General features: G+C 43.4%; 3 protein-coding genes across 3 annotated transcripts in view; 2 read left to right on the forward strand and 1 right to left on the reverse strand.

Moving 5' to 3' along the window:
* The first annotated feature begins 3,214 nt into the window (after window positions 1–3,214).
* On the forward strand, window positions 3,215–20,517 carry LOC102795069 (chloride anion exchanger-like). Its single transcript, XM_087830647.1, has 20 exons — window positions 3,215–3,345; window positions 4,904–5,043; window positions 5,517–5,627; window positions 5,711–5,871; window positions 13,302–13,466; window positions 13,540–13,692; window positions 13,985–14,067; window positions 15,194–15,341; window positions 15,424–15,537; window positions 16,127–16,204; window positions 16,282–16,377; window positions 16,485–16,591; window positions 16,837–16,906; window positions 17,590–17,682; window positions 17,861–17,956; window positions 18,458–18,685; window positions 18,756–18,810; window positions 18,932–19,077; window positions 19,182–19,241; window positions 20,403–20,517. The coding sequence occupies exons 1-20, from the start codon at window positions 3,215–3,217 to the stop codon at window positions 20,427–20,429; spliced, it is 2,262 nt and encodes a 753-aa protein (XP_087686773.1). The 3' UTR covers window positions 20,430–20,517.
* A 30,655-nt stretch (window positions 20,518–51,172) lies between these two features.
* The window catches only part of LOC102796645 (chloride anion exchanger-like), a 35,962-nt gene continuing 15,045 nt past the window's right edge, over window positions 51,173–72,089 (forward strand). The window contains exons 1-13 of the mRNA XM_087830756.1: window positions 51,173–51,303; window positions 59,708–59,847; window positions 60,337–60,447; window positions 60,531–60,691; window positions 62,129–62,293; window positions 62,367–62,519; window positions 62,812–62,894; window positions 66,150–66,297; window positions 66,380–66,493; window positions 70,451–70,528; window positions 70,606–70,701; window positions 70,809–70,915; window positions 71,161–71,230. Coding sequence (XP_087686882.1) covers window positions 51,173–51,303; window positions 59,708–59,847; window positions 60,337–60,447; window positions 60,531–60,691; window positions 62,129–62,293; window positions 62,367–62,519; window positions 62,812–62,894; window positions 66,150–66,297; window positions 66,380–66,493; window positions 70,451–70,528; window positions 70,606–70,701; window positions 70,809–70,915; window positions 71,161–71,230 — 1,557 coding nt within the window. The remainder of the gene's footprint in view (window positions 51,304–59,707; window positions 59,848–60,336; window positions 60,448–60,530; window positions 60,692–62,128; window positions 62,294–62,366; window positions 62,520–62,811; window positions 62,895–66,149; window positions 66,298–66,379; window positions 66,494–70,450; window positions 70,529–70,605; window positions 70,702–70,808; window positions 70,916–71,160; window positions 71,231–72,089) is intronic.
* LOC148098033 (uncharacterized) lies at window positions 63,448–64,818 on the reverse strand. The gene has a single exon (XM_087831012.1). The coding sequence runs from the start codon at window positions 64,816–64,818 to the stop codon at window positions 63,448–63,450; it is 1,371 nt and encodes a 456-aa protein (XP_087687138.1).

Consider the following 72,089-nt stretch of genomic DNA (forward strand, 5'->3'; position numbering starts at 1 on the left):
CCAAGTTTGAAATAAATAAATGAATGAAATGAAATGAAAAGGTTTCTATTTATTCATGTTTAAGGATTTGTTCCTTGGTTGTGTCTCACGTTTTGTATAGTTCGAGTTGCATGTGTTATATTCTGTCTGCCTCTCAGTCTGCGTCCTTGTTTAGTGGTTTCTTGTTTCTTGTTTTATTGTGAAGGTCTGTGTCTCATGTCAGTGTGCTCAGCTCTGCTGCTCCTCTGTCTCGTTAGTCCAATCTCTCCCAGCTGTGTCTCCCTCCTGTTGCTCACTCCCTGATTACCACCCTGTGTATATTCGCCCTGTGTTTTCCTGTGCTCAGTGTCGCGTCGTACCCTCAGATCTTGCCTGTGTGCTCCTGTTTGGTTTCAGGTTTCTGTTTTTGTTTCGTGCCAGCAATACAAGCTGTGGTTTTCAGTCACATTTCGTCTCAGAGTCCTGCATTTGGATCCACATCTCCACACACAGCCCTGACAGTAAGATGGCCAGTGAGACTTTATTCGTACCATGACATGTTCCAAACATTGGACTGATGTCAGCACATATTTAACTTTTCAGGTTTTCTGTTTTTAGAAGATTAGGTGCTAGAACTCTGATTTTAAAAGCACACACCAGATTGTTGTCGACATCTTCAGGCTTATTTGTTTAATTTTGATTGAACCCTTTCCAGAGAAAATGAAACTGAAATAAAGAACGCTCAGTTCAGCTTTTGGGTTGTCAGATACAGACCTCGCGTTGACTACAGTATCCAAAATCTTTGGTTTTACTGCTCCAGGTACATCATCTTGTCCTACTGGAGATGTCTCGGGTGGTAGTAAAAAATAACTATTTATATAGCACTTTTTTACACAATGTTTAACAGTTTGGATTTTAAAAAGTGCATATTTATACATGCAGATGCAAACCTTCATGCATTACCACACACTCCTGCACACATACAAGGCTAATGGGCAAAAGAGAAGCTGAACCATGGAAATGAGTTTTGAAGCTGCAGAAAGCTGCTCCACAGTTTAGACACGACAGCCTCTGAAGCGTGATCACCTCTGGGTTTAAAACAAGACAGTGGCACAGTTCAGAGACCCTGATCAGATCATCAGAGAGGCCAGCTGCAGTCAAAGGGCTCATTAGCTGTACAGAGGAGCATGTCAGGCCTCATCAATACGATTTTCAAATGAAGGAAATAAAATGATAGTATTTCTTTCAATCAGTACAGAGGCCTTTTCTCTGCATGAACATCGTCTCCAGCTTTTATCAGCAGCACTAAATCAAGCACACAGTGTTTTATTCACTGCTGTTTGTTTATTGTGATGTAAATCTGGGACAATATTATGAGTCTGCAACAAAGACTGGACTGACACAACATTTACACCTTACTTGTCGCTGCTGTTATCTTCTGAGTGATAAGCAACAGATAAGGAGCACATAAAGCAGCAGGCAGGGCATTTATGGCTTTTTCCACGTTCTACTTTTACAAGTTACAAATCTAGTTTATCATCATTAGAAACAGCTTGTCTTTCAGCACAATTATGATATAAATTACTGGACATTCAACGACATTTGAAACAAGCAGAACAAATGGCCTCTTCACACAGTTTGAGAAATACCGTGGGACGCATGTGTGAGGAAATCAAACCTTCTTGACTTGACGATTAAAACAAACCACAACGCCGATTCCACAGACGTTCACATGCTGTGTGAAACGTAAATGAATCTCATAAACCCGTTTTATTTACAATGGAAGACATATCGAATGTTTACAATGTCCCATTTTAACAAAATCACAGTCATTTGGAATTTGCTGGAAGGAAAACATCTTTAAAAGTTGTTACAAGGCCACGTTCACCAGTGCGTAGCATCCTTTTAACAGCAGTCAGTAAACATCTGTGAACAGATGTGATGAATAAAATGTTTTTAGTCGGTCTTGACTGCAGATGGGTCCGATCAGCACACAGGCCCTTCTGAGGCCCAGTTCACATTGTCCTGCTGAAATGCACCAATCAGGAGCATGAAGTGTGATGATTTCTTTCTACATGGTGGGACGAATATTCAGCGAGCCTCTTTAATGACTGAAAAACAAGAAACAGGTGCAGAAAGGTTTTGTTGTGTTTTTACCCATGTACATCAGCTGTGTCGTACTTTCTAAAATATCACCTTAAAACTCTTTGCACCCGTTATGTGAATTTATAATGTTCACAACCGATGTGGTCAATGATTGTGAACTTAAACAACCAATGATGGCTCTTCAGTTTGGTCTACTGATAGAAATGAGGCCCAATGAGTGGAAAGTGATTGTAATTCAGGGGGTTTTGACCGCTGCACTGTGGCTTATCATTCAGCATGATGTGGCATAACAAAGACTGGACTGAGCCATGTTGTTCTGGTCATGCACACAGATAACACATTCATGAAGAAAATTTAATTTCTAACCTCTAATTTTATAGTGACTCTCCATCCCTGCTGACTAAGAAGCTGCTGATTTAAAGCTGCACACATGTGAACATGTAATATGTTTAATGCCACAGTGTGAGCGTGGTTTAACTTTTTAGATACTGACAAACCTGCTTCCTGCAGCACACACACCAGGCGCACAAAGGCCTTTAAAGCCGTGTCCCCTCCTAACATGCTACTTGAGTTTATCCGATCCTGTTTGTGCTGTCCACATCCTCCGTCTACTAAAAGTTGCAGGTTATCAGTGAGAACAAAGGTCAAGGCAGACATCCAGCATTTGTAATCCTACTTGAAAGAATGACATCATCGTCATTGCTGTTAATAATTACAGCTGTGATAAGTGGCAGACATGGTATTTATTGGTGGCACGACCGTCTGAGACCCCAGTTGATTTGCAGGATCTGGAGCAGGAGGAAGAGACGGTGGAAGCTTCGACACAGACCGGGACGCTCTCAGGTATGTAGGACGAGCTGCTCTGCATATACGTACGTGTTGGAAAGTAAAGAGGGAACTGTGGGGAAGTGAGGACTGCTAAAACTCAAACCAAACTCTCTGGTCTTTCTTCAACCTGACAATCTCACCCTCTGGGACGACGCACGCTCTGACCGGCCTTATGTGCTCTGTCTTGTGTTTGGGGGTCTGGACCTTTGCTGCTTTCTGTTAATGTGCTTTGATAAGTGATGTTCAAAGGAAGGACGGGATCCTTTTGCTAACCTGATGTGATTAATGGACCTCAGAGCCACACAGAGAGGAAGCAGGCGAGATGATGCGCCCGGCAGCTCAGCAGTACGTGGTGACCAGGCCGCTGTACTCGGAGGAGTCCTTCGCTCAGGACCATGAAAAGATCTACAGGCACCGCAAAACTATGCTGGACCACATCAAACAATATTTCACGTAAGCAACATGTCAGACTGTTTGCTGTGTTTCCTGTTTGGTTCCTGTGATCACTGAATACAAACCTACGATCCAGACGACGCAAAGGTTTGATGAACTGTGGAGATTTCAGCAGCAGCTGCTCTTATTTCCATCAACACTTAAAGCTTGTTTGGCTCAGTTTACACAGGTTACGTTTATAGTGATTAAGGTCTGACGAGACACTTTACCTGATAGAAAAACATTATGTGTTTATATGTAAAAGATCTGTGTATCCTTAGATTAGCTTTGGTGCTCAGTCCATATGTACAAAATATACATTTTACATTAGCTTCAAGTCTGAAACTTTTGAAAATGAAATAAGCAATCAAGATTATTTGTTAACCTGCAGCATCTGTGCAGCATGCAAACAGGGTTAGGGCAGCTATTGGCCGAGGTAACTGATCTGTGACATGAAGACTGTCACTGATGTCCAGACGTTTGAAAAATGATATTTACTGAGTGTTTAAAATGGTGACACACTGGCAGGCCTGTGCTTCTACACTGTAACTATGATTATAGGCATTAACAGCTGTTGGCTATTTATCCACTTGGTGCTTTGTGTTTTTTGCCTTTTTAACAGTTATCAATGGTATGTTTACAAGAACGAGAGATAAAAGTATTTAGATGCTTTGCTTTCAGCTGCAATTCTATCAAAGGTGATGCTTTATCTATTTTAATGTCACATATGGCCGTCTCTGTGGACATTTTCAAAACCGGAAGCGGAAAACTTTTATTCCTTAGCTTTAAAATCTGAATGAGTTTGTACTTTATTTATCTTATTTCTTACTCAAATCATTTTATGATTCTTTTTCTTAACTTCTCATTACTTTAAATGCAAAGCACCTTGTTGTTGTTTTAAATGTGCTCTATAAATAAATTTGCCTGGACTTCTGTTTGTCAGTGTGCCAGGCGCAGTAAGCAGAACAGCTATAGCACTGATGCATCTTATTAACAGACAGTTATTAAGTTCATAAGTTAAACTTTTCAGACTTGGTATTGGTTCATCTATACATGCTGGTCTTGATGATTCACCATTCACCCATTTCCAGTTATGGCCACAGCCTATTTACTCTTTTTCTTTCCCTGAAAGAGTTTCTGTTATGTTGTAAGAGAAAAATGACAGGATGAGTGTGTTTATTTAAAAAACAGAGAAAATAAATTACAAGACTAAATCCTGGATGACTTAAAACACTGCAGAGCAACTGATATTGACGTGGTCAGTGGCCAGTGTTTATGTAATATTAATTAATGTATAATGAATATAATAGTAGCTTAATATAATATAATATAATATAATAGCTGAATATTTCTTCATAATCTTTTTATATATTTTGATTGTAAAATCCTAGGTTGGTAGAAGGTGTTTAAATACACAGAGTAAATAAGATTACCGAAAACAACAACAAAAGGATACAAGACTGCTCGATATTTGTACTTTGTAACCAGTTCAAACTATTTTGTGAAGCATAAAATGCAAAAAGTCGTTACTCTAGTGTTTCTCTTTAACACCATATGTTTTGGTTCATTATCGTTTCAGATGTGACGCTAAACGAGCCGAGAGCACAGCTCTGTCTCTTCTCCCAGTCATCGGCTGGATGAAAGCGTACCGATTCAAAGAATGGCTGCTGGGTGACATTGTGTCTGGTGTCAGCACTGGACTGGTGGCTGTCCTGCAAGGTGAGTCGTACTAAGGCAGCTCTTCTGTTCTTCTTCCAGGACCAACTTTCTTGGAATTGGCTGCTCTTCATTGGCAGATTTGGGGGTTTCGTGCTCACGGTCAGAGCTGTAGGTGTGAGATGAGTATGTTAGCGAGATCTACTCTCACATCATGCAAAATGATGTGAGAATGATTGCCCGAGCATTGATAAGGAGCTCCGGTATTACCAGCCTCGTGTTTTGAAACTTTGGCCATGTTTAATATGAGCATGGTAACATTGTAACATTGTAACAGTATAAGAAAGAAAATATGTAAAAGCACATTAAAGGGTCCTTTAAGCATTATATACCTAATTAATTTTTAAAAAGTAAAAGAGAATAAAAGTGATTCTTGCTGGTTTTACTGGCACACGTTGCTTTAGAAGACACAACACTGTAAAGTGAAATGAACAGATATAAATGTGAATAATACTTTGAGTGTTTCTGTCTTGCAGGGCTGGCCTACTGTTTGTTGGCCTCTCTGCCACCCTGGTATGGGCTCTTCTCCGCCTTCTTCCCTGTTATCATCTACTTTTTCCTCGGCACCTCCAGACACATCTCAGTGGGTAAGGCCATCGTCCATTTCTATATAGCTGCTCTCTAAATGTTAGAGTGTAAGTATATCTGCCATCCTCCTGTCTCCCTGAAGGTCCGTTTCCAGTGCTCTGTCTGATGATTGGCTCGGCGGTCACCAGGCTGGTCCCAGACGAGGGGCCGGCGTTCAACATCACGGGGTTTGAAGGCCTGACCAGAGACGAGCAGAGAGTGCTGGTGGCCTCTTCTGTCACCTTCCTTGCCGGTATCATGCAGGTGAATCGGCTCGCCACAGCACTTAGTACAAGATATTTTTGATGAAAGAACTGAAAAATCTACAGATTCAAGATACACTGTCTAAAAACAAGTTCTTATATCCACTGGTAAGTTACTTTAAATCAGTAACTTAGTTACATTACTAGTTACTTCTATCAAAAGTAACTCAGTTACTTCAAGTTACTCGTTACTTTCAAAGTAACTAGTTACTAGGGAAAGTAACTTTGGTTTTACTCAGACTTCTCTTGTTAATGTGTTGCTTTCGTAACTGGATACCCAGCAAGTATCCAGTTAGGGAGCCAGTCTTCTAGCTTGCTTACTTGCCACAGTGCACTGTGCCACCTACCAACAGAAAGGAAAAGATAATGTGCATATTTCCATGAGAGAAATCCCACGCCTGGACCGTCGTCGACCGCCGCCATGATTCTAGCCTACGTCACAGCGTCATGTGCGCTTTTTACATCCAACAGGAAAACTGCAGTCGTGGTGCTTTGATTGTACTCAGAACTCGGAAATTCTGCCTTCTGAATAGGAAGATGTAGGTAACACCAGACTGCAGATGAGCTGCATACAGGGCTGGACGGGGACAAAAAATCGTCCCGGGCATTTTGACTAGAGACCGGCCGCCATCGTAGGAAAAACCATAAAGCCAAACAAACACTGTTGTGACAGTGATGTCTTGATGATATATACCGTATTTTCATGACCATAAGATGCACCGTACTAAAAGGCGTAGTCTCAGTTATGTGTGCCATTACTGTATTTAACACACACATAAGGCGCACCTGATTACAGGTTTTATATACAGTCTACGCCCACACTTCCTCCTTTAACGTTCTCATTGTGTCCTCTACTATGTCCGCCTTACAACAACATCACACACAAGCATACAAGTATGCGTATTTAAAAAAAGAGCGGGAGCAAAACTGAGTTTGGTACTGACATTTTTATTACCGGTAATCGTCATCAATCAAACCCATCGAAGTCCTCATCCTCTGTGTCTGAATTGAACAGCTGCGCTAAATCTCCATCGAACATGCCAGGTTCACTTTCTTCACCGTCAGAGTCACTTTCTGTGCCGTGCGGCTCCTCGGAAATGATGCCGGCTTTTGCGAAAGCTCGAACAACAGTGCCAGCAGACATGTTAGCCCAAGCATCTACAATCCATTCGCAAACTGTGGCGTAACTCGCCCGGTGCTGCCTTCCACTCTTAGTGAAACTGTGGTCTCCATCGGTCATCCATCGCTCCCACGCCGCTCGCAGCCTTACTTTGAACGGCCGGTTCACACCGATGTCCAGCGGTTGGAGTTCCTTTGTCAGGCCTCCTGAATGACAGCAAGCTCACAGTTCATTTGCTTCACTTGTTTTTTCACATCGGCTGTGAGATGCATAGAGTCACAGATCAACAGCGATGGTGATGCGTGGAAAAAACCACCTGGTCTCCTTACATACACCTGCCTCAGCCACTCTTTCATCATTTCCTCATCCATCCAGCCCTTTTCATTTGCCTTAATGATGATTCCTGCTGGAAACTTCTCTTTAGGCAAAGTCTTTCTCTTAAAAATCACCATAGGCGGCAGTTTCTGTCCATTAGCATGGCAGCCAAGCACAACAGTAAAAGAAGGCTTTTCGTGCCCCGTTGTACAGATTGCTACCGTGCTGGTCCCCTTCACAGTGTGACTCACCGGGATGTCGAAAGTGAGCGGCATCTCGTCCATGTCAGTGATGTGGCTGGACTGGATGTGTTTGTCGGCGATGTGTTTGCTGCAGTAGGAGCGGAGGATGGCCAGCTTTTCATTATAATCCGCTGGAAGTTGCTGCGCTACCGTAGTCCTGGTCTGGATGGAAAAATGGCACCGTTTCATGAAACGAAAGCACCAAGACGGACCTCCTTGGAAATGTTCAGTTTTCATTTCTTCTGCTAGCGAAACTGCTTTTAGTCGAATGGTAAAGTCGAAACGCTTCTCCCACTCGTTCTTTGCTCGATGATCCACTGCTCGAGTCTTTCCTCCAACTCGGGCCATATCGACTTATGTCCGCGGAAACTCAGCTGCGACTTCTTGACCTGTCGGAGCTCGTTTTCCAGCTTCCGCCACTTGCGAACCATCAATTCATTAATCTTAAATTCTCTCGCGGCTGCTCGATTTCCATGTTCCTCCGCGTAGCTGATGGCCTTCAGTTTAAACTGTGCTTCATAAGCGTGTCTCTTTTCCATTTTCAGGGTTGTTAAAACAACGATGTTCTGCATAACGCACATACCTGTTCTTTTATATACAATCAATGCCCACACTTCCCCCTTTAGCGTTCTCATGGTGTTCTCTACTACGTCCTCCTTACAACAACAACACACACAGGCGTACTGCACTATAGGGCGCACCGCACACTTTGAAGAAAAAAGTCTAAGACTTTTATGTGCGCCTTATAGTCGTGAAAATACGGTATGCATCAGTCTATCAATCGTTTGTTGTAAGATTCAGATAATTATTTTTTAAAAGCGAGACATTTTAAATGAGAATAAGAAAGTATTTCTTTGTGCCCCCCTCTCCCTGTTAATGCCCTACCTGCCCCCCTGGCAAAACTTTGCTAGACCCGCCCCTGCACAGTTACCAGCTGTCAGCTACTTAGAAAAGGATCCTGGTGTTATTTGTCTCTCAGAAAGAGTTCATAACTTCAACTCATTCATGTCACCTAAAAGGTAAACCTGTTTCTCCATCACCTGTTCAGCTCTGATGATTCAGTAAGGACATCTCCTGGTTTCATCTTCATGTTTCCCTCTCACCACATATCCAAACCCAAATCATGACCAGCAGCTTTACAGCTGTGGCTCCAGCAAACACCAGCTGATACTAGAAATTAATATCAAATAAATTCTAACAACAGCTGATCAAACGTGCTGCTGTTTAGTGCAACATCCGCTGGTTTCCTGTTTCTGGTGCAAAGTGGGCGATAAACAAACAAGAGAGACGATCAGCTGATCATTGATCAGTTTCATGATTGAAGTAGAAACAGGCGAGAGAGGGAGAGAATGAGAGGAGAAGAGGCAGCTGTGCAGCAAAGACACAGAATAAATCCAGCTTTGTGTCTTTTTCATTGTAGCTGAAGTCCGGGACAAACTGTTCCTTTTCACCTCAACACGAAACGCGTAATATTTTCTCTGAATACGAGACGATTCCGTTTTTTAGGGGACGGTTGGAAACTCTACTAACTAACCTTATGAACAAACTAAAGTTCAACATCAGTAACATCATAGCACCATCCAGCTGTATAGAAACTCCGTCATGCTAGCTAGCACACAGTACGAAAAAGTCAGCACAACGAAAATAAACTCCACCTAAACTTGGTTTATATCTGACCCAGATAGACTGCAGGTCATAACTTCTTACCTGAAGTTTAGTTCACACTCGGACCGGCGGCCGCCTCGGGTCTCTCCTCTTGCCTCCCCTTTCCCTCATCCACCTGCTGCCTCCACCACTTGCTAATGTTACTGAATCTGTGGAAGCTCCGCGATCCCACCACACGAAGTAACGAGTAACGAGCCTATCTAAATCCCAGTAACGAGTAACGAGTAACGCGTTCCTGGTTTTGGCATAATAACTAGTTACCGTGCTCGTTACCACAATAATTACGTAGTTACTGTAACGCATTACTTAATAACGCGTTAGTCCCAACGCTGCTTATATCTCACTGAAATGTTACTCTTTAGCTGACTGTGTCTTATTGCAATGAGATATTTTAAGTAGAAATCAGATGAATATACTTGGTAAGATTTTTGCAGTGCATGGTTCCTCCAGGCCAAAAAACTCACTGAAAAGCCTTCAGTTAATCCAAAATGCTGCAGCAAGAGTACTGACAGGGACTAGAAAGAGAGAGCATATTTCTCCTGTTTTGGCTTCCCTTCATTGGCTTCCTGTTAAATCCAGAATTGAATTCAAAATCCTGCTCCTCACATACAAGGTCGTAAATAATCAGGCCCCATCTTATCTTAATGACCTTGTAGTACCATATCACCCTATTAGAGCACTTCGCTCCCACTCTGCAGGCCTACTTGTTGTTCCTAGAGTATTTAAAAGTAGAATGGGAGGCAGAGCCTTCAGTTTTCAGGCCCCTCTTCTGTGGAACCAGCTTCCAGTTTGGATTCAGGAGACAGACACTATCTCTACTTTCAAGATTAGGCTTCAAACTTTCCTTTTTGCTAAAGCATATAGTTAGGGCTGGACCAGGTGACCCTGAATCCTCCCTTAGTTATGCTGCAATAGATGTAGGCTGCCGGGGGATTCCCATGATGCATTGAGTTTTTCCTTTCCAGTCACCTTTCTCGCTCTCTATGTGTTAACAGACCTCTCTGTGTTGAACAGAGATGGGCAGTAACGCGTTACTTGTAACGCGTTACTGTAATCCGATTACTTTTTTCAAGTAACGAGTAAAGTAAGGGATTACTATTGCAAAAACGGTAATTCGATTACCGTTACTTTCCCGTAGGAACGCTGCGTTACTGCGTTACTAAAACCGTGATTTTCTTGCGAGAATGTCTCATGACAGTGACGTAAGCGAGTGTGATGTTGGTGACAACAGCTGTGTGCAGATCAACAATGGATCATATATCGAGTGCGGAGAGAGTATGAGCGTGCAGCGTTTAAAGCGTGGAAGTACTGACCTTACTTTGAGTTTGATTCCGTAAAAAGTGACAAAAACATTAGTGTCCGCTGTGCGTGGGAAGAAAACTTCTTTTTACAGCGAAAAAAAACCCTAAACTTCCAAGCAAGCACCGAGTAGCTACGACGTAATGGGAAACTCACAGAGAAACTGCGGTATCCTTCCACTGACTGCTGCAGCACACCTGCACCAGGATAAACCTCCGCCTACTCTACTCCTGCTTTACAGGTGAAAATAGAGCAAAAGGACCGCTAGTCTTTGACTTTATTTATTTTCTGCTGTGTTTTACTTGCATCTGAAAGAGTGAGTGTAAACACAAAAAAATAAAAAAAAATAAAAAAAATTATATATATACAGTGGGGCAAAAAAGTATTTAGTCAGCCACCGATTGTGCAAGTTCCCCCACTTAAAATGATGACAGAGGTCAGTAATTTGCACCAGAGGTACACTTCAACTGTGAGAGACAGAATGTGAAAAAAAAATCCATGAATTCACATGGTAGGATTTATAAAGAATTTATTCGTAAATCAGGGTGGAAAATAAGTATTTGGTCACCTCAAACAAGGAAAATCCCTGGCTCTCACAGACCTGTAACGTCTTCTGTAAGAAGCTCTTCTGTCCCCCACTCGTTACCTGTATGAATGGCACCTGTTTGACCTCATCATCTGTATAAAAGACACCTGTCCACAGCCTCAACCAGTCAGACTCCAAACTCCGCCATGGCCAAGACCAAAGAGCTTTCGAAGGACACCAGGAAAAGAATTGTAGACCTGCACCAGACTGGGAAGAGTGAATCTACAATAGGCAAGCAGCTTGGTGTGAAAAAATCAACTGTGGGAGCAATCATCAGAAAATGGAAGACATACAAGACCACTGATAATCTCCCTCGATCTGGGGCTCCACGCAAGATCTCATCCCGTGGGGTCAAAATGATCATGAGAACGGTGAGCAAAGATCCCAGAACCACACGGGGGGACCTGGTGAATGACCTGCAGAGAGCTGGGACCAAAGTAACAAAGGTCACCATCAGTAACACACTACAACGGCAGGGAATCAAATCCCGCAGTGCCAGACGTGTTCCGCTGCTGAAGCCAGTGCATGTCCAGGCCCGTCTGAAGTTTGCCAGAGAGCACATGGATGATACAGCAGAGGATTGGGAGAATGTCATGTGGTCAGATGAAACCAAAGTAGAACTTTTTGGTATAAACTCAACTCGTCGTGTTTGGAGGAAGAAGAATACTGAGTTGCATCCCAAGAACACCATACCTACTGTGAAGCATGGGGGTGGAAACATCATGCTATGGGGCTGTTTTTCTGCCAAGGGGACAGGACGACTGATCCGTGTTAAGGACAGAATGAATGGGGCCAAGTATCGTGAGATTTTGAGCCAAAACCTCCTTCCATCAGTGAGAACTTTGAAGATGAAACGAGGCTGGGTCTTCCAACATGACAATGATCCAAAACACACCGCCCGGGCAACAAAGGAGTGGCTCCGTAAGAAGCATTTGAAAGTCCTGGAGTGGCCTAGCCAGTCTCCAGACCTCAACCCCATAGAAAATCTGTGGCGGGAGTTGAAAGTCCGTGTTGCTCGGCGACAGCCCCAAAACATCACTGCTCTTGAGAAGATCTGCATGGAGGAATGGGCCAAAATACCAGCTACTGTGTGTGCAAACCTGGTAAAGACCTATAGTAAACGTTTGACCTCTGTTATTGCCAACAAAGGTTATGTTACAAAGTATTGAGTTGTATTTTTGTTATTGACCAAATACTTATTTTCCACCCTGATTTACGAATAAATTCTTTACAAATCCTACCATGTGAATTCATGGATTTTTTTTTCACATTCTGTCTCTCACAGTTGAAGTGTACCTCTGGTGCAAATTACTGACCTCTGTCATCATTTTAAGTGGGGGAACTTGCACAATCGGTGGCTGACTAAATACTTTTTTGCCCCACTGTATATATATATATATATATATATATATATTTATTATGTGCTGGAATGTGCAGAAAATAGGTTTAAATGTTAAACTAATTTCTTCCAGTCAGATAATGGTGCATATAATTAAAATTTTGCTTCATGCATAAAGTTAAAAGATTAAAACTAACAAAACAAGTTTTAAAAAGAGACTTTTCCATTTGATTACATTTTGTATGATGGATTATGTAGAAAAAGTAGAATTGGGCTGAAAGATCTATCGCTTTATCACCTATTCAGGTTGTAAATCATGTTTTTAAAAAGTAACTAAGTAACTAAGTAACTAAGTAATTAATTACTTTTGAAAATAAGTAATCAGTAAAGTAACGGGATTACTTTTTTGGGGAAGTAATCAGTAATTAATTACTGATTACTTTTTTCAAGTAACTTGACCAACACTGGTGTTGAATCATATCTGTTATTAACCTCTGTCTCTCTTCCACAGCATGTCTTTTATCCTGTCTTCCTTCTCTCACCCCAACCGGTCGCAGCAGATGGCCGCCCCTCCCTGAGCCCGGTTCTGCCGGAGGTTTCTTCCTGTTAAAAGGGAGTTTTTCCTTCCCACTGTCGCCAAAGTGCTTGCTCATAGGGGGTCATATGATTGTTGGGTTTTTCTCTGTATCTATGAAGCGCCTTGAGGCGACTTTTGTTGTGATTTGGCGCTATATAAATAAAATTGAATTGAATTGAATTGAATTCCTGATCTGTGAAGACCATACCAAGGTCAGCTTGCCCAGCTGGGATTGTGTCAAAGTTTACCTAAATGACTGAATCTGTTTGTGACTCCTGTCTCTGGCAGCTTGCGATGGGCATTCTGCAGGTGGGCTTCGTTGTCATGTACCTTTCCGACACACTTGTGTCAGGTTTCACCACAGCTGCTGCGATTCACATTCTGGTGTCGCAGCTCAAGTTTGTGTTGGGGCTGGAAGTTCCAGGGATCAGCGGGCCGCTGTCACTCATATATGTAAGTACAGGCCAGCTTGAAGCTTGCTCTGTTCATCACAACAGGTTGTTTATCTGCTGGTTTCATTCTTCAGACTTTGGAGATCATCTTTAACAAGATCACCTCCACCAATGTCTGTGATGTGGTGATCTCCATCGTGATCATGGTGGTGGTGTTCATCGTAAAGGAGATAAATGAGCGATTTAAATCCAAGCTGCCTGTGCCGATCCCCATAGAGGTCGTCATGGTGAGCAACGCTGCACGACTCCTGACATTTTTGCATCTCTTTGAAGGCTTGTTGGCTCCATAAACAACAACACTGTTATTTATTACACTGGTTTTGGCTCTTCACTTTAACGACTGTACTCAGCAGGTGAATAACACTCATTAAAGTGATTAATGTTCATTTATGGGCCAGAAAAAGATTTCACCGAGAGATACCGGTCACAGGTTCACACCTCCAGTTAATAAATGCTCTCTGAGTTTTGTATTTAAAAGAGTAAATAGCTGTAAATAATCATTTGTCATTTCTTTCACAGACTGTTATTGCATGTGGAGTTTCATATGCATTCGACTTTAAGACAACATATGGCATTGATGTTGTTGGTTATATACCAAAAGGGTAAGAATACATCAAGCTTACAGTAAAACCTGTCGATTGTTTTATCTTTGCTGTAGAAGAGTCAGAACATCAGCAGGAGGAGTTATCAATGACAAACTGTACTTCCCCTGTAATATTATACTGTTGTTTTAATATCCTGAGACTGTGCATAACTCACAAGTACATAAGAAGTTTATAAGGTGATAATAGCTAAAAGCTAACATTTTGATTTGGAGCCTGTAAAAGTGTGAAATCAGAAAGGCAGTCAAAGAGAGGTCAAAGCACTTCCACAACATTATAGTTCTAAAATGCAACATGCAAACTTTACACATGTTATGTCTCTTTCTGCTTTGGCCAAAATTAAATATGTTTTTGATTTGAGGACCCAAACGCAGACTCATGGAGGCGAGACAGAAACTCAACAGGCAGCTTTATTGCTGAACATCAGAAAATACAAAAATAACTAAACTTGTAATGAAACTAAACAAGCTGGTAGGCAGAACACATGGCGGGGAAAGAGGGAGACGGAGGCTTAAATACACAGCACAATGTCCAGAGAACAGAAAACACACAGTGAACACAGCCGAGACAAATCAGACATGAACAAGAGAGAGAGAAAGAGGACAAAGACACAAGGGAACCGAACAGTCCAAGAACTAAACAAGAACACTCAGAATAACTACGACCATGAATGAACCTGAACATAGAATAGAATAGAATAGAATAGAATTCAACTTTATTGTCATTGCACATGCACAGGTACAGGGCAACGAAATGCAGTTTGCATCCATCCAGAAGTGCTTTAGTGATACAGATATATTACAATATATATTAGCAATAATATAGATATGTAAGTATGTTACAGAAATGGGTCTATTATGGTATGTTATAATGTACACGGTATGAACATAATACAAAATATTACTAGAATACAAGAAGGTCAAAATGCTGGGTCAGAGTGACCCAGAACCATGAACCTGTATTTTGAAACAGTAACATAATATTACGCTTTAGCTAAGGGTCCAACATGTTAAGGTAACGGTCTGAGTTCTGGCTCTGAATTGTTTCTCTTATCACTTGTGGCTGATCCACCTGACCGTGTCCATGTTTAGAGACACAATAATCTGACAGACTTGTACCGTTTCAGGTACGAGGCGCCAGTCGCCCCAAACCCGCAGATCTTCCAAGAAACAGCAGTGGAAGCGTTTCCTATAGCCATCGTGGGTTTTGCTGTGGCCTTCTCTGTGGCCAAAGTTTACTCTATAAAACATGATTACACCATAGATGGAAACCAGGTGGGTAACAACTCAGCCACATGGAGGTTAAAGTTGTGTCAGGACGTCAGTGTGACTTTTTATCTCTGTGACCCGGCTACAGGAGCTGATAGCCTTTGGAGTCAGCAACATCTTTGGAGCTTCCTTCAGGTCTTTTGCAGCGAGTACAGCTCTTTCTAGGAGTGCAGTTCAGGAGAGCACAGGAGGGAAAACTCAGGTAAACTAACGTAGCTGATCCCGGATCTGTCCATGTCAGGCAGGGTTTTCTGTATTACTGTAGGGTCTACCTTACAGTATAAAGCACCCTGAGGTTTGTTGTTGTGATCTGTATAAATAAAGCTGTATTGAATAATATTGAAACTGAAGTCGGATTTCGTAACACAAACGTTTGAAGTATCTTTACAATGAAAATCTTTATAATGAAATCTTTGCTTTTTCACTACAATTCATTTGTTGAATCCCTGGAAAACATTTAAATATGACTGCATGATATCAGTTTACAGAATCTGTCCATTCTCTTCTGTTTATACACGTTCATAGAGACTCTGTGATTAACTGCAAATGAATGGACAGCAGTTCCTGTGACACTCCTAGTTTCAGCTCGTCGCTCTGACATACAGTCACACAAATGCATTAAATTCAGTGAGTGACCAATAGAAAGGCCAGCCAACAGTGACCTCGAGTGTTTAGAGGAGAAAATCAAGTATCAATCAACTAATCTGATAAAGTCCTTTTTAAATCAGTACAAACTCACAGAATCTGATTTCCATCACGTTTGTTCTTCAATCCTCTTCTGTCGTTTTCAGGTAGCTGGTTTACTGTCAGCTGTCATAGTGATGATCGTCACATTGGCTATTGGATTCCTACTGGAGCTCCTACCAAAGGTACGTACACCTCCCTGTGCCTCTGACATGCTGTGTATACTCTGGGAAAGCTGATCTCTGGCCCTCTGCTTTAACAGTCCGTGCTGGGCGCCGTGATCATCGTCAACCTGAAGGGCAGTCTGATGCAGTTCAGAGAGATCCCATATCTGTGGAGGAGGGACAAAGCCGACTGTGTAAGACCTCACAAACTTTCAGTACTCTTAAAGACCATGTTTATATTTTGTAAGAAAGGACACATGGCCTCCTTGTTAGTAAACAACATGTTTCTTACCACAACAAGGTGGTGTGGCTGGCTAGCTGCATCGGTGCCCTCTTGCTGGGGCTGGATCTGGGACTGGCTGCCGGCCTCGGTGTGGAGCTGATCAGTGTCATCCTCAGGACTCAGTTGTGAGTATTTGGTGCACAATGTGATCATGTAACTGATTACTGTTGTTATTTCATCACGCTATTGTCACGAGGTTCAAAACGATGGCTTTTATTCTGTTAGCTGTTAGATAAATGACCACGACAGTGAGTACAAACACGTGACGCTGATTCTTGTAAATGATACAGTAGTTTACATTAAACCTTTCATCGTTGTTTCATCATCATCGTGAGCATGTTAGCATGTCATGTTTGCTTGTTTGCTTCAGTCCTCGCTGCAGTCTGCTGGCCAACATCAGGGGCACCGATATCTACAAAGACCGAAAGGACTACATCAGCGTAAGTTAGCGTGTGGCCCCTCAGGTGGCTTCAGTTTACCTTTCAAATATTTACACAGCTGTCGGGATATTAGCTTAGGCATTTGGATTAGAGTGTGAGGTCATTATTGTTATTATCATTATTTACATTGCAAAACTTTTTATGAAAACCTAGGATGGAAAGATAGTTTCAACTGAACTGAAAGAGATGTACTTTACCTTATGTGCACTGCATGTGGAAATAAGTGTTGCAGTTTGATAATAACATAAAGGACTTGTTACGATGGTACTAATTACAACTGAAAACCTACGAAATGTCAACAGGAAGTGTGAGTGTGGTTTATCACTGGCAGGCAGCCCACAGACAGACAATCACACTTTGTTTTACTTTTACTTTAGATCCTGAGGTGAAATCCTTTAACGATCAGCTAAATGTACCTGCCAACTTGAGCCACCAGTTAATTTTTAAAGATCGCAGATATTTTGTGCTAATTCATCATAATTAGACAAAAGATTACTGCATTACTAGGAATGATTGCCACTCTACTTGCTTCTTGGTGTTTGGGTTGGGATGATACTAAAGAATAGCAGGACTCACTGTCAGTAAAAGTCGTTTACTGACTGGTTTCTTCTTCACATCCACGCCAACAGTCCGACTCAACTAGACAGAAAGAGATGCAGGATGATTTTTTAAACTCTTTGCAGATATACGAGCCAGAAGGAGTGAAGATCTTCAGGATGCCATCTCCAATCTTCTTTGCTAACATTGAGTTCTTCAGGAACAAGCTGGTGGAAGCTGTAAGTCACATCTGGCTTTAGAGTGTAAAAGAATAAAAAGGTTAATGTACAATGTGGCTGATGTCGTTTTCAACAAAGCCTCTTTTTCTTTCCAACACAATAAAACACATCAGATAAACTTATCTCTGACCTGATCAGCAGATACGATAAATGACACACTTACTGTATTTCTTCCCAGGTCGGGTTTAACCCATTACGGGTGTTGAGAAAGAGAAATAAAGCAGTGAGGATGATACGGAAACTTCTGAAGAAGGGCAAGTTGCAGTGGACATCTGTGAGTATCTGAGCTTGGTTTGATAGTAACGGCACAAATGTTGCCTGTATCGACACATTAACAAGACGTTTCATTTTTACACAGTGAGTAAATTGACCAGAGTAAGAAGTTATTTTGGTCATTTGGTCATCATGGCAGATTTACATTTTCAGAAAACTCAAAAACCCAAACAGTGAAGTGAGAAAAGCAGCAGATGGTGCAGAGTCCAGCTTCACTTGTGGTGTGAGGCTGTAATGTGTGACTTTGTGTGTGGTTTACAAATATTTAGTCAGTCACAACAAAAACCTTTGACAGTCTTATTAGACAATAACTGACACGTTCAGTATGAACCTTGATGCTCGATGGACAAAAACCATCATATATTTACCATTTATCATTTATTTATTTATTTAAATTGTCAGTAGCCATATCTTGATTGTAAACACATTCCTGCAGTTCCTGCTGGAACGTGTTCCCGTGTGGTGAAGTCTCTGACATAGAAAACACATTTTGCTGTTACAGATCGGCCTCCTGAATACCTCGTGTGGACCCATAAATGAATCAGAGTATGAGAGCAACATGGAAGAGCTGGACCAACCAACTGACTTCAAAGACTTTCCTGCCCGGATCGACTGGAACGCCGAGCTTCCGGCCAACATTGTGGTTCCCAGAGTTGAGATTCACAGCCTGGTCCTGGACTTTGCCACCGTCTCCTTCTTAGACATCTCTGGACTGAAGGGACTCAGAGCAGTGCGTTTGTATTCATGCAGCAGCAGCAGATGTTTCACTCTGGCTCTGTTTAATTCATTTCTCTTTGCAGCTGCTGAAAGAGCTGATCCGAGTTGAGGTTGAGGTCTACATCGTGGCCTGTGACCGTAAGTACTAACGTATTGTCTGTATTAGTTTAGTAATCATGTTAGCCTACCATACTAACCTAAACACCTGTCACATACTCAGCTGTATGTTTGTCGACCATATTTGGACCTTCTGTTGCAGCTTACATCCTGGAGAAACTCCATGATTGTAGCTTCTTTGATGATGAAGTTCAGTCTTCAATGTTCTACCTGACACTGCATGACGCCATGCTGCACATCCTGGAGAAACATCCGGAGCCTCCTCCAAAAAAGTCTGATTATGAGAAGGTAAAGAAGAGCAATAAACACAACATTCAGGGAGTATTTGACATCTTACTGTTGGAAATATGTACAGAATATCAAACTTATAAGAAATGTGTGTTATTGCACAGATAATAACATCAGTCACAGTTCATCACCTCGCTGGCAGATTGAGGAGCAGAGACAGAAATGTAGGTATCAGCCCCAAACTGTGCTTTTCACTGTTTGTATGCAGTGCGTGTGTGTGTGTGTGTGTGTGCGTGCGTGCGTGCGTGTGTGTGTGTGTGTGTGTGTGTGTGTGTGTGTGTATAATACCTAATATGACACAAATGCCTCGGACTCAGAATGAAAGGTCGGGGGAATGGAAGAAGGATAGACTGCCTGCAGGGTGGAGAGGGGAATTTATTTATTCATTAAAGCGTTGGAGGAATTTTATTTTAAATCTGGATCATTTTCCCTTATTTTTCAAATATTCATTTAAAAACTTAACAAACTAACCACGCTAACGCGTTGACGCCGTCCAACCCCACGCACGGGGCGATCCACAGTAACTCATAAACTGAGTTTTGCCGTGTTAATGCAAGTATGGCGTTAACGTCATTTTAACAAGATTAACGCCGACAGCACTAGTTCATATTTAACAAAAGTGCAGACATAAGTGTGCACATTACTAACACAGCCAGTCCCTCAGCATGTCTGTACTCTCTGCTCATATCGCCTTCATATTAAATCATGTAAAGAACTTAACATTGCACTCAACAACAAACATCAACATGCAGGTCACAAGTCCCGTGTGACGTGGGCGGTCCTCTGAAAAGCTGAGCACTCCCGATGATTCAGCGTCTGGTAGAACTTCCTCGAACAGCAACAATTTAAATTATTTTCTTTGGAGGAATTATTTTCTCGCTCTTCTTTACAACGTTGCTTCAGTTCATTGAGTTTCATTCGTTCACCTTTGTTGGCTAAATGTACTCATCCTGCAGGCTTGAATCACAGTCTCCTTGGTAAAAGCAGCTCATGCAACCTCCACAACCTGCTGCCTCAATGTGTCTTTGTCACTCAGTGTTGTCTCACCTGAATTCCTCCTATGGGCATATTAGTCTCTTGTAAATGAAATAAGTAATACACTTTTAACCCTCTCAGGCTCAAATTAAGTTTTTGTTGCTAATGCACAACCAAGTCCTGCAGTGGTCCTTCTGAGTAAAAAAGACTCATAAAATATGTTTGTGGGGTGATCAGGTTGTTAGTTTATAACTGTTGCAAATCGGCAACGTCTGCCTCGAGAGGGTTAATAATATAGTGTGCTAAAAAGTTGAAACAACCTGTAACACGAGTTCCTTCTTCACCCACAGGCTTCAGAAGCACAAACGAAGTTATAATCAGAAGATGATGATTAAGAAGATCAAAGAAAGCATCGAATATGTTACTAGTGATGCCTTATAGCAACATGCATAGTGAAGAATGATGAACTGCTTTAATTTATTTAGCTTTGACTTTAATTCATGAGACGTTTCGTTCTATTGTTTTTTATACTGTACATATTGGATTTGTAGAGACACATGGTGTAATATATTGTAATGTGTATTTTCCTAACAGTGACAGTGAATGAACTTTTGACAAAGGAATATTGTTTTTAGAACAAAACGACTGTGAAGATAAAAAGCAGTGGCTGAAATAAATGTTTTTTATCAATAAATAATTCAGTTGAGTCTTTTTTAATCTGGCACCCATTAGAATTAAAAAGGATGCTGTTGCAGCCCTGTTAGCTGGGTTATTATTGCAACGTGATTCATCGTCACTATCAGCTTCTACTATTGGGAAATTGACATTAACACGACTACAATGACATCATTAAAACCATTATTTCAGTAACATGAACATATCCATGATTATTTGGTATACTTTGACTCAGTACACATACAACAACATTAAAATAACATTAAAATATTAAACTATGATGCCTATCAATGTGAATTCTTCATTATTTCACTTTCACTTCCTTGCTAAAAAAAAATTTAAAAATAAAATAAAAAATAATAAATATAACATTTAAAGAACACTACTTTAGAAACTACTGCATATATTTAAAGATTCCTGTTGAGTTTTGTTTTAATGTTAAACTTTTATCTACATTTAACCTTTTGTGTTGTCTGTTTATTTAACTTCATAAATCAACTTTACTTACTCAAAGTGTCTGATGAATCATTGATGTGTTGATCAAATAAATCAGATACTGCTGACTGTTATTATTTAGCGCTTTTCTACTCAACCTGAGCCATTAAAGCACTTTATACAACACACCTCGTTCACCCATTCATACAGCAGACATTTATGTTGTGGATAAACTGCATCTTAAACCAACTCAGTGTCTTATCTCTATCCTGTCTATCTTGACAGTTGTGCTTGTTCGGTGCAGCTAATATTAACTAAGCCGTGGTCACAATATCCACGAGCCTGGCAATATGCCTGCTGTTTAGGCGTCTAACCAGTCTTCTGTTATGTTGCCCTTGTAATGACGTCTGCAGTTTTTTGAAGTGGTTTATCTGAGGATTTGTCCAGTTAAGATATGTTTTAAACTATATGGCATCCTTGTAATTTGCTTGAAAGCCTCTTTGCATGTAATTTAGAGAATTTCCAAGAATTTAATCATCGGCTAATTGGAAGGCTTGATCCTTGGCCGCTCCAGTCTGCATGCCAAATATCCTGGGGAAAGATACTAACCCCAAGTTGCTCTGCAATGCATCCATCAGAGTATGACTGTGCACCAAAGCTAGAAAGCACTTACATGGAGAAGCTGCTCGGGTGAACGAGGTAGTTCAGCATTTTGAGTGCACAGTGTAAAAAAGTGCAGAGATGTAATGGTGAGTAGTTAAGTTCTCTGTATCTGTAGTGGAATACATTTTAAAAGTAACCTTCCCAACACTGTCTGCGAGGCCTCATCTCCCTTAATTGAAGTGACTGAATTAGACCTCTGTTTTTGTTTTGGAGTGTTTCATTGAATTATCTAGTATAGTGTATACACATAACAAGAGCAAAATCCCTGGTCCTCTCCCAGGTGGAAACACAAATTTGCAGTTTTGTCAGGAGAGACATCTGGTGTAAAAGCCCAAATTAAACAGTATAAATTAAACTAGTGCAGCTAGCTTTAAATAAAGGAGCCACTGAAAGCAGTATGTGAGAAATAATATGATTTGCCGTTTGGTACAGACCACATAAAAACCATCCTTAATCATGCTAGACAACCAGTACTCACAAACAAACTCCTGCTAAGCAGCAAACATGGTCATCTTTCTGTGTTCAAAGGTGTTTTTTAGCCAGCAGAAGGTGGTCCTCATGCCTAGTTTTCTGGGAAAAAGAAGAAAAGAAAAGCGTACAAATATTTAAACATAAGGATGTCCATAAGTGCATAAGGCACCAGGAAACCCTCCGTCACAGGTCAGTGATTGGTTTTGTAATCTAGATCTGCAGATCTACAGCCATATGTTCTGCACACTTGGGTGAAGCTCATCAATTCAGCTGAAACTGTTTGAACAGGGTCTTGTGATTGACAGTAGCTACCTAATTGGATGATTTGTCTTATTGGAGAATTGAGGACTGTCACACCTAATATGTCAGTGTGTTGTTGAGAGGGCATTTTGGTTCAGTCTCCTTGTTTGGCCCATTGTTTGGGGTGGAGTATTTGTCACTCCTCAGTTACTTTGTAGTTTTGGTAAATGATTGGTTCCTTGGCTACAGATGTTTTGGTGGTTTTTACATGGAATTTATCGTATCTGTAACCATTGGGAGCATGCCTGCTCCCGTTGATTTTAGGTCAAATTACGGTAACTGTTGAACCGTTGGTGCAATCGAAAAAGATTCCAAAGGTTCCTGAAAGCATCAACTCTGTGCTCAGTGATATTACAGTCATTACGGTAATCCCAGACACGACATAGCAAATGGTAAATGAACTGATTCTTGTATAGAGCTTTTCTACTCTCCTAAAGCGCTTAATACAACATGCCACAAGCACTGCCTTCAATGAGTCCTTACTAACTACCATTCACACACATTTATTCTGTGATGGATGCATCGGAGAGCAGTTTAGGATTAGGATTAAACTTTATTACCATTACACATGTCTAAATACAGGGTAACGAAATACGGTTTGAATCTAATCAGAAGTGCAAGAGCAGTAAGTGCAATAGGAGCAGATTATCTACAAGTAAGGGTAGTATAAAAAGTGGGAATAGAGTGGGGGGGGGGGGGGGGGGGTTATCAAACCACCAACCTTGCCTTGCTCTACCTCCTAAGCTACAGCCACCCGTCAAATACCAAACAGCAAAAACAAACAATACAAAAAACATGGTAAAAAAATCCAAATGCCCAATAAAATGTCTGTTTTCTGCAACGCTGCATCACACCTGCTCTCTCTGCTCTCAACCAACCTTTGTCTTCACACGCCCATAATATGTGTGAGTCAACAATAAATTTGTCTCTGTTGGTCCGTATGTTCACGTTAGGTGGTGGCACCATTTAAGGTGGAAGGAGGTGTATTGGGAGATGGAATGCTACATAGTTGAGTTTAGACCCTTGAGCACATCTAAATTTTATCAAAGCACCCCTAAAAATAACTTTAAATAGTATTAAGTATCACATATTTCAGTATTATTTTATGGAATTGTCTTTAAATGTTATATTTTCCTAAATGTTCTATTGACAGGATAGAACAAAAACAGGTTGTATATGCCGTGTTGTTGATGTCATGTTACAGTGCGCGCACACGGAGGCGCTGCTGCCTCAACAGTGTAGTTTGTCATTAATAGCCTAATAACTTTAATTGCTGCAGCAGAGAGAAGACAAAGAGGTCATTTAATAACACAAGTCAGTGATTCTGATTTTAAAGACACCTTAACTGAAATATAGCAAAGCTTCAAACTGTTCTGATAATGAGAGAACATTGCTGTGACTTATAAAGTGTCTGCTTGTTTTGTTCCTTCTGTAAATCAGGAGCGATTAGCTATTTTTAACCTTCTGATCCACTAGTCTGCTGGTACAACAGGAGTTGCCAGCCAAGGAGCTGATGCACTTTATTATTGTAGTCTGTAGCACGCAAAGGGTTAACTGATGGCACGACCATAGCTGGACTCAAGAGCACCTGGCTGCAGCCACTGGGGAGCGTCATATTGCGATTTCCACACTAACCGGAAACACGTAACTTCAGTTAAACTTCAGGATTTTGAATTCTGGATTTAACAGGAAGCCAAAACAGGAGAAATCTGCTCTCTCTTTCTAGTCCCTGTCAGTACTCTTGCTGCAGCATTTTGGATTAGCTGAAGGCTTTTCAGGGAGTTTTTAGGACTTCCTGATAATAATGAATTGCAGTCGTCCAGCCTGGAAGTAATAAATGCATGAACTAGTTTTTCAGCGTCACTCTGAGACAGGATATTTCTAACTTTAGAGATGTTGCACAAATAGAAGAACGCAGTCTTACATATTTGTTTAATATGTGCATTGAAGGACATGTCCTGGTCAAAAATGACTCCAAGGTTCCTCACAGTGTTACTGGAGGCCAAGGTAATACCATCCAGAGTAAGAATCTGGTTAGATACCATATTTCTAAGATTTTCAGGGCCGAGTACAATAACCTCAGTTTGATCTGAATTAAGAAGCAGAAAGTTAGTGGCCATCCAAGTCTTTATGTCTTTAAGACATTCCTGCAGTTTAACTAATTGGTGTGTGTTATCTGGCTTCATGGACAGATAGAGCTGGGTGTCATCTGCATAGCAGTGAAAATGTATGCTATGTCTTCTAATGATGCTGCCTAAGGGAAGCATGTATAATGTAAACAGAATTGGTCCTAGCACTGAACCCTGTGGAACTCCATAATTAACCTCAGTGTGTGAAGAGGACTCTCCATTTACATGCACAAATTGATCTGTTAGCTGTTTGACAACTACTCTTTCAAGGATTTTTGATATGAAAGGAAGGTTGGAGATTGGCCTATAATTAGCTAAGACTGCTGGGTCTAGAGATGGCTTTTTGAGTAAAGGTTTAACTGCAGCCACCTTGAAGGCCTGTGGTACATAGCCGATTATTAGAGATAGGTTGATCATATATAAGATCGAAGAATTAATCAATGGCAGGACTTCTTTGAGCAGTTTTGTAGGAATGGGGTCTAAAAGACACGTTGATGGTTTGGAGGAAGTAATTATTGAAGTTAACTCAGAAAGATCGATTGGAGAAAAAGAGTCTAACTTAACATCAATGGAACTAAGAGTAGCTGTAGATAATATTACATCTGTGGGATGATTATTGGTAATTTTTTCTCTAATGATAAAAATTTTATTTGTGAAGAAGTTCATGAAGTCATCACTAGTTAACGTTAAAGGGATGGTTGGCTCAAAAGAGCTCTGACTTTTTGTCAGCCTGGCTACAGTGCTGAAGAGAAACCTGGGGTTGTTCTTATTTTCTTCAATCAGTGATGAGTAGTAAGCTGTTCTGGCTTTGCGGAGGGCTTTCTTATAAAGCAACAAACTATTTCTCCAGGCTAAATGATGATCCTCTAAATTTGTGACACGCCATTTCCTCTCCAGATTACGAGTCATCTGCTTTAGGGTACGTGTTTGAGAATTATACCACGGGGTCAGGTACTTCTGATTAGAGACCTTAGTTTTCACCGGAGCTACAGTATCCAGAGTCGTACGTAGTGAGGAGGTTAAATTATTAACAAGATAATCGACCTCTGTTGGGGTAGCGTTCAGATAGCTGCTCTGCTCTGTGTTGGTACAGGGCATTGACGATGATAACAGTGGCTGGATTATATTCTTAAACTTAGTTACAGCGCTTTCAGAAAGACATCTACTTTGATAAAGTCCACTCTCCACTGCTGCGTAATCAATTATTGTAAATGTAAATGTTATCAAGAAATGATCAGACAGGAGAGGGTTTTCAGGAAACACTGTTAAATGTTCAGTTTCTATGCCATATGTTAAAACAAGATCTAGAGTGTGATTAAAGTGGTGGGTGGGTTCTTTTACATTTTGAGAGAAACCAATTGAGTCTAACAACAGATTAAATGCCATGTTGAGGCTGTCATTTTTAGCATCAACATGGATGTTAAAATCACCCACAATAATTATTTTATCTGAGCTGAGAACTAAATTAGATATAAAGTCTGAGAAATCAGACAGAAACTCTGTGTAAGGCCCAGGTGGACGATAGATGATAACAAGTAAGACTGGTTTCTGAGTTTCACAGCTGGGGTGGACAATGTTAAGCATCAGGCTTTCAAATGAATTAAAAGTCTGTCTTGGTCTTTCATTAATTAATAGACTGGTGTGAAAAATTGCTGCCAAACCGCCCCCTCGACCTGTGCTTCGAGATTTCTGGTAGTTAGAATGACTTGGGGGTGTTGATTCATTTAAACTAACATAATCATCCTGCTGCAACCAGGTTTCTGTAAGGCAGAGTAAATCAATTTGTTGATCAATTATTAAGTCATGTACTAACAGAGACTTGGAGGAGAGAGACCTAATATTTAATAATCCACATTTTACTGTTTTACTCTTTGGTTCAGATGTGGATACTGTATTGTTCTTTCTTTGTAAATGTTTAAGTTGTTTGTTGCTGGTTTTTAGTTTGTTTTTTGTCTTTTTGGAAGCAGACACAGTCTCTATGGAGATGGGTTTTTGGGGGGGTAGCAGGAGGAGGGAAGCTGCAGAGAGGCGTGTAAGACTGCAACTCTGCTTCCTGGTCCCAACTCTGGATAGTCATGTTTTGAGGGGTTTAATAAATTTGTCCATATTTCTAGAAATGAGAGCTGCTCCATCCAAAGTGGGATGGATGCCATCTCTCCTAACAAGACCAGGTTTCCTCCAGAAGGTTTGCCAATTATCTATGAAGCCCACATCATTTCTGGGACACCACTCAGACAGCCAGCAATTTAAGGAGAACATGCGGCTAAACATGTCACTCCTGGTCTGATTGGGGAGGGGACCAGAGAAAACTACAGAGTCCGACATTGTTTTGGCAAAGTTACACACCGATTCAATATTGGTTTTAGTGACCTCCGATTGGCGTAACCGGGTGTCATTACTGCCGACGTGAATTATGATTTTATTGAATTTACGTTTACCCTTAGCCAGCAGTTTTAAATTTCCTTCAATGTCGCCTGCTCTGGCCCCTGGAAGACAATTGACTATGGTTGCCGGTGTCTCTAGCTTCACATGTCTGAGAACAGAATCACCAATTACCAGAGTTTGACCCCCAGCGGGTGTGTCACCGAGTGGGGAAAAACGGTTAGACACATGAACAGGTTGGTGGTGTACCTGGGGCTTCTGTTTAGGACTACGCTTCCTCCTCACCGTTACCCAGCCGCCTTCTTTCCGCAGCTGCTTGGGATTTGCCGGGGAACAGCTAGCGGGGCCTACGCTATCTTCGGCTGCACCAGCTACAGGGGCCTGGCTAGCTAAGGGTGAGAGAAGGGTGCAAAGCCGAGTCTCCAGATCAGTAATCCTGGCCTCCAGAGCTGCAAATATGCTACATTTGTTACAGATATCATTACTGCTAAAGGAGGCCGAGGAGTAACTAAACATCTGACACAATGAGCAAGAAAGTGCAGAAGGGACAGGTGAAGTAGCCATGGTGCTAACGGGTCGGCTACGAGCTAAGCTAGCGAAACAGTACAGAGACAGTGAGTGAATACTTTGGCTATAAATTAGGTAGTGAGTACACAGAAAGTGTGCTTCGGATGAAGCACGTGAAGATTATACTGTGAAAAAAAAGAATGTATTTAAAAGTTGTTAATTAAACTGCTAAGCAAATAAGCTACTCAGAAACACCACTGTGTTTGAGCAGGAACAGGAAGTGATACTATACCACAGAGCGAGCGAACACCAAGTGACAGCGCCACCGACAGGACAGGAGACCACTTTAGCCCCCAGTCCATCAGCCATGGCCGACCAAAGCTCGGAAATGAACTGGGGGCCTCTGTCTGACGTAATGTCCGCGGGTGGGCCGAAACGCGAGACCCAGGTCGACAAAAACGCCTTGGCCACCACTGCTGCGGTAGTGGACGCCAGGGGGACCGCCTCCGGCCACCTGGTGGTGCAGTCAACAACAGTCAAAAGGTGCGTAAAACCTTGTGACTGCGGCAGAGGACCCACCAGATCGACATGCACATGATCGAAACGTTTGCCGGGTATGAAGAACTGCTCCAGGGGCGCCTTGGTGTGTTTATGAACCTTCGCACGCTGGCAGGGAATGCACGCCGACGCCCATTCCTTAACAGAGCTGACCAGTTTAACAGAGGCCTGGACCCCCGGATGAGAGAGAGCATGTACCGAATCAAAAACTCGACGACGCCAGGAAACGGGAACCACTGGGCGAGGGCGGCCGGTGGAAACGTCACAGACGAGCAGGGGACCACCGTCCTGCACGGGTCTGTCCTCCAGTATGAGGCCCGTCTGGGTGGATTTAAGCGCGAGGATGTCCGGGTCACCGCTCTGATCGGCAGCCATGGCAGAGTAGTCTATGCCGAGAAAGACGGGAGAAACCAGCACACGGGACAAACAGTCAGCCACATGATTGGATTTACCAGCCACGTGCCGAATGTCCGTGGTAAACTCAGAAATTGCTGCCAACTGGCGCCGCTGGCGTGCACTCCATGAATCGGAAACCTTGGACATGGCAAACGTCAAGGGTTTGTGGTCCACGTATGCGGTAAAGTGACGACCCTCGAGAAAAAACCGGAAATGAGAGTCACCAGGTGGAGCGCCAGTAGCTCCCTGTCAAAAATTGACAGGGAGCTACTGTAATTGCGTTCGCTGTCACGCAGCGTACGGCTGAAAAAGGCGAGCGGTTGCCAGACACCCGAGATTCGCTGTTCCAGCACCGCACCCACCGCTATGTCCGACGCATCGGTGGTCAACGCAATCGGCGCTGAGGGGGATGGGTGGGCCAGAAGGGCAGCATTAGCTAACGCTGACTTAGCATCAGAAAACGCTTGGATGCTTTTTTTTGCTGAAAAACCTGACGCAGATGGAACATGTGCTGCTCCTTCGAGCTGCTGGCCACCAGTATATCATCAAGATATACAAAAACAAAGGGCAGCCCGCGCAAGACCGAGTCCATCAACCGCTGGAAGGTTTGGGCGGCACCTTTCAGGCCAAACGGCATGCGCAGAAACTTGAAAAGGCCGAAAGGTGTAATTACGGCGGTTTTGGGGACATCCCCGTACCAAATTGATCTTCGAAAAAACCGAGGTCCCCGCAAGATGGGCGGAAAAATCTTGGATGTGGGGAATGGGATAACGATCGTTCTCTGTGACATTATTAAGACGACGGAAATCCCCACAAGGTTGCCACCGACCATCAGATTTAGGCACCATGTGTAACGGGGAAGCCCAGGCACTATTCGAACGCTGCACGATGCCCAGACGCTCCATGGTGGCAAATTCTTCCCGAGCGACAGCCAGTTTGGCAGGGTTGAGGCGGCGCGCGCGCGCGAACACCGGGGGCCCTACTGTAGTTATGTAATGCTCCACCCCGTGCTTCGTCACCGTGCTCGAGAAAGTGGGGACAGTGAGTGAGGGAAACTCGGAAAGCAAACACTGAAAAACGTCACCCGAATCTACTGAGTTAGCATGCATCAATTAAACGTCTGTTAGCAACATCAACCAGCAGTCCGTGAGCACAAAGAAAATCAGCACCTATTATAAGCACAGAGCTAGCAGCAACAACAAAGTTCCACTGAAAGTCACGGTCATGAAAACAAACAGTCACCAACCTTTCACCGAAGGTTTTGATGGGAGAGCCATTAGCCGCTGTTAGCAATGGCCCGCAGCCCTCAGCTAGCCTGTCCGAGCCAGCCACGGGAAGAAGGCTCTTCTGTGAGCCGGAGTCCACCAGGAAACGCCTCCCCGAGCGTGAGTCCTCTAAGAAAAGCAGCCTTTCCTTGTTGCCAGCGGTCGCGGCTGCTACAGAGCGCTGACATGCCCATTTCCCTGGGTCTGGAAACTGCAAGGCGGGAGACAGCGCTGTGCCTTCGCTCCAAAACGCTGGTGATAAAAGCAAAGCCCTTTTCCGCCGTGCAGCGATTCCGGCTACCGTGGAAGAGTCGGAGGGCCCCTGGAGCATCGGTGAGGGGGCGGGGGAAAACGCTGGTGAGTCCTGAACAATCACATCGGGGTCACCAATGTGGAGGTATGTAATAACGACAGACTCTCAGAACATCACATATAGTTAGCGCCAAAATCTCCACCCCTGCACTTCCCTTCAACTTGGGTGTGAGTGGAGCCACCTGGTGGCCACAATATTTACAAAATACCACCATTTTTGTCTCGGTCGTGTCATTTTGTTTTGTTGTATTTATCCGCCACACCTTAAAGGCCGGTCCGTGAAAATTCAATTCAATTCAATTTTCAATTCAATTTTATTTATATAGCGCCAAATCACAACAAATGTCGCCTCAAGGCGAATAGCCAACAAAAGTGTGAAAATGTTCATGCCTGTCTGAGGAAAGTGTATAAAGCATGTAGTGAGGGGTTTTACAGCCTTAAAATATCTGTAATAATTGTAAAAAACTAAAGGGACTTCTTCCTCTTTGTTTTTCAGTTTGCAGAGGACATGGTGCTCTTTTTAAAAGCATGTGGTGACGAGCAGGGACTACGGCTCAATGTGATGTTTGACATTTAATGGACAGATGAAGGCACTGGCTGTTTGTTTGTGTTTTTATGTGTTGTTTGTTTTCCAGTGTACAGAATTCCAGTTAAACTTATTATAAAATGTTCACTTGTTTTCATACTTATAGTAAAAAATTTAAGTGTAAATGTAACAGCATTGTTTATACTTGTAACTTCAAAGTAAAAAGCTTACAGTTGATATTAACAGTAATGTATTATCCTGTAATCAATAATATTTTTATACATTTTACGCATTAACCCTCTGGGCTCTATCCTGGCCATTTGTGGCCACTTCACTTCTTCCGTTTTTTTGTGACTACTACACTGCAGTGGACCAAAAGAATGATGTGTGTGTGTGTGCATGACATTGCAACGCAAGCATTCATGCACACACACAACTATTAGATCCTTAAGATCAAACCTGTGTCATTCTTTTGGTCCACTACAGTGTAGTAGTCACAAAAAAACTGAAAAACAAAGAGGAAGAAGTCCCTCTACACAAAAACACTGCAGATGACAAGCCAGGCAAACATCTATTGACCTGTTTGAATGTCTCCTCATCATGTCAGTCTTGAAGGTTTTTTTAAGAAGACTAAAACCACAGTGAGGGCGTTTCATTTTCATGGACTTTCCACAAGCCGCAGTTTCATTCAGAGCAGAGGGAGGAGCACATGAATGTTCTACCGAAGACTCAGAAAATGGTTTAGATGCTGGAGACAAGACATCGAGAGGGAGGCGGGGCTCCACGGAGAGTGCAGCGGGAGAGAGGCGGGGCTCCACGGAGAGTGCAGCGGGAGAGAGGCGGGGCTCCACGGAGAGTGCAGCGGGAGAGAGGCGGGGCTCCACGGAGAATGCAGTGCGGAGCAGTCCTGAATGCTGACATGACAATAATTGCCTTGCCATATCCCCACGCTGTATGACTGTCATGTTGCAGACAGGGCAGTGAAAGTGCACCGGCATATCATTTTGTCTGTAAGAGAGAGAAAAAAGAAAAAGCAACAACATGTAATTTAAATGCAGTTGTATAGAATGCAGTCAGTTTATCTAACAATCAGATTGTACATACTAACAAAAATATCTGAGCCATCCTCAATAATGAAAGCAAAATGGTGTGGATCACAAGAGCTGTCAGGAAATGTGGTGAACAGGAATTAATGAAAACACACAATGTGAAAAGCAACTTTTAAGTCAACAAAGAGACTGCAGTGCATATTTATAACTATGAGGTATATTTAATACCAACACACATTTAAAGGCAAAGCATTTTTAATGTGTTCATTTATATGCTGCTCAATCTTTGCCCTGACAGCAGAGCTGAGAGTGGGGCACAGAGGGCAGTGGAGCAGCCAACACGTGGTGCATTCCTGCAATTCTGGCTTGGAGGCAGAACTCCAAATTTGATATGTGCATCTAAAACAGAGAGAAAAAACAGATAAACACCATATACACATTTAAGTTTAGGTTTTAGCAGAAATAACACGTTAGTAACATGTAAGAGATTTGGGAGAAAATTATTTTCAAAAAGATCATTTACAAGACACTTTTATTTGTGACATATGTATATATTGACATATAACAGACAATTTAACAAAGGCTAACTAAAAACTGGGCAATAAAAAAGCAGAACAGAATAGAGAATATTGGTATTTATAAATATAAACCTCTTTGTGACAAACTTTACAGTGTTGATGCAGGTGGAATGAAAGACGTGAATAAAGTGCAATATGCAGTAAATGGAACAATGTGCATTGATGTTACAGATCGTGAAAAGTAGTTCAATAACAAGCAAAAATCAAATACGTTTGAAACTGACCACTAAATGCTAACCAGAGGTGTCAAAAGTGCACATTCCTTACTAAAGTTTAGACACCTCGGAGGTCTGACCGTTGTTGTAACGCTAACAAAGTGCTAACATAATCAATGTAAGCAAACTGGATGATTCCTAGAATTATATAATTATTAACGGCAAATTTATACATGAAAGACTCTGCCAACCTTTACAATCCACTTGCAAGGTTTCCACAGTCGATGATCCATGCTGTCAGGGGTTGCTGAGGCGAGGAAGAAGGAACCCAAACGCAGGACTCACAGGTAGGTGAAGACTGGTGTTTTATTGTGATGGCGTGAACAAGCAGAACAGAGGTTGGAAATGGCTGGCTGGCTGGCTGGACAGCTGACTGAATGAATGAAGGAAGGAAGGAAGGACGGACGGACTGAGTGGCTGGCTGGCTGGCTGGCGGAAACGATGACATAACATCAACATCAATGACACGACAAAGAACGAGTAGAAACAGAAGACCTAAATACACAGACTGATGAGGATGATAATGAGAGACCGGTGAGTACACAGCTGAACATAATCTGGCTAATGGCACGAAACGAGCTGACACGGGGAACAAACAGGAAGTGAAACAGGCAGTGGCAAAATAAACCGAACATGAACAAAACTGAAAGCGCTGGGCCGATGACCCAGGAACCCTGACAGTACCCCCCCCCCCCCCCCCCCCCCTTCAAAGGCCGGCACCCGACGGCCAAAAGAGAAAAAGACCAGAACAGGGCGGGCGGAGGGGGCCCAGGACGGAGGGACGGAGTCCACAGAGAGACAGTTCAGGTGGGCGGCCACGTGGCCAGCGGCCGAGACGAGACAGTTCAGGTGGGCGGCCGCGTGGCCGGCGGCCGAGACGAGACAGTTCAGGTGGGCGGCCGCGTGGCCGGCGGCCGAGATGAGACAGTTCAGGTAGGCGGCCGCGTGGCCGGCGGCCGAGACGAGACAGTTCAGGTGGGCGGCCGCGTGGCCGGCGGCCGAGACGAGACAGTTCAGGTGGGCGGCCGCGAGGAAGGCGGCGGCGGCCGCTGAGCTGGTCCGGTGGGCGGCCGCGAGCAAGGCGGTGGCGGCCGCTGAGCTGGTCCGGTGGGCGGCCCCGAGGAAGGCGGCGGCGGCGGTCGCTGAGCTGGTCCGGTGGGCGGCCGCGCCGGCGAAGACGTCCAGAACGTGGCTGGGGTGACGGCGAGGCTGAGGCTGGCCCAGGCGAAGCAGAAGCTGAGGCTGGACCAGGCGAAGCAGAAGCTGAGGCTGGACCAGGCGAAGCAGAAGCTGAGGCTGAGGCTGGACCAGGCGAAGCTGAAGCTGAGTCTGAGGCTGGACCAGGCGAAGCTGAAGCTGAGTCTGAGGCTGGACCAGGCGAAGCTGAAGCTGAAGCTGAGTCTGAATCTGGACCAGGCGAAGCTGAAGCTGAGGCTGAGTCTGAGTCTGGACCAGGCGACGGCACGGGAGCCGGGGGTGACGGAGCCACAGCTTTAGGGCCAGCGGGCGCGGAGGCCCCTGGCTGGAGACAGGCAGGGCCAGCGGGCGCGGAGGCCCCTGGCTGGAGAGCGGGAGAGCTCACAGCTGGCTCTGGGTGCTGTGGCTGCAGGTCCGGGAACTGAACAGGGTGGTGGATGAGTGACTGAACTACAGAAGACTGGACAACAGACTGGACAGACTGGAGGACGGGCGACCGGGAGGCAGGAGGAGACTGGACGACAGGAGGAGACTGGACGACAGGAGGAGACTGGACAACAGGAGGAGACTGGACGACAGGGGACTGAACAGGAACAAGTTGTTCTATATAGTGTGTAACTGTTGATATAGAGCGTTGTTAAATTCATTGCTAATGCAATTATATGGCACACTGACTTCTGAGGAAATTTGAGATGGCACTCACCATCAGAACGGTTGCCGACTCCTGGTCTGTACTATTCCTATTTTGGTCAAAATGGGCTTGAGTGTTTGTTTACAGAACAGCTCCAGATCCAGGTCACACCAACTCAAATGATGTTACCTGTCTATATGCAGCAGCAGCCTAGTAGTGAATCAGATAACAGTAGATACTAAATATTACATGTTATTGTGCAGCACGCAAGATAGACAGCGCACAATGTGCTTTGAGGCAGCAGCCAAGAAAGGTGTAGTCCGCATCTGTGAACACCCGTGTGTACACCTGTGTGCACACCTGTGTGGATCAGCACGCTTGTATTCCAAAGGTTTCTCCATGTAACGATCTGCTAGGGAGTGTGGGGAGCCATAGCCCCGTCCCCCAGGGCATGAAGCAGGTATGGAGGAGATCCAGGCCTCAGATATCCAGAGGCCCCAGAGTACGAGGACCCAAGGAGGACCACCAGGGGGGCAACCGTGCCACCCTCCTGGGAAGAGCTGAGGAGAGCCCCAAACGAGAGGTCACCCAGCAGCCACGGAGCAGAGGCCAGAGGGGGTTGCAGTGGCGTGCCCGCGGGCTCTGCCGGCTGCCAGCTGTGCCAGAGAGGACCGGGCCTCAGGCCCAGAGGGCAGAGGCCTGAGGACACCCCCGGAAGGAGCCCAGCCGGGCCACAGGCACCAGGACACGCCAATCGGCCACCAGGAGTGAGCCGGTACATACATGAGCGCCCAGCCCCAGACATCAAGAACCACCAACACACCAACGTCTGAGGGCATCAGCCACCGGCAGGGAGTGTGGTGAGGGGAGATAGGCCTCTGTACTTTGGAGGGCCTGAGATGTTCCCAGAGAGGCTGAGTCTAAGACCCGACCTGACATATAGACACAGACGAACAGGCGCATGCAGACACAATCGTGTAATCCCACCCCCATATACACAAACAAATACTCGGCACTCACCCGACGTGTAGACAGACACAAATAGACACTGCACAGACAGTCGCACTCCCCAAACATACTCTATATCCCAGGTCCAGGTACCCCCGCCCCCAGAGGGGCAAGCCGCACCCAGACCCAGGAGATGTAACCCTTCTCTCTGGGGTGGAGGAAAGCAGACCACCTCCTTATCTGCAGTAGCAGGGAGGCCCCGCATTCCAGACCCCAATCTGACGGCCAGCATCTCCTCCCAGCCCCCCAGCCCTGACGGCTAACAGAACCGGGGTGAGTGAAGACCCCAAACCTCCCTACGCCCGCTCATCTGTAGTGTTGCTCCATTTTCAAAACGTCACTTACACATAAATAATATTTCCATACTTGAAATACAGAAAGATGAGCTGAAGCTCCGTGAGCTGCATGTTGTATTGCTGTTAGAGCTTAATAATTGTGTGATAAGTAAAGGCTCCGTGTTCGGTGTCATCTGCATAGCTGTGAAAAAGTATGCAACCACCAGGTGGCTGTACCTGTGTGTCCTGGACTGCACAGGACACACAGGTACAGCCACCAAGCGGTTGTCATTCAGTTACAGCACAGAAGACGCCAGAAAGCCTGAGAAAGAAAAGGAAAATAACAACCCACATAGCAGACAGGTCTGGCCCGGATCTGGTATCAAGCCGGCACTGCTGGCTGACTTCTGGCATGATAAGACGTATGTCATCCAAATATGGGCCAGGCCTGGCATAGATGGCACTGTTTATGTGATGGCATGCCATATCTGGCTCAATTGTGGTTTGGTATATGTGGCCCAGGCCCATAGAAAACCGGTCTTCCCTGGATCCGGCATCAAGCTGGCACTTCTGACTGACTGGTGTCATGGCAGAGTGTCAACCAGGTGTGGACCAAGTCTGGCAATTATGGCACTATTTATATTCCTATTTTCCTATTTTAGTTAGAAGACCCAAATGCCATGTTGCAATACTATACTGCTATGATAGCCAACGTTTCAAATGCAGGTTTGACAGGTTTGTGAGTGTACACTTTATCCAAAACCTAGTGAGGTTTACTCATGTTTGCCACCGGATGGCTGTAGCTCAGGAGGTAGAGCAGGTCACCTACTGATCGAAAGGTTTGTGGTTCGATCCCTGCCTCCTCCAGTCTGCATGTCGAGAGTGTGAATGTAGTTAAGCAGCACTCAGTTTAGAGAAAGTGTGTGATGTGGTGAATGTGGCATGTTCTATAGAGCACTGTCAGTAATGTGGGATAGTGAAAAGTGCTGTATAAGAATCAGTCCATTCACTGTCTGAGTTTTGTCCTGTTACTTTTGCACTATTACTATATACTGTGCACTATTATGCACATGATGTTATTACATGGCTTGATAAAGGTACACATTAGGCTGACATCTGGGGCCAGAGCTGAAACTGTTCTGGGCCAGCACAGGGCCAGCAGTGTGTCTGCAACTGGCCTTGTGCTGGCCCATGTGTGGGCCACCTCTGGCAAACCAGATCTGGGCCACCATCTGGGCCGTCATTGTTTGCAGCATGTGGGCCATGTGTAAGCACATTGTGTGGGCCAGATCCGATCAGTTTTGCTATGTGGGAAGACACTACTGTCAAGAGAAAGTGTTTTTTTGCATATGCAAGTCTTCAGAGGTCGGCCTTTTATCTTATCTTCTCACACTCCAGTGACAGTTCTGTCTGCAGATATTAAATAAATCAAACCAGAATTTACCCAAAAAGCAAAGTTTATAATGTTGTTATTAACATTGTTTATTATTCAAGCTAATCATTGTATTCAACTGGTGTAACATTTTGACTAGCATAAGAATGCAGACGGTCACCTGTCGTGTTCCTCTGGAACGCTGCAGAACTTGTCAAATCATCCTTATATTATGCATCGAGAGTGAAAACGGGCTGTGCTCGCAGGTTGAATGTATGAGCATTTATATTAGACGCTGTGGACTTCTTACATCTGGTTTTAAAGACTGACCAGTTCAATCTTAGCCCTGTAATCAAATGCAGTCAATAAAAAGCAATAACTCCGACAGACTTCAGTCGCTCGAACAACGATTTTACAGCAGCAGTGTAGATAGTATATCACTCCTGTGGTGGAACTAACTTGTGTCACCCGTGTTCTGTGTGTCTCTTTTCTTCCTGTACTCTTCAGTACCTGACATGATGCTGGAGGAAGTGACAGAAAATGAAGAAAGAGAAATGAAAGAGCTTATGACCAGCTGCAGCAGATAGTTAATAATGCAACAATTATACCTTAATCACATTGCAGATGTTTACATGCTAGCTTCACTGAAACTGACGATTGCTAGGGAAAATCTTTATGTCATTTACCCTTAAATAGCTAATGTCATTTAGCTGTTTAAGGGTTTTGCCAGGTGTTTATTCTGTTCTTTTGTTCTTTTAGACACAGGTGAGGGTAATGCTGTACAAAGGGAACAAAGAGCTCTTCTATTGCTAGGAAGAGTAGAGACTGGTAGTCAAGTGAGGATTCAAACAGGGACACAGACGAGGTCATGGAATTACCAGCACATTCTTCCTAGAACAGCTGAGATCTCCAATATGACTGGTCAGGTCACCCACAGGCTGACTGAGCAGCAACTCCAGTTAGCATTTTCAATAGCAATGTGACAAAACGAGCTTCTCAGGGCCTGCAACAGACATTAGAAAAAGTCATCAACCAGAAAACAAAATGTATTTAACTATGTTCTAACAAACATGTAGAATCACACAAATGTTTGGACAATAACAAACTATTTTCTGATCCAAGAAGAGTTTAAAGTGCAACGATCTAAACCTCAGCAGCTCATCTAATGGCCACACTCAGCTGGTTGCCATCCTGACTGTAGCCATGTGTCAGGGCAAAGGTCCTGTAGCAGGTGGATGCTTCTCTGGTGTCCTGGATTGTTGATTACCTGACAGGAAGACCACAATATTTGCGTATAGTATATATATGTATATATACTTCAGGATGTATATATATTTCAGGATATATTACAGCAGTGAGCTTGAACTCTGGGTCAAAGATTCAAGTTGCAGTTATTTATATAACAGAGTTGGGACCAGGAAGCAGAGTTGCAGTCTTACACGCCTCCCTGCAGCTTCTCTCCTCCTGCTACCCCCCCAAAAACCCATCTCCATAGAGACTGTGTCAGCTTCCAAAAAGACACAAAACAAACTAAAAACCAGCAACAAACAACTTAAACATTTACAAAGAAAGAACAATACAGTATCCACATCTGAACCAAAGAGTAAAACAGTAAAATGTGGATTATTAAATATTAGGTCTCTCTCCTCCAAGTCTCTGTTAGTACATGACTTAATAATTGATCAACAAATTGATTTACTCTGCCTTACAGAAACCTGGTTGCAGCAGGATGATTATGTTAGTTTAAATGAATCAACACCCCCGAGTCATTCTAACTACCAGAAATCTCGAAGCACAGGTCGAGGGGGCGGTGTAGCAGCAATTTTTCACACCAGTCTATTAATTAATGAAAGACCAAGACAGACTTTTAATTCATTTGAAAGCCTGATGCTTAACATTGTCCACCCCAGCTGTGAAACTCAGAAACCAGTCTTACTTGTTATCATCTATCGTCCACCTGGGCCTTACACAGAGTTTCTGTCTGATTTCTCAGACTTTATATCTAATTTAGTTCTGAGCTCAGATAAAATAATTATTGTGGGTGATTTTAACATCCATGTTGATGCTAAAAATGACAGCCTCAACATGGCATTTAATCTGTTGTTAGACTCAATTGGTTTCTCTCAAAATGTAAAAGAACCCACCCACCACTTTAATCACACTCTAGATCTTGTTTTAACATATGGCATAGAAACTGAACATTTAACAGTGTTTCCTGAAAACCCTCTCCTGTCTGATCATTTCTTGATAACATTTACATTTACAATAATTGATTACACAGCAGTGGAGAGTGGACTTTATCAAAGTAGATGTCTTTCTGAAAGTGCTGTAACTAAGTTTAAGAATATAATCCAGCCACTGTTATCATCGTCAATGCCCTGTACCAACACAGAGCAGAGCAGCTATCTGAACGCTACCCCAACAGAGGTCAATTATCTTGTTAATAATTTCACCTCCTCACTACGTACGACTCTGGATACTGTAGCTCCGGTGAAAACTAAGGTCTCTAATCAGAAGTACCTGACCCCGTGGTATAATTCTCAAACACGTACCCTAAAGCAGATGACTCGTAATCTGGAGAGGAAATGGCGTGTCACAAATTTAGAGGATCATCATTTAGCCTGGAGAAATAGTTTGTTGCTTTATAAGAAAGCCCTCCGCAAAGCCAGAACAGCTTACTACTCATCACTGATTGAAGAAAATAAGAACAACCCCAAGTTTCTCTTCAGCACTGTAGCCAGGCTGACAAAAAGTCAGAGCTCTTTTGAGCCAACCATCCCTTTAACGTTAACTAGTGATGACTTCATGAACTTCTTCACAAATAAAATTTTTATCATTAGAGAAAAAATTACCAATAATCATCCCACAGATGTAATATTATCTACAGCTACTCTTAGTACCATAGATGTTAAGTTAGACTCTTTTTCTCCAATCGATCTTTCTGAGTTAACTTCAATAATTACTTCCTCCAAACCATCAACGTGTCTTTTAGACCCCATTCCTACAAAACTGCTCAAAGAAGTCCTGCCATTGATTAATTCTTCGATCTTATATATGATCAACCTATCTCTAATAATCGGCTATGTACCACAGGCCTTCAAGGTGGCTGCAGTTAAACCTTTACTCAAAAAGCCATCTCTAGACCCAGCAGTCTTAGCTAATTATAGGCCAATCTCCAACCTTCCTTTCATATCAAAAATCCTTGAAAGAGTAGTTGTCAAACAGCTAACAGATCATCTGCAGAGGAATGGTTTATTTGAAGAGTTTCAGTCAGGTTTCAGAGTTCATCACAGCACAGAAACAGCTTTAGTGAAGGTTACAAATGATCTTCTTATGGCCTCTGACAGTGGACTCATCTCTGTGCTTGTCCTTCTTGACCTTAGTGCAGCATTCGATACTGTTGACCATAATATCCTATTAGAGCGATTAGAACATGCTGTAGGTATTACAGGTATTGCACTGCAGTGGTTTGTATCATATCTATCTAATAGACTCCAATTTGTGCATGTAAATGGAGAGTCCTCTTCACACACTGAGGTTAATTATGGAGTTAAACAGGGTTCAGTGCTAGGACCAATTCTGTTTATATTATACATGCTTCCCCTAGGCAGCATCATTAGAAGACATAGCATACATTTTCACTGCTATGCAGATGACACCCAGCTCTATCTGTTCATGAAGCCAGATAACACACACCAATTAGTTAAACTGCAGGAATGTCTTAAAGACATAAAGACTTGGATGGCCACTAACTTTCTGCTTCTTAACTCAGATAAAACTGAGGTCATTGTACTCGGCGCTGAAAAGCTTAGAAATATGGTATCTAACCAGATTCTTACTCTGGATGGCATTACCTTGGCCTCCAGTAACACTGTTAGGAACCTTGGAGTCATTTTTGACCAGGATATGTCCTTCAACGCACATATTAAACAAATATGTAAGACTGCGTTCTTCCATTTGCGCAACATCTCTAAAATTAGAAATATCCTGTCTCAGAGTGACGCTGAAAAACTAGTTCATGCATTTATTACTTCCAGGCTGGACTACTGCAATTCATTATTATCAGGATGTCCAAAAAACTCACTGAAAAGCCTTCAGCTAATCCAAAATGCTGCAGCAAGAGTACTGACAGGGACTAGAAAGAGAGAGCATATTTCTCCTGTTTTGGCTTCCCTTCAATGGCTTCCTGTTAAATCCAGAATTGAATTCAAAATCCTGCTCCTCACATACAAGGTCTTAAATAATCAGGCCCCATCTTATCTTAATGACCTTGTAGTACCATATCACCCTATTAGAGCACTTCGCTCCCGCTCTGCAGGCCTACTTGTTGTTCCTAGAGTATTTAAAAGTAGAATGGGAGGGAGAGCCTTCAGTTTTCAGGCCCCTCTTCTGTGGAACCAGCTTCCAGTTTGGATTCGGGAGACAGACACTATCTCTACTTTCAAGATTAGGCTTCAAACTTTCCTCTTTGCTAAAGCATATAGTTAGGGCTGGACCAGGTGACCCTGAATCCTCCCTTAGTTATGCTGCAATAGATGTAGGCTGCCGGGGGATTCCCATGATGCATTGAGTTTTTCCTTTCCAGTCACCTTTCTCGCTCACTATGTATTAACAGACCTCTCTGTATTGAATCATATCTGTTATTAACCTCTGTCTCTCTTCCACAGCATGTCTTTTATCCTGTCTTCCTTCTCTCACCCCAACCGGTCGCAGCAGATGGCCGCCCCTCCCTGAGCCTGGTTCTGCCGGAGGTTTCTTCCTGTTAAAAGGGAGTTTTTCCTTCCCACTGTCGCCAAAGTGCTGCTCATAGGGGGTCATATGATTGTTGGGTTTTTCTCTGTATCTATGAAGCGCCTTGAGGCGACTTTTGTTGTGATTTGGCGCTATATAAATAAAATTGAATTGAATTGAATTGAATATTTCCTATCACCTTAAATCTTCACTCAAAGACAAGTATCTGTGACAGTGTATATATAGATGTATTATATATAAGAGACAAATATTGTTCGTTTAATATGTTGGCATTACTAAATTTGGCTCAATGCTTACATATATGTGTAAAAAGCAAATGTACGAGCTGTGATAACTGTGTCTGATAGAATGAAGAGTAGACTGATATATGAAATATTCCTTTATTGGGTGAGAAAATCAGACCATGTCATAACTGCTTTAAGTCATACAGAATAGATATCAGAGCCTTAAAGAGGCTGACTTCTGCTAAATGGGTCAAACTGGGCAGAAAGTCTACAAACACATAACATCCTTATAGAATATGATGTAACACTATAGATCAACTTACCTCAGAATATATAAAGCATATAAACAATTACAGCAATATGATGCAACAAACACAGCAGTGCTACTATTCCAAAATACTCAAAGCTTCATAGAACTGAAACAAACATTTATTTTTAGCTCCATTCTGCTGCTGATACCTACTTTAGGTTTCTGAACATTAAACTTGTTGCTGCCTTTCATAGTGTGTAACTTGAAGGCCAAGTTACACACTACACAAGCTTCATACTTTTATTCCACAATCAGAGAGAAAGAAACAGAGAGAGAGTGCAGGACAGACAGACAGGTGACAGTCTCAGGTGTACACACTGCTACAAACAGGAGGATTTAGTGTTTGTGTTATTACGAGTGCTAAACAAGAAGAGTTCCAGATGGTACAGTGGACACATGTGTGACTCCTGTGGTTAAAGCATCTTTCTTTCAGCTTAACGAGTGAACCGTCAGCTCGTTCAAACACACGTTAAAGTTCGTTTGGCTCGACACCACCGAACAGAGGCAGCAATATAACATAGCTAACATTAACAGTGCAGTGAATCCTGCTTGTGCCGTGATATTCAGGACTGCAAACCGAGCAGCATCACTGACTTTCAGCTTGTTGTGTTTGTGGATATATGACTGACTTTAATTATCCACAAAATCATCGCATTCTCTGTAGGATTAAGGTCGACTATTGTATTATTATATTTTAAAGGCTTTAAAACCAAGTTAATGCTGAAAGTACAAACATCACTAATGTCACATAACTTTGCCGACATGTGGCCAACAGTAATGTTTTAATGTTCTTCGTTATTAAACATTCGCACATAAATAAGTGACGTCATATTCAGTACTTACTTCTGACAGTTCACTCTTCGGCCGCTCCCTTCTGCCGTATTTTGCGGCAAAATTAACCACACCCACCGCCGCGCTATGAATTGTGGGATATATGGGACCACGAAGCGTGCACCGGACCACGCTTGATATTTGGGGAAATCAACGGCGTACTTGGAGTATGCGTTTGAAGTACACTTCGAATTGGGACAGCCGTCGTCGCGTCGCTGTGACGTAATCACACTCTGTGTGTACTTCAAGCGTGCGGTCTCTGAATTGGGACACAGCCACAAATGAACATAACGACGTCACAGGGGAAGAGTAAAACACACTGAACAAAGAAACACAAGACTTTCAAAATAAAACAGGAAACACTGAGACGTAGACATGACATCACAGGCTTGAAAAACATGAAACACGCAGACAAGAAATACAGAACAAGTAACACAGAAGGCCTGGGTGATACACGGACTAACCTAAAAATGTAAAGCCTAATAATAATCCAAGCATTCTCCATCATCTTCAAAATATAACAAAAGAGATCAAAGCAGCCCCCGACACTAACCCATCACACTTTGATTTTAAATCTGTGACTTGAACTGTACTATGACTCCAAAAAGGTTCTGAGCCTGTTTGATTAGACCGCAGTCACACCGCCATAGAAACTGGCTGGTGACCACCATGGTTAAAATCTTCCTGATCAACTTGTATGCTTTGCGTTTAGCTAAAATGTCACTGGGATAGTCTTGGTCGAAATACACCCATTCGAGCATGTTGTCCCCTTCTTCACCCTCTGGTATCCCATGAACACGTATGTTATTCCTGCGAAAACGGGTTTCCAGGTTGGACAGACGTGTCTGGAGGCCATCTTGTAACTGGAGAGTATGGCCGAGCACGTCTTTAAGATCGACTGTGACCTCCTCCACCTCGGTTACTCTCTGCTCGACCTCCTCCATCCTGCCTGTTACCTCTTTCCTGTCCGTGACAATTTCGTCGAGCCGTTGCCCCTCTTCTTTCCTAAACTCCGACATTTCTGTTTTCACAAGTCCAGTCTTTTCCATTATTTCTCTTTTCAAATTAGCCTGGACTTCTTTCAGCTCAGCCAGAATGTTAGCTTCAGTTGCCTCCATAGCTCTGTGTAGCTTTAGCTTGCTAGCATTGTCAACTTATTTCGGTGAAAAACTCCTTCCTCCACACTTTCTTGCCAAATTCTTCGTCTTTCTCTTGTTACCCCCTCGCATACTATTATGAATACTCTTAGTTGTGTTATAACATGTCAATTGTCAAGGGGTAACCAGACCGCCCGGAAGCTGAAAGATTATGTTGCACGCAGTTTCCTCACCATCCGGAAGTCTCGGACTGAGGCCTCTCTGACAGGAAGTCTAGTATCCAGTTGCAGGAGCTCGGTCCCAACTTGCTGAGTTTGTCAAACAGTTTTGGGGGTATAATGGTGTTGAATGCTGAGCTAAAGTCTATGAAAGGGAGAGGTGAAGTGCAGTGGAAATAGCATCCTCTGTCGACCTGTTCGGCCAGTATACAAACTGCAGTGGCTCCAGTGAGCAGGGGAGGCTGCTCTTCACAGACCTACATATTTGTATTATTTATGAGTACTGAACTATATATCCTGTTCAAAAACAACTCCGAGATTCCTCAGTGTTTCTGGAGGCCAAGGTAAGTATTAAGAGCATTAAGTATTCAGATTTATAACTAGCTATAAACCTTTAAGACACTATTGTACTTTATATTGTGTGGGTGACTGACCTTATGTAGGAAGGCTGATTGGTATCATTTTATCTATAAATCATTTTGTGGAATATTCTCCTCTTATTTATCAGAGCATGCAAACAGTTCAGTCACAGTCTGTGGCCTCAGGACATCATCATTCACCATCAGTTCGAACAGAGCTCAGAAACAAGGCAGGGTATAATAATAACATAGTGACAGTAAAATAACATTCCTTGACATGACATCTCCTTTGATGCCCGTCTTTATAGAACACAAAAGGATTTTATGGTCCTTGCTTTGTGCACTGGTGCACAGTCATGATGGAACAGGAAGGAGTCGTTCCCAAACTGTTCCCACAAAGTTGGGAGCATGAAATTCTCCAAAATGTCTTGGCATACTGAAGCATTAAGAGTTGTTGTTTTTCACTGGAACTAAGAGCCCAACTGCTGAAAACCCGCCCTCACCGTAATCCTGACCGACCAAACCTTACACTTGGTGCTCGGGCTGGGTATCGTCACTGATTTCTATAATCACTTTGATTCCAATTAACAAGCTTTCGATTTGATCGATTTAATTTGAATCAGGAAAGTTTTTCCTCAGTCAGAAATATTATAATTCTGATGGTTTATCAGTACATATCCATATTTTAAATCTATAAAAAGAAAGCTGACACTTATGAGTCTTCACACACTGAGGTTAATTATGGAGTTCCACAGGGTTCAGTGCTAGGACCAATTCTGTTTACATTATACATGCTTCCCCTAGGCAGCATCATTAGAAGACATAGCATACATTTTCACTGCTATGCAGATGACACCCAGCTCTATCTGTCCATGAAGCCAGATAACACACGCCAATTAGTTAAACTGCAGGAATGTCTTAAAGACATAAAGACTTGGATGGCCACTAACTTTCTGCTTCTTAACTCAGATAAAACTGAGGTCATTGTACTCGGCGCTAAAAAGCTTAGAAATATGGTATCTAACCAGATTCTTACTCTGGATGGCATTACCTTGGCCTCCAGTAACACTGTGAGGAACCTTGGAGTCATTTTTGACCAGGATATGTCCTTCAACGCACATATTAAACAAATATGTAAGACTGTGTTCTTCCATTTGCGCAACATCTCTAAAATTAGAAATATCCTGTCTCAGAGTGACGCTGAAAAACTAGTTCATGCATTTATTACTTCCAGGCTGGACTACTGCAATTCATTATTATCAGGATGTCCAAAAAACTCACTGAAAAGCCTTCAGCTAATCCAAAATGCTGCAGCAAGAGTACTGACAGGGACTGGAAAGAGAGAGCATATTTCTCCTGTTTTGGCTTCCCTTCATTGGCTTCCTGTTAAATCCAGAATTGAATTCAAAATCCTGCTCCTCACATACAAGGTCTTAAATAATCAGGCCCCATCTTATCTTAATGACCTTGTAGTACCATATTACCCTATTAGAGCACTTCGCTCTCGCTCTGCAGGCCTACTTGTTGTTCCTAGAGTATTTAAAAGTAGAATGGGAGGGAGAGCCTTCAGTTTTCAGGCCCCTCTTCTGTGGAACCAACTTCCAGTTTGGATTCGGGAGACAGACACTATCTCTGCTTTCAAGATTAGGCTTCAAACTTTCCTTTTTTCTAAAGCATATAGTTAGGGCTGGACCAGGTGACCCTGAATCCTCCCTTAGTTATGCTGCAATAGATGTAGGCTGCCGGGGGATTCCCATGATGCATTGAGTTTTTCCTTTTTCCATTGAGTTTTACAGAAGAAAACCATGAATCAACATCTGAACCTTACCTGATGCTGCTGAAGTGAAGCAAAGTTACAGAGGTTTGATTAGAGACACAGCTGAGAGTTTTGCAATCTGGCATCATTTTAAAAAGTTTAAATCTCTTCAGTACTGAACAGCAGAAATGAGGCTTTGTTGTTGGAAGTCAGTTCAATTTAAAAGAAAAAAACCAGCGTCCGACAGCGCTGTAAACAACGGTAGACTGGTGAGTAATAAGCAAGCGAATAATGCAGAAAACAGAGATTTTTAGACGGGAAACTGTTCTTGAAGTACAATGAGACAGAGAGAGCTGTGCATGAAGTGTGATTTTACCGTGCAAAACAGCCAAAGTCAGAGGCAATTCATGACGATGTTTATGTGACGTGAAATGTGAAGTGTAGTTTGGATCTTCTTTTGCTGCTGGTTGAGTCAAATTTGGTTGTAGAGAGACAAAACTGCAGCTTCAGAATCACAAAAAGACCCAACGGCACGGACACACCGTTATTTAGCATCGATGACCTTGACCTCAAAGAGAAATGGACCATGGATGTAAAATATGTATGTGTGCTTTGGGACTACCAAGAACACTTTTCCAGGAGGTGAGAAGGACGTGGGAAACGTTTGTTTATAACTCACCAGGATTTCTGCATTACAAACACTGCATGCTAAGGATGTTTCAAGCTCCCACCTCTAATTGGACATCAGTTTATGAATGGAGTGGCATCATGCTGATTCAGCATGTGGAGCCATGCTGAGTCCCTCTAAAAGTGATGAGGCTAAGTTGGGTATAGAAGACCAAACCGAACTCTATGGATGGCAGCAGCAGTGAAACCGGGGATGTTTTTGTGAGTACTCATTATGAATTGCAACAGTTGTAATTATTGAAACTGAGTAAATGTAAATAGAGCCTGGGTTCCAGTCTGACCGTGGCCTTTTGCTCAGTCGTCCCATTCACTCTCTTTCGGTCAGTTTTTATTGCTCCACTATCAAAGGCCAAACCATATGAAATTTAACATTTTAACATCAATGCTCTCTGTAACCGTCCTGAAACACTGTTACAGTCCTGCTTTTAATTGCTTAGTTGTTGTTTTTTATAATCAACTTGTCAGTTTTTACTAAAAACGTATTGCTCACTACTTTATTAGCACAACATGGGATTTCAATAGAACAGAAAGATACCTTTGGAAGAAAACTTAAGGATAGTGTCCCCAACCTGAAGCAGAGGCGTCTCCAGTATGTAAGTGAATCAGTGAAAGTTGTGGGTCCTTCCACTGGTACACAGCAAACAGTAACTGCTGACAGCTAATTCAGCAAACTTCATTTTCCAAATTGTAAACAAATAAACATTTTTAAACATGGTTCAGTAAACTGAAGCTGTCCGTGACAGGCTGTGTCATCATTGATTTGAAAGTGGAAAATTACATTGAGACTGCTGTGCATTTGGGCTCCGCCCTCCACAGTCAGATGCAGAGATCAGAGTTACTTGCAGCAGATGTGTGATGCTGTCTGAGTGGCAGCTCCATGTGCGGATTGTCGAATGAATGTGATGTGTGAGAGCCGATGGACCCGTCAAATAAATGATATGCTCTTAATTTGACATAAGTAGATTTCCATAATTGTCCTTCAGAAGGATGCAACCCCTGACCAGACATTATTTAGATTCACGAAAATATGTTCAGTCAAAGAAGTAGCAGTGATGGAGACATTAAACAATATCATTGCTTGAAGGAGCAAAGCTTCAGGGGTCTGGTCTGGGGCGCACATACAAACACAAATCCCATTATAGTGCAGCAGATTTTCCCTCTGTTGTTTTGCAGAGAGGTTATGGCGGTGTTATCTGCGTCACACAGCGTTTTACTGTCACATTATCTCATCGTTCTGTGAAAAATGACACCTCATGTTTGTCGGCTCGCTTGCATCTTGGTTTTACTGATGTTTTTTTTTATAGCACAATTTAGCAACAAAGTGATGCAAAGTGCTTTACAGAGACATTAAAAAACAAATAAAAAAAACAGTAGATAAAGTTATATGAAAACAACTAAACCTGAACACCAAGTTACCACATGTTTTTCCGTTTGTATTGACTGTGGTATTGCCTAACGCGTGTACAGTGATTGACCTTGGTGCCATTTACAGGATGTTAATCACTCCTCTATCACGTATTGGTCAGCATGGTGTGACATAACAAAAGGTCGGGTGTAGCCATTGTTCACAGTTATACGGACAAATAACACTGTGTTAATTATTAAAAGCATTTATATTTATAGTCATTTGTCCGGTGTGAACCAGCTTCTGGATTTAAAAACAGTCTCGATCACCACTGGGTCAGAACTCTGTAAACCTCAGGCTTTGATTTTCACAGTGGTTTGTATCGGTGCATCTCTCCTCACACAAACACACACACGGATCATTCGTACTCACACAAAAACATGGATTTCCCATTTAACTTGTCTGACCTGCGTTTGCAGACATTCACACACTTTCCTGTAATGTTTGCAGCTGAACGCACTAGAAACAGAGTCTGCTCTGTGTATCGGTCTAGATTTCCCTGCAAGCTGCCTCTTCTGAGCACTCTGTGAATGAAATGCAGACTCAGTTAAGCCGGTGAGTTTGTGATGTGGAAGAGACGGAGCTGAAAAACATGGATACAAAACAAGGCCAAAATGAATGAGTGTGAAAACTAAACCTGAACTGGGAAAGTAGACGGTGATGTCATGAACATGATTCAGAGCAGGAGCATGTAAGGAAGAGTTTAATCACGAACATGAACGTCTGACATGGTAAATGGACTGATTCTGATGTAGCGCTTTCCTACTCAAAGCCCTGTTTACAACACACCGCACTCACCCATACTCACTAGCACTGTTATCTATACTCTGAGTGCTTCCTAACTACCATTCATACTCAGATGGATGCATCAGAGAGCAAGTCGGGGTTAGTTTCTTACCCACGGATATTTGACATGCAGACTGGGGCAGCCAGGGATCGAACCAACCCTCCGATCAGCAGCTGACCTGCTCCACCTCCTGAGCTACAGCCACCCCATAACGTGGCATAAAGGGAGGTAAACAGACAACCCGACAAAAAACAGAGGAAGACGGAGGACTAACAGGAGGGTAACGAGGGAAACACCTGGGGAGACACAGCTGACACTAATAAACCTGAACGCCACCGGAATGGTAAATGGTCTGTATTTGTATAGCGCTTTACTAGTCCCTAAGGACCCACCCATTCACACACTGGTGATGGCAGCTACATTGTAGCCACAGCCACCCTGGGGCGCACTGACAGAGGCGAGGCTGCCGGACACTGGCGCCACCGGCCCTCTGACCACCACCAGTAGGCAACGGGTGAAGTGTCCAAGGACACAACGACCGAGACTGTCGGAGCCGGGGCTCGAACCAGAAACCTTCCGATTACAAGGTGAACTCCCAACTCTTGAGCCACGACTGCCCGAAAACCAAACTAACATGGAAACACAAGACTCTTCAAAATAAAACAGGAAACATGGAAAGTAGTACAATGACAACACAAGCTTGAGAATTAGAACCCAGGGAGAGACTAACGCACAGCCAGGGTGACCAACTCTCCTCCTTCTCTGCACTTGTTGACTTGTAAAAGCCTGTATGACATTTTTTATTTCACTATTCATTAGACAGAAGGCATCATTGAAATATGTTAAAATGGTCTTTAAACAGTATTATTTTTGGTCTCTCCAGCACCGGCAAGACTGACACTGAGGACAAGACAGACTACATGGAGGACAGAAAAAGACTCAGAACTCGGGAGACATGGATGAAACCAAAACTAGAATGAAACTCAACCAAATCCTAACTAATAACAACGACACAAGAACTAAACATGTTTCCAAGAAAACATAAGGAGTCACAAAAGTAAAATACACTCAAAACGTTGGGTCACAGACCCAGTCCCCCCGACACTTCCTAAGGTGCACAGAGGCAGCCGTCTCCTCGTCGGAAATGCTTCTTGATTTCCGGTTCATAACAGTCGTCTGCTCTAACCTTTACTGTCCACATACTCCGTCTACTAAAAGTTGCAGGTTATCAGTGAGAACAAAGGTCAAGGCAGACATCCAGCATTTGTAATCCTACTTGAAAGAACGACATCATCGTCATTGCTGTTAATAATTACAGCTGTGATAAGTGGCAGAGATGGTATTTATTGGTGGCACGACCGTCTGAGACCCCAGTTGATTTCCAGGATCTGGAGCAGGAGGAAGAGACGGTGGAAGCTTCGACACAGACCGGAACGCTCTCAGGTATGTAGGATGAGCTGCTCTGCATATACGTACGTGTTGGAAAGTAAAGAGGGAACTGTGTGGAAGTGAGGACTGCTAAAACTCAAACCAAACTCTCTGGTGTTTCTTCAACCTGACAATCTCACCCTCTGGGACGACGCACGCTCTGACCGGCCTTATGTGCTCTGTCTTGTGTTTGGGGGTCTGGACCTTTGCTGTTTTCTGTTAATGTGCTTTGATAAGTGATGTTCAAAGGAAGGACGGGATCCTTTTGCTAACCTGATGTGATTAATGGACCTCAGAGCCACACAGAGAGGAAGCAGGCGAGATGATGCGCCCGGCAGCTCAGCAGTACGTGGTGACCAGGCCGCTGTACTCGGAGGAGTCCTTCGCTCAGGACCATGAAAAGATCTACAGGCACCGCAAAACTATGCTGGACCACATCAAACAATATTTCACGTAAGCAACATGTCAGACTGTTTGCTGTGTTTTCTGTTTGGTTAAGGTGATCACTGAATACAAACCTACGATCCAGACGACGCAAAGGTTTGATGAACTGTGGAGATTTCAGCAGCAGCTGCTCTTATTTCCATCAACACTTGAAGCTTGTTTGGCTCAGTTTACACAGGTTACGTTTATAGTGATTAAGGTCTGACGAGACACTTTACCTGATAGAAAAACATTATGTGTTATGTAAGACAAGTATTAAGTTTAATTTTGAGATTAAATTCAATTCACATTTATTTATATAGCACAGCAACAACAGTCGCCTCAAGGCGCTTCATCTCTATTAGATTAAAGTCAACATTTTGAGATTAAACATGAAATAGTATTTTGAGGGGAAACGGGGGGATGTGGAGACTCGCAGCTCTTCTAACATCTACAAAATGTGTTGTGAAAGAACTTGATCAGCTTTCTTATCATGTCTTGTGTTACAACATGCATCTTCTTTATTGCACGAGGGTGTAACCACCGCTATCATCGGTCCACTGTCACCTATTTCATTTTCTTCCACGTTTGTCTGTTTTTCCCTTCCGAGCATATTCCTGCACCATCACCAGTGTTCATGTTAAAAGAGACGTGCGATTTCACTCTCATCCACATTTTGCAGAGGGTGGAGGGCCGTTTGTCTTGAAACAACCACATTTCACCATTTTATCTAGATTTTCATCTTTAAACTCGAAATGATCACTAATCTTTTTTCTTAATGTGGCCCTAATCCTCCTTCATACGTTTGTGTTTGTCTATCTTTATATCAATGATGCTTTAATGCTTTGATACTCAGTGTGACATTAGACTACACAGGTACTAGTGATGGGTCGTTCGCGAACGAAATGGCTCTTAGAGCCGGGTCTTTGAAGTGAACGATGCGAGCCGGCTCCTTATTGGGAGCCGTGAGTTTTTTTTTGTCTTTCTCTCACCCTCTCTCTCGCCCTTTTTTCCTAAACTCCACATGCGCGGCCTGTACTTTGCGCTGGGCAGAGGGGGGAGGGGCGTTAGTTACATTCGCAGTAGCACAGGAACAGAGCCAGAGAGAAAGAGAGTGAGGGACAACAACGTCACATTAGAAATGTATAGTAATCATCCACTATTTTCAGTTGCAGATGATAAAGGATTCAGAAATCATGCAGGCCAATATGACAGAGAATGTGCATCTTCTTTTTGTTTTAATATTTTAATTTATATTTAATTGTGTTGTGGTTTGCAGTGTTTTGTGTTTCACGTCAAATTTGTTTAAAAGGAAAAAGCTGAAAATTTAAATAGTTAAAAGTTTAAAATGTAAATAGTTGTTTTTTGTATTATATGATTTATTTATTACATTTTATGTGGAGTGAATAAATAAAGTATATTTATGGTGGCCCCTACAGACAAAGCACGTACAAACTCCAAAACACGTAAAAACTCAGAATCACGTACAAAAGACAACAGAAGTGCTCCAGGATGCTGGGCGCAGTGTTGAGCTTTTGTTACCTAGTGGCTACACAAGCCAGGAAGTATCAACAACCGGATTTGGTGTGTGGTAGTAACAGGTAAATGAACTTTTTTTTTTTTTTATTATTTGAATAAATATGAGTGCTTGTGTATAAATACACAAACAATACACACATGCTTTCAATTGTGTAATTTAAGTGATCTAGGGTAGCTCTGCTTTGAAGTTCAGTTAACGCTAGAAATGTGTTTTGGAGTTTGTACGTGTTTTGTCTCTAGGGGCCACCGTATATATTTATTAGGGGTGCAACGATACTCGTATCGATATTGAACCGTTCGATACAGTGCTTTCGGTTCGGTACGCATATGTATCGAACAATACAAAATTTTTAATTTATTTTATCAACTTTCCTTCTGACGGTGCTGTCTGTGTTGAGCGCTCAGTGGATCTGCGCTCGACAGTGCAGCCTAGGCGGAGTAGTCGACCGCAGATTCACTGAGCGCAGGGCAAGCTAGCGAGACAGAAGTTAAGCTCTCCTTGCAACATGGCAAATTGAACCTCCCCTACCCTCATTCAGATCTGGCGTTTGGAACTATTTTGGTTTTCATGTGACGTATGACCCTGAAGGTAAGCGCGTCATGGACTAAAGTAAAACAGTATGTTGGATGTGCCACAGCAATGCTCAATTACATGGGTGGGAACTAGTGTGTTAGCGCAGTTAGCTCGTTAACGTGTTGGCCGTCCAGCCCCACGCACGGGGCGATCCGCGGTAGCTCGTTAACGGAGATTTGCCGTGTTGTGGCGTTAACGTCATTTCAACGAGATTTACGCTGACAGCACTAGTGGGAACACAACGAATATGACTGCACATTTACGCCGACATCATCCTAGTGCAAAGACAAGTGGAAGTGGACAAAAACAACAAGCACCATGCTACAAACTTTAGCCGAGTCATTTAGACAGCCGTTAGCACATGATTCTCCTTATGGGGACCTGATATGTTTAATATGCTGCTGAGAATATAGCCCAGAAGAAGCGTATAGTATAGCTTTTATTTTGGAAAGAGACATTTCTCTGTAATAAACTCTCTTTTCCAAAGATAAGTGATTCCCCAATCAGATACAGGGCTCGCAAAATCGCTAGCCCGACGTCCCGGGGCTAGCGATTTTTCCAGTTGGGCTACCAAAATCTATCTCTGCCCTGCTCATCAGCCTATCGTAGGAAGGAAAAATATATGTCAATGCTTTTGCATTCTTTCGGAAATGTAGCTGAGTAATTATGTCATTGGCATCGGTGAGCCACTGTCAATATGTGACATATTGAAATCGTGTTTGAATTTGCGCTTGTTTTTTGCTTTCACTTTGCAATCGCACGAACTGTGTATGGAGAGCGACAGCACTGATTGGTGAGTGATGATAATTTGCGCACCAATTCCTCTGACATCATCTTATCAATCGTTAGCTTACTATGCAAACATGACAAGTGAAATCTCCCGCAGCTTAAACATGTGAGAGGTTGATCGCGCAGAGAATCGCTGAGCGTTATGTGAGTGTGGGTGTAAAAGCAGCAGGATATATATTTTAGTTCTGCTGAGCCAAATAAGACAGGTCAGGGTGAAGAAGTGACAGCCAAAGAAAAGCTTACCACAAAACGGAAAAGTTATGACAAATCAGACTATAAGGCAAAAAGAAAGTGCAGCTTTATGGTTTCATGGACAAAAGAATTTCTGTGGCTGCAATATGACGAGCTAAATAACCAGGGCTGCACATAAGTGGTCCGCAGGTGCGCATTCGCTGTTAAAATAAAAAACGCGCACAAGATAAGAAGTTGCAACGCGTGTTTGCATACATAAGATTTTCTGGAGGAGGACAGACATTTGTTTAGAACTCTTAAAGATGTCGAAGAAGCTCCTTTAAGCAATTACTGTGATGTTCCTCCACCTCCAAAGAAATGTCAGAAGGAGTCCGAACCACAAAAGAAGCGCGTATTCTCAGAAAAGTGGTTGCAGGAGGTGAGCTGGCTTCAAACAAATGATGAACGCACAGAGATGTGGTGCAGAATGTGCCGTGAAAATTTTTTTTTTTTTTTTTTTTTTTTTTTTTTTTTTTATTTATTTCAACATGTGAACAATATACAAGTACATTTAGAAAAGAAAATAAAATAAGAAAGAAAAAAAAATACTGTATAAATTACATACAAAAAAAATGATTAATTTACATGTTGAAAGGGAGTGGGAAGAAGTAAACACTTATTTAATCCCACCCCTTTGCCATAAATTATCAGTTTAATATTTAGTCAGCTTCCTTACTGATATAATTTGTAATAAAAACAGCGAACAGATTTCTGATATACTATATACTATAATATCACATCATGAGTTGTTTTGTTTTGTTTTTTTTGTTTTTTAAATAGAGACATTCACTTAATTTCAATATTTTCCTTTTCTTTATAGTTCGAGAAGATCATATTTTTATAACTCTTTTTGAACAGTTTTATGTTTGGACATTGCTTTAATTCCATATTCAGACTGTTCCATAGTTTCACTCCATGAACAGAAACACAAAAGCCTTTTCTTGTGGTACGTACCTTCATTGTTTTGAAGTTACAAAAACCCCTTAAATTATAACTTCCTTCTTTCAAAAAAAACATACTCTGAATATTACGTGGCAGTTCTTTATTTTTTGCTTTGAATAGAATTTGTGCTGTTTGGAATTTCACTAGATCGTCAATTTTCAATATTTCAGACTGCAAAAATAGTGAGTTTGTATGTTCCCTATAACCTGCATTGTGGATGATTCGAATTGCTTTTTTTTGAAGAGTAAAAAGTGAATGTAATGTGGTTTTATAGTTATTGCCCCAGACCTCTGCACAATAGCTTAAGTATGGTGAAACCAGTGAACAGTATAGAATATGAAGTGATGTTCTGTCGAATACCTGTTTTGCCTTGTTTAGTATTGCAATGCTACGTGATACTTTGGAATGAATATATCTTAAGTGAGCTCTCCAGTTAAGTTTTTCATCTATTATTACCCCCAGAAATTTATTTTCACTGACTCTTTCAATATCAACACCATTTATTTGAATCTTTGCATTTGTATTTAAACTACTATTTCCAAATAACATAAGTTTAGATTTATTCAAATTTAATGATAATTTATTTTTATCAAGCCAGAACTTCACTTTACTTATTTCATTAGTCATATCCTCCAATAAATTCTGCAGATCATCACCAGAGCAAAAAATGTTTGTATCGTCAGCAAAGAGAACCATTTTTAATACTTTGGACACTTTACAGATGTCGTTAATGTACAAGTTGAAGAATTTTGGGCCCAAAACTGACCCTTGGGGTACACCACAAGCAATGTCCATACATAAGGAACAACCACCATTTATTTTCACAAACTGCTTTCTGTCACTTAAATAACTCCGGACCCAATCTAAAACTACCCCTCTGACACCATAACGTTCCAGTTTTCTTATTAATATATCATGATCTATAGTGTCAAATGCCTTTGTCAAGTCTATGAATAACCCAGCCACATATTGCTTTTTGTCTATGGAATTTGTGATGTATTCTATTGAATCTAATAGTGCCAATGATGTTGATCTGCTTGATCTGAATCCGTACTGACTCTCAGTGAGTAGTTTATGTTTATCTGTAAATTTTTCCAGTCGGTTTTTAAACAGTTTTTCAAGAACTTTTGAGAATTGAGGTAGTAAAGAGACAGGTCTGTAGTTTGTGAAATGGTGTTTGTTTCCAGATTTGTATAAAGGTATAACTTTTGCTATTTTCATTCTGTCTGGAAATCGACCAGTTTGAAATGATAAATTACAGATGTATGTAAATGGTTTTATAATAGCCTCAATGACTCTTTTAACCACTATCATATCAATGTCATTACAATCCAAAGATTTCTGATTTTTACATTTTTTGACAATTTCAAAAACTTCACTTTCATCAACGGCTGTGAGAAACATAGAATTTGGATTTCTGTCTATCAGTGTATCCGGTTTTTCCTGTGCTTTCCCAGGATGATTGATTGTTCTTGCTAAATTTGGTCCAGCAGTTACAAAGAATTCATTGAGACTATTTGCCACAACATCCATATTGTATTCTTCATGGTCATTACAAATGAAATACTTGGGATAGTTCTTTTGTCCAGCCCCACATTTTATAACACTGTTCAGGATTTCCCATAATCTTTTATTATTATTTCTATTTATATCTAATTGCTTCATATAGTATTCCTTTTTACTAAATCTAAGTATATTAGTTAACCTATTTTTATATCTTTTGTATCTGATTTCAGCATCTTTAGTTCTCATTCTTAAGAACTCTCTATATAGAGCATTTTTCTTTATACATGCATTTTGCAGACCTTTTGTTATCCATGGACAGTCCATATATTTATGTTTCCTACTATATTGCTTTATTGGACAGTTGGTATTGTACAGTAATGTAAATATTCTAAGGAATTCATTATAAGCACTATTAACGTCCTGTTCCTGATATACTTCACCCCAGTTCTCTTTCAATAAATCTTTTTTAAATGCATTCATTCTTTCTTCTGTTCTTACTCGTCTGTACTCTTTTTTACTGTCCATTTTATTGATCTTGTAATTCCTATCATAGATTGTAAAAATTGGAAGATGGTCACTTATATCGTTAATCAGGAGTCCACTTACAGTCTTATTTTCAATGTCATTTGTAAAAATGTTGTCTATGAGAGTTGCACAATGTGATGTAAAATTTAATAAATGACAAATTAAAAAGGCATGAACATTTTTTTTTGTATCGAAAAAATATCGAACCGTGACACCAAAGTATCGAACCGAACCGAACCGTGAATTTTGTGTATCGTTGCACCCCTAATATTTATATATAAACATATATAAATAAAACCACTTTTTTTACATTAGTAATTCATTTTTTGCATAACATAACATAATTTTATATTATTGTTAATGATAAAATAATTAAAGCAACAAAACAACCTGAAGAGCCGGTTTGGAGCCGAAAGAGCCGGCTCTTTTTAGTGAGCCGAACCGAAAGAGCCGGTTCTCTAAAAAGAGCCGGAAATCCCATCACTAACAGGTACACAATATCAATTTTACTGTAGTTTCAAGACTGAACATTTTTGAAAAATCCAGATTCTTATTATTTTGACCCTACACGCACAGGCAGTGTTAGTCCAGTTTCATCACCGACACCGGATTGGCCAATCGAGCCTCTTACCGCAGCCGGGCCCTCCCCTCTGTACGCACACACGAGAGGTGAGAAAGTCCAGCAGAAACGCAAAGAGAGAAAAACTAAGTAAGTAAAAATAGATGCAGCAGAATGTGTGAGATTACCGGACATGTCAGCTGTTGGTGCTGCTGCACCAGCAACAAGCAGCCCTCGCAGTCTCAGGTTGATAGCACGAGTTTTAAACAGAATCACATCCATACATGTATGTCTCTCTCTCCCTTTATTTAGAAATACATTATTTGTTTATTGAGTGATCACGTCGGACCAAATATATCACGGTCGATGTTTTTGTCCCAGTCCAGCCGCGACGTAGATCAGAACTCGTCTGACATTAAGATGTCACTGATGTCTAAAACGTTAAAAATGAGATGTAGCTTTGGTGAAACGCTGGCAGGCCTGTGCTTTCTATAGGATAATGTGGGTCCAGTGTTGGGAAGGTTACTTTTAAAATGTATTCCATTACAGATTACAGAATACATGCCCCAAAATGTATTCTGTAACGTATTCCGTTACGTTACTCAATGACAGTAACGTATTCTGAATACTTTGGATTACTTAATATATTATCATGCTGTTTACAACTACATGAATGTACTATTGCTGTGATTTATTACTGTTACTGAAGGTTCGCGGCTCCGAACCGTAGTAAAGGGACCTCTGGCTAATACGGTGGGTTCTGTGTCGGCTCGTAGCTGAAAACTAGCTTTACTTTGTTGTCTGGGTCAACTTTGCTAGCAGAGACAGAGAGAGGCGTTGAAAGGCTGCTCCAACAGAACTTATTGTTTCAGAGGAAAACACTAACACGGTGTACAGTCGAGTCTTAATAGCTTACTTACAGCTGGGCTCGTCAGGCTCTCTTCTTGGCTGCAGTGGTTATTATTATATTTACATGCTTCCAGCTCCCGTTTCTGCTCGATGACAGCTCGTACTTTTCCTTTTTCTCCCTCCCTCGCTCACAGACACATAACGGGTATGGCAGTCCATTCTCCCTGCAGCACGGACTACACTGCCCATGATGCTACATTCTTTAGAGCTATACCTGTAGCATTCTGCCTATTAGCTTAGCACAACAACAACAACAAAAAGGCCTCTCTCACCCAGGAAACACGCAGAGAGAGAGCGTCACCCTGTAACCATGGCAACCGTAACGCTGCCGCCTGGAACAACAGAACGTAGCTGTCAAACAAAACCCAAACAGTCCTGACCTGCCACAATATGAAACAGGGAAGTACCGCCGTGTAATCCATTTATTTCAACAAAGTAACTGTATTCTAAATACCACCTTTTTAAACGGTAACTGTAACAGAATACAGTTACTCATATTTTGTATTTTAAATACGTAACGGCGGTACATGTATTCCGTTACTCCCCAACACTGTGTGTGTGTAACTAAATATGTGGATGGATTTATCTTAAGACAGATCTAAATAAAAATAATGTATTAACTTTATATAGTTATTAGTATTTATGTGATATTAACTAATTCAAAAGTCATAATTGGGCAGGGTGGGGCTCATTTGAAGACGTTTCTCCTGCTATGCTGAATATATTTTTCATATCTTTTGAAAAGAACAAACGCAGGACTTAAACTGATCGATGTTTGTGCACTTTAATCCGTTTAAATAATCTTGTGAAGCATAAATGTAAAAAGTGGTTACTCTGGTTGTGGTTCATTATCATTTCAGATGCGACGCTAAACGAGCCGAGAGCACAGCTCTGTCTCTTCTCCCAGTCATCGGCTGGATGAAAGCGTACCGATTCAAAGAATGGCTGCTGGGTGACATCGTGTCTGGTGTCAGCACTGGACTGGTGGCTGTCCTGCAAGGTGAGTATCAACAGAAAGGTACAGCCTCTGAACTCTTTGAGGTAATAATAATAATAATGACTGTGCAACTCTATCTGACTAACTGTGATAACCTGTGATAACAGACAGCTGTGAGAACCTCTGCGCTCTTATCTGAGCTGTTTAAACGATAGTGAGTGTGCTTAACAGCAGCTTTGAAATGAGGAAATAACCATTTGATCGCTTGATGATTTTGTACGTTTGCTCATTTTAATGGAGACACAATATCATCTAAAACATTCAGAAAAAGAAAAACATTAAATTTATAGATCACTTTGCGTGTTGGTGCAGCCCTTTGAAACCAGCTTTCTTTTCATTGGCTGGTCCTCAGCAGCAGCAGGTGAGTGGAGGTGACATCGTAACAGTATAGATGTAAAAAGAAATTAGGAGGACGGGTTCTTTAACCTTTGTATACTTTACTTACTTATTGAGAGCCCAGAGATTTACTCAACTGGTGTTTCTGTCTTGCAGGGCTGGCCTACTGTTTGTTGGCTTCTCTGCCACCCTGGTATGGGCTCTTCTCCGCCTTCTTCCCTGTGATCATCTACTTTTTCCTCGGCACCTCCAGACACATCTCAGTGGGTAAGGCCATCGTCCATTTCTATATAGCTGCTCTCTAAATGTTAGAGTGTAAGTATATCTGCCATCCTCCTGTCTCCCTGAAGGTCCGTTTCCAGTGCTCTGTCTGATGATTGGCTCGGTGGTCACCAGGCTGGTCCCAGACGAGGGGCCGGCGTTCAACATCACGGAGTTTGAAGGCCTGACCAGAGACGAGCAGAGAGTGCTGGTGGCCTCTTCTGTCACTTTCCTTGCCGGCATCATGCAGGTGAATCGGCTCGCCACAGCCAATAAGTTGCTCTAGTCAACAACTGAGTCACCTTGTCAACAAGCATGCTTTCTGAGGATCAAACACAAACCTGTAGGATCTCAAACATACGTTTGTGATTTGGAAACAACAAAAAGCTTTGTGTCCTTGACAGAAAACAGATGTTGTGTTTCGTCCTTTTTAATAAGGCTCCTTGAGAGCCGTTCATCACAACTTCATTTGAGCTCTGGCTTTCAAAGGAGCATACTTCGCTCCATCTGTCCATCAAAAAATACTATTGAGCAGCAAATGTAGCATAATAGTGTTAGCATGAAAACACTGACAGCTACTGAAAAGTAGGTTGACATTTTAAAAGTGATGAGAATATTGATTGTACTCTCACATTTATCCATTTAAGGCGATGGTTAGCTGGACGCACCAAGAAGGCTGTGCTCTTTTTTTGGAATAGGTGAAACAAACCTAAACCCCAGTCAGTGAGCATAAGAGGCACTCATAGATGGACTTACTGTGTTTGGGTTTGTTAGCTTTGGACTGAGGTGGGATAAGATGTGCTCCATACAAGAGCAGTTATTACCTGCAGCGAGAGTCACAGAGCAATATATGATCTATTTGACCTAGAATCTCACTCTTACATTTCACGTCCGCCTTTCTTTCAAGCTGTGTTCAGTCTTTAAAGAAAGTGATGGCAGGAACAATAAGCAGCCTAGTTACAGTCGTTAGAAAGTAGTTATGTAATAAACTCAAGTTATTCATGTTACTCCTGCGTAACAATGGTGTAATCAAAGACCGGATCTGTCATGCTACACAAAATCTGATTTTTCCCTGCACTACAAACTACAGTTATAAATGAATACATAGAAAAATACAGCATTATTCTCTTGAAAGGAAACCCAGAGAGTGAGCAGGCAGAGGCTCGCGCTCCCTGGGTGTTTCCTGTTGTGTGCTCTGACAGCTGTGCTTTAGGGAAATATGTATCATGTATGTATCAAGTATCATGATTAGTAGATGGTTCACTTCATCAATTATGTGATTTACAGAAAACTGGCAGTTGCTTTTATAACTGTTGAGAGGACTGCAGTTTACAATGTAAACATTCATTGGTCCCAAGTGGATTATCGGTACTTTAATTTTAGTAATACTAATCACACAGAGTGGTACTTTTGCTGTGTGTCAGCTGTTTATCTTACGGATGTGAATACCAGATCATGACATATATGCTGCTGTCTGCTAATCAAAGCAGCACATTCAGATGAACAGCTGTTGTTAACCTTGATGTACACAGAGGGACGTCACAGGGTTTTCATTCCTAAAAGAAATTCAAAAAACCTTTTTTCTTTTTCTGGTAACACGCAGTTTAATAATACACTATTTTGTTTATCATGTTGGGGTTTTTCAGCCTAAATGACTGAATCTATTTGTGACTCCTGTCTCTGGCAGCTTGCGATGGGCATTCTGCAGGTGGGCTTCGTTGTCATGTACCTTTCTGACACACTTGTGTCAGGTTTCACCACAGCTGCTGCGATCCACATTCTGGTGTCGCAGCTCAAGTTTGTGTTGGGGCTGGAAGTTCCAGGGATCAGCGGGCCGCTGTCACTCATATATGTAAGTACAGGCCAGCTTGAAGCTTGCTCTGTTCATCACAACAGGTTGTTTATCTGCTGGTTTCATTCTTCAGACCTTGGAGATCATCTTTAACAAGATCACCTCCACCAATGTCTGTGATGTGGTGATCTCCATCGTGATCATGGTGGTGGTGTTCATCGTAAAGGAGATAAATGAGCGATTTAAATCCAAGCTGCCTGTGCCGATCCCCATAGAGGTCGTCATGGTGAGCAACGCTGCACGACTCCTGACATTTTTGCATCTCTTTGAAGGCTTGTTGGCTCCATAAACAACAACACTGATATTTATTACACTGGTTTTGGCTCTTCACTTTAACGACTGTACTCAGCAGGTGAATAACATTCATTAAAGTGATTAATGTTCATTTATGGGCCAGAAAAAGATTTCACCGAGAGATACCGGTCACAGGTTCACACCTGCAGTTAATAAATGCTCTCTGACTTTTGTATTTAAAAGAGTAAATAGCTGTAAATAATCATTTGTCATTTCTTTCACAGACTGTTATTGCATGTGGAGTTTCATATGCATTCGACTTTAAGACAAGATATGGCATTGATGTTGTTGGTTATATACCAAAAGGGTAAGAATACATCAAGCTTAAAGTAAAACCTGTCGATTGTTTTATCTTTGCTGTAGAAGAGTCAGAACATCAGCAGCAGGAGTTATCAATGACAAACTGTACTTCCCCTGTAATATTATACTGTTGTTTTAATATCCTGAGACTGTACATAACTCACAAGTACATAAGAAATTTATAAGGTGATAATAGCTAAAAGCTAACATTTTGTTTTGGAGCCTGTAAAAGTGTAAAATCAGAAAGGCAGTCAAAGAGAGGTCAAAGCACTTCCACAACATTATAGTTCTAAAATGCAACATGCAAACTTTACACATGTTATGTCTCTTTCTGCTTTGGCCAAAATTAAATATTGTCACAATACGGCGAGAGTAGGACCTAAACGCAAACTCGCAGAGACAAAAAGTAAACTAAAAAAACACAGCTTTATTGCTGGCGTGGAGTGGGACGCGAAAAACAATACAAAACTAAACTGGGAAAACTAAAGCACAAGGAGCCACAGGGAAAAATCACACAGCTATGAGGGAAGACGCAACGCTGGCAAAGAGAAACATGGGGCTTAAATACTCTGACCAAAACCAGAGCAAAAGTCCCACAAAAAGGGTGCAAAAAGCCCATGAAAGGCACTAAAGCTCAAGAGATAGTTCTTAAAACTTTCAGGGGGCCGACCTGGAGGTCGACAGCATAACAGTTCATAGTTCAAAGGTTCAGGGGGCCGGCCACGAGTCCAATGGTGGTGACAGAGCAGATCAGGGGGCCGACCATGTGGAAGGTGGCAGTGGCGAAGCAGGCATGGCTGGCCACACTTGGACAGCTTGGCTGACGGCCGGCGGCGGCGTAGGCGTGTGTGAAGACCATCGGGCGGCGTGGCTGACGGCCGGCGGCGGCGTGGGCGTGTGTGAAGACCCTTGGGCGGCTTGGCGGGCGGTCGACGGTAGTGTGGATGTGGACGTGACCCCTCAGGTGGTTTGGTGGGTCTCTGTGGGCAGGCTGTTTTGACAGGCCCCGGAAACAGCCATGCTGGACGTGGACGTGGCTTGGCAGTGGATGTAGGGAGTGGTGGACGTGGCTTAGCCGGTGAGGCAAGTAGCGCTGCAGGCGATGGCGTGGAAGCCGCAAGTGGTGGACCAGGTGGTGGAGCTGCAGGCGACGGCGTGGAAGCCGCAGGTGGTGGCGCTGCAGCAGATGTGGCAGGATGCTGGACAGGCTCGGCTGAACCTCCAGCTGGCATGGCGTCGTCCTCTGGCTGAGGCGTGGCAGGGCCAGCAGGTGCGGAGTCGTCCTCAGGCTGAGGCGAGGCAGGAACAGGCGAGGTGTTGTCCTCAGGCTGAGGCGAGGCAGGAACAGGCGCGGAAGCAGCAGGCGGTAGCGTTGCAGGTGGTGGCGCTGCAGGCGGTGGCGCTGCAGGCGGTGGCACGGGAGCCACAGGTGGTGAAGCAGGTGGTGGCGCTGCAGGTGGTGGCGCTGCAGGTGGTGGCGCTGCAGGTGGTGGCGCTGCAGGCGGCGGCGCGGAAGCCACAGGTGGTGAAGCAGAAGGTGGCTGGACGGGCTCACTAGAACCCCCAGCTGACATGGCATGAGGCTGGACGGGCTCCTCTGGCCCTCCAACAATGGAAGAAAACTGCTCCGCTGCTCGGGATCGCTGACGGAGTGAATGCCGTTTTCTCCGGGAAGGAGGAGGAGGTGTGCCAGCCCGCGAATCCTCCAGCGGACCGGGCTGAACCTCCTCCGAGTATTCATAGTGGAGAGGCAGATCCGGGCAGACGTGTACGGTGGAAACGAGGAAGTCCTGGATGAGAGGGTTTAGCGCGGCAAATAGCCAGGGAAGTCCAGAAACCATCCTCTGCAGATGGATGGCTAACTCCTCCTGGTATTCTTCAAATGGCAGCACAAACCATTCCTGGCATAGAAACTCCACCACATAGATCATGTCCTCCCGGAGCTCAGCGGAGGGATTATTGTCTGGTTGCGTCCTTCTGTCACAATAGGGCTGTGTGCAGGCAAGAGTAGGACCCAAACGCAAACTCGCAGAGACAAAAAGTAAACTCAAAAAACACAGCTTTATTGCTGGGGTAGAGTGGGACACGAAAAAGCAATACTAAACTGGGAAAACTAAAGCACAAGGAGCCACAGGGAAAAATCACACAGCTATGAGGGAGGACGCAACACTGACAAAGAGAAACATGGGGCTTAAATACACTGAGGGATAACGAGGGGGAATGAGCCACAGGAGGAGAGCACAGCTGGGAGTACTTAGGCAGGACGAGACAAGGGAAGCAAAACTAGAAACATCAACATAGGACAGACTGTGAAAGTAAAGCAGGAAACACACTGACGTAACTCAAGACATGTAAACTTAACAGACTGGGGAGACAGAACATAGGGACCTGAAACATGGAACAGAAAGGCACAGTAGACACAACATGAACATAACAACGCCACAGGGGAAGAGTAAAACAAAATTCAGGAACACAGGACCTCTTTCAAAATAAAATGGAAACATAATGAAACGCAAACATGACAACATAAGAAACACAGACATGAAGCACATGAAGGACAAGGGAGACTTAACAGTGGTTGGATACATAAGGGGAATCTAATAAACAAATGAACTTAGATAACCTAATGAACAAAATAAACTCAAACTTAAAACACTGGGTCAAAAGACCCAGGATCATGACAAATATGTTTTTGATTTGAGGACCCAAACGCAGACTCATGGAGGCGAGACAGAAACTCAACAGGCAGCTTTATTGCTGAACATCAGAAAATACAAAAATAACTAAACTTGTAATGAAACTAAACAGGCTGGTAGGCAGAACACACGGCGGGGAAAGAGGGAGACGGAGGCTTAAATACACAGCACAATGTCCAGAGAACAGAAAACACAAAGTGAACACAGCCGAGACAAATCAGACATGAACACGAGAGAGAGACACAGAGGACAAAGACACAAGGGGAACTGAATAGTCCAAGAACTAAACAAGAACACTCAGAACTATGACCATGAATGACCCTGAACATAATAAAAAATATTACTAGAATACAAGAAGGTCAAAATGCTGGGTCAGAGTGACCCAGAACCATGAACCTGTATTTTGAAACAGTAACATAATATTACGCTTTAGCTAAGGGTCCAACATGTTAAGGTAACGGTCTGAGTTCTGGCTCTGAATTGTTTCTCTTATCACTTGTGGCTGATCCACCTGACCGTGTCCATGTTTAGAGACACAATAATCTGACAGACTTTTACCGTTTCAGGTATGAGGCGCCAGTCGCCCCAAACCCGCAGATCTTCCAAGAAACAGCAGTGGAAGCGTTTCCTATAGCCATCGTGGGTTTTGCTGTGGCCTTCTCTGTGGCCAAAGTTTATTCTATAAAACATGATTACACCATAGATGGAAACCAGGTGGGTAACAACTCAGCCACATGTAGGTTAAAGTCGTGTCAGGACGTCAGTGTGACTTTTTATCTCTGTGACCCGGCTACAGGAGCTGATAGCCTTTGGAGTCAGCAACATCTTTGGAGCTTCCTTCAGGTCTTTTGCAGCGAGTACAGCTCTTTCTAGGAGTGCAGTTCAGGAGAGCACAGGAGGGAAAACTCAGGTAAACTAACGTAGCTGATCCCGGATCTGTCCATGTCAGGCAGGGTTTTCTGTATTATTGTAGGGTCTCCCTTACAGTATAAAGCACCCTGAGGTTTGTTGTTGTGATCTGTATAAATAAAGCTGTATTGAATAATATTGACTCCTCCGTGAATCGCAACCTTATCGTGGTGGAGGGGTTTGTGTGTCCCAGGGATCCCAGGGGCTATGTTGTCTGGGGGCTTTTGCCCCCTGGTAGGGTCTCCCATGGCAAATTGGTCCTGGGTGAGGGACCAGACAAAGAGCAATTCAGAAGACCCTTCAGAAGACCCTTATGAAAAGAACACCAAGGGAACAGTTTACCCTGCCCGGGATAGGGTTACCGGGGCCCCGCCCTGGAGCCAGGCCCGGGGAGGGTGCCCGAGGGCGAGCGTCTGGTGGCCGGGCCTTAGTCCATGGGGCCCGGCCGGGCACAGCCCAAAGAGGAGACATGGGCCCATCCTCCCGCAGACCCACCACCCGCAGGAGGCGCCATAGGGGTCGGGTGCATTGTGTGCCGGGTGGCGGCCAGGAGCGGAGGCCCTGGCGGACTGACCCCCAGCTGCCAGGACTGGCAATAGGGACATGGAATGTCACCTCTCTGGTGGGGAAGGAGCCTGAGTTAGTGCGTGAGGTTGAGAGGTACCGGCTAGATATAGTCGGGCTCACCTCTACGCATGGCTTGGGCTCTGGAACCAGTCTCCTGGAGAGGGGCTGGACTCTGTCTCAGTCTGGAGTTGCCCCTGGTGAGAGGCGGCGGGCTGGGGTGGGTATTCTAATATCCCCTCGGCTTACTGCTGGTGCGTTGGGGTTTTTCCCGGTGGACGAGAGGGTTTGTTCCCTGCGCCTTAGGGTCGGGGAACGGGTCCTGACTGTCATCTGCGCTTATGCGCCGAGTGGCAGTTCGGAGTACCCAGCCATCTTAGAGTCCCTGGAGGGGGTGCTGGAAGGTGCTCCACCTGGAGACTCTGTTGTCCTGCTGGGAGACTTCAATGCTCACATGGGTAACGACAGCGAGACCTGGAGGGGCGTGATTGGGAGGAACGGCCTCCCTGATCTGAACCCGAGCGGTGCTTTGTTATTGGACTTCTGTGCTAATCACAGTTTGGCCATAACGAACACCTTGTTCGAACATAAGAGTGTCCATAAGTGCACGTGGCACCAGGACGCTCTAGGCCGTAGGTCGATGATCGATTTTGTAATCGTATCACCAGACCTGCGACCATATGTTCTGGACACTCGGGTAAAGAGAGGGGCTGAGCTGTCAACTGATCACCACCTGGTGGTGAGTTGGATCAGGTGGTGGGGGCCTGGGGGACAGACCTGGTGCACCTAAACGCGTAGTGAGGGTGTGCTGGGAACGACTAGCAGAGGCCCCAGTCCGCGAGATCTTCAACGCACACCTCCAGCAGAGCTTCAACAGCATTCCGAGGGAGGCGGGGGACATTGAGTCCGAATGGACCATGTTCAGCATCTCCATTGCCGAAGCTGCTGCATTGAGCTGCGGCCGCAAGGTGGTTGGTGCCTGCCGTGGTGGTAATCCCCGAACCAAATGGTGGACACCAGAGGTGAAGGGAGCCACCAGGCTGAAGAAGGAGTCCTATCGGGCTTGGTTAGCCTGTGGGACTCCGGAGGCAGCCGACAGGTATCGACAGGCCAAGCGGAATGCGGCTCGGGCAGTGGCTGAAGCAAAAACTCGGGTGAGGGAGGAGTTCGGAGAGGCCATGGAAAAAGACTTTCGGACTGCCTCGAAGAGATTCTGGCAAACCGTCAGGCGTCTCAGGAGGGGAAAGCGGTGCTCTACCTGCACTGTGTATAGTGCTGGCGGAGCGCTGCTGACATCGACTGAGAAAATTGTCAGGCGGTGGAAGGAATACTTCGAGGACCTCCTTAATCCCACTGACGCGTCTTCCGAGGAGGAAGCAGAGTCTGGGGATGAGGGGAATGACCCGCCAATTTCCGGGGGTGAGGTCACTGAGGCAGTTAAACAACTCCTTGGTGGCAGAGCCCCTGGTGTTGATGAGGTCCGCCCCAAGTTCCTGAAGGCTCTGGACGTTGTAGGGCTGTCCTGGTTGACACGCCTCTGCAATGTTGCGTGGAGATCAGGGGCAGTACCCGTGGACTGGCAGACCGGGGTGGTGGTCCCCATCTTTAAGAAGGGGGACCGGAGGGTGTGTTCCAACTACAGGGGGATCACACTCCTCAGCCTCTCCGGGAAAGTCTATGCCAGGGTGCTGGAAAGGAGAGTTTGTCCGCTAGTCGAACCTCGGATACAGGAGGAACAATGCGGTTTTCGTCCTGGTCGCAGAACACTGGACCAGCTCTTTATCCTCTCAAGGATACTTGAGGGCGCATGGGAGTTTTCCCAACCAGTCTACATGTGTTTTGTGGACTTGGAGAAGGCATTCGACCGTGTCCCTCCGGGTGTCTTGTGGGAGGTGTTGCGGGAGTGTGGGGTGTCTGGCCCATTGCTACGGGCCATTCGATCCCTAAACAACCGTTGCAAGAGCTTGGTTCGCATTGCCGGCAATAAGCCGGACTCGTTCCCGCCAGGGCTGCCCTTTGTCACCGGTTCTGTTCATAATTTTTATGGACAGGATTTCTAGGCGCAGCCAAGTGGCGGAGGGCTTTCGCTTTGGTGGCCTCAGAATCTCATCTCTGATTTTTGCGGATGATGTGGTTCTGTTGGCTTCGTCAGGTGAGGGCCTCCAGCTCGCACTGGAGCGGTTTGCAGCCGAGTGTGAAGCAGCGGGAATGAGGATCAGCACCTCCAAATCTGAGGCCATGGTTCTCAGCCGGAAAAGGGTGGAGTGCCCACTCCGGGTCAGGGATGAGTTCCTGCCCCAAGTGGAGGAGTTCAAGTATCTCGGGGTCTTGTTCGCGAGTGATGGGAGAAAGGAGCCGGAGATCGACAGACGGATTGGGGCTGCAGCTGCAGTAATGCAGACGCTGCACCGGTCCGTCGTGGTGAAGAGGGAGCTGAGTGTAAAAGCAAACCTCTCAATTTACCGGTCGATCTACGTCCCTACCCTCACCTATGGCCACAAGCTGTGGGTAGTGACCGAAAGAACGAGATCGCGGATACAAGCGGCGGAAATGAGCTTCCGCCGAAGGGTGGCTGGCCTCTCCCTTAGAGATAGGGTGAGAAGTTCGGCCATCCGGGAGGGGCTCAGAGTAGAGCCGCTGCTGCTCCACATCGAAAGGAGCCAGTTGAGGTGGTTTGGGCATCTGACAAGGATGCCCCCTGGGCGCCTCCTGGGTGAGGTGTTCCAGGCATGTCCCACCGGGAGGAGGCCCCGGGGCAGACCCAGGACACGCTGGAGAGATTATATCTCTCGGCTGGCCTGGGAACGCCTTGGTGTTCTCCCGGATAAGCTGGAGGGGGTGGCTGGGGAGAGGGAGGTCTGGGCCTCTTTGCTTAGGCTGCTGCCCCCGCGACCCGGCCTCGGATAAAGCGGATGAAGATGGATGGATGGATGAATAATATTGAAACTGAAGTCGGATTTTGTAACACAAACGTTTAAAGTATCTTTACAATGAAATCTTTATAATGAAATCTGCTTTTTCACTACAATTCATTTGTTGAATCCCAGGAAAACATTTAAATATGACTGCATGATATCAGTTTACAGAATCTATCCATTCTCTTCTGTTTATACACGTTCATAGAGACTCTGTGATTAACTGCAAATGAATGGACAGCAGTTCCTGTGACACTGCTAGTTTCAGCTGCAGCTCATCGCTCTGACATACAGTCACACAAATGCATTAAATTCACAGTGAGTGACCAATAGAAAGGCCAGCCAACAGTGACCTCGAGTGTTTAGAGGAGAAAATGTATCAATCAACTAATCTGATAAAGTCCTTTTTAAATCAGCACAAACTCACAGAATCTGATTTCCATCACGTTTGTTTTTCAATCCTCTTCTGTCGTTTTCAGGTAGCTGGTTTACTGTCAGCTGTCATAGTGATGATCGTCACATTGGCTATTGGATTCCTACTGGAGCCCCTACCAAAGGTATGTACACCTCCCTGTCCCTCTGACATGCTGTATATACTCTGGGAAAGACGATCTCTGGCCCTCTGCTTTAACAGTCCGTGCTGGGCGCCGTGATCATCGTCAATCTGAAGGGCAGTCTGATGCAGTTCAGAGAGATCCCATATCTGTGGAGGAGGGACAAAGCCGACTGTGTAAGACCTCTCAAATCTTCAGTACTCTTAAAGACCATGTTTATATTTTGTAAGAAAGGACACATGGCCTCCTTGTTAGTAAACAACATGTTTCTTACCACAACAAGGTGGTGTGGCTGGCTAGCTGCATCGGTGCCCTCTTGCTGGGGCTGGATCTGGGACTGGCTGCCGGCCTCGGTGTGGAGCTGATCAGTGTCATCCTCAGGACTCAGTTGTGAGTATTTGGTGCACAATGTGATCATGTAACTGATTACTGTTGTTATTTCATCACGCTATTGTCACGAGGTTCAAAATGATGTCTTTTATTCTGTCAGCTGTTAGATAAATGACCACGACAGTGAGTACAAACACGTAACGCTGATTCCTGTAAATGATACAGTAGTTTACATTAAACCTTTCATCGTTGTATCATCATCATTGTAAGAATGTTAGCATGTCATGTTTGCTTGTTTGCTTCAGTCCTCGCTGCAGTCTGCTGGCCAACATCAGGGGCACCGATATCTACAAAGACCGAAAGGACTACATCAGCGTAAGTTAGCGTGTAGCCCCTCAGGTGGCTTCAGTTTACCTTTCAAATATTTACACAGCTGTCGGGATATTAGCTTAGGCATTTGGATTAGTTCTACAGGCCACAACAAAATGTATGGTTTTGTAATTATACAAAATTACAATAATGATCAAACTAGAGGTGAAAACCTGTGACCAAGTCTTTTAAGTAGGCTTTTAAAGAATAAAATACAGAGGGTCAGGCATGATTTTATGATGAACACAGTTAGTCCTTCCTTAGTCTGAATGAATGTTTATGTAAAGGAAAAATGCACATTTGTAATGTGCAAAAGCTTTTATTAGAGGCTATGATGCACGTAGAGCAATCAGCTCAGTTACAAAAATGTACATACTCAGCAAGTTTCATGTGATTTCAAGATCCATAAGAGTCAGAGAAAACAGTGGAGATTAAAGGCGCTGAGAGAGACTTTAGCCTCATTTACACTGTATCTGTGAATGAGTGTTGTGCTTAAATTATAACGTAAAGGATACGTAATAACTAAGCACTTGACTAGGGATGAGTATCGTTTAGGTTTTATCCGATACCGGTGCCAAACCGGTACTTTTGAAATGGTGCCGGTGCTTAAACGGTGCTCGAACCGGTGCTTAAAGAATGGAAAACAAAAAATTGGACCAAAAACCTCTCATGTTTAGCTGTTTTCCACTTTTTCTTTGGTCATTTTAGCCTTTTTGGCCAGGGTGAAGGGAGTATCTGCCATCAAACAAGAAGACAGCCGCATGTAACTATGATGATGTTTGCTAGTTCACCTTACGTGCATTAATGTAATAACGTGGTTAGCTTACTCAACGTAAATTACACACGAACAACATTAAGCTACTCA

This window comes from Neolamprologus brichardi, chromosome 17 (genome assembly GCF_056152115.1).
Source record: "Neolamprologus brichardi isolate AB-2024 chromosome 17, ASM5615211v1, whole genome shotgun sequence".
Taxonomy (NCBI): Eukaryota; Metazoa; Chordata; class Actinopteri; order Cichliformes; family Cichlidae; genus Neolamprologus; species Neolamprologus brichardi.

Coding starts and splice junctions, on each gene's coding strand:
- LOC148098033 (XM_087831012.1), bottom strand. CDS start 64,818: ATGATCTATGTGGTGGAGTTTCTATGCCAGGAATGGTTTGTGCTGCCA.
- LOC102795069 (XM_087830647.1), top strand. CDS start 3,215: ATGATGCGCCCGGCAGCTCAGCAGTACGTGGTGACCAGGCCGCTGTAC. Junction 16,378..16,484: donor GGAGGGACAAAGCCGACTGT/GTAAGACCTCAC, acceptor TACCACAACAAG/GTGGTGTGGCTGGCTAGCTG. Junction 16,592..16,836: donor GTCATCCTCAGGACTCAGTT/GTGAGTATTTGG, acceptor TGTTTGCTTCAG/TCCTCGCTGCAGTCTGCTGG.